The 58,933-nt window shown below is 40.3% G+C and overlaps 1 protein-coding gene across 3 annotated transcripts; it reads left to right on the top strand.

The window, feature by feature from the left end:
- Positions 1–1,949: 1,949 nt before the first annotated feature.
- Positions 1,950–47,559, top strand: TTYH3 (tweety family member 3). 3 transcript variants are annotated; one of them, XM_053472172.1, is made up of 15 exons: positions 1,950–2,340; positions 18,980–19,149; positions 23,179–23,290; positions 24,084–24,304; positions 25,846–25,941; positions 28,945–29,017; positions 29,683–29,758; positions 32,674–32,729; positions 33,265–33,357; positions 33,653–33,745; positions 33,865–34,001; positions 36,898–37,071; positions 37,832–37,907; positions 40,219–40,320; positions 43,719–47,559. In XM_053472172.1, exons 1-14 carry the CDS (start codon positions 2,215–2,217, stop codon positions 40,297–40,299), a joined length of 1,584 nt encoding a protein of 527 aa, XP_053328147.1. In that variant the 5' UTR covers positions 1,950–2,214; the 3' UTR covers positions 40,300–40,320; positions 43,719–47,559. The 3 variants fall into 3 exon arrangements, with proteins under 3 accessions (XP_053328147.1, XP_053328148.1, XP_053328149.1); XM_053472173.1 differs by lacking the exon at positions 40,219–40,320; XM_053472174.1 differs by lacking the exons at positions 36,898–37,071; positions 37,832–37,907; positions 40,219–40,320.
- Positions 47,560–58,933: the final 11,374 nt, after the last annotated feature.

The following is a 58,933-nucleotide window of genomic DNA, read 5'->3' as shown; positions in this document are numbered from 1 at the left end:
TCAGTTGCGATCCTACAACACCAATGCATCTGCAATTTGATCTATAAGGCCTCTTAATGGCTCAATTTACGTCTAAAAAAATAACTTTTTTGTTCCTAAACCTATTCCCTTTGAAGTTCTCAATTTGAGGGAAACACATCCTTGACTCAACTCCAAGATGAGCTCATCTGAAAGATGTTTTTTTTCCATACCAGACATCCTATTTCGAAATCTTATTTTCTTGTTTTGACATATTCATGAATTAGAGCAGGCTTCCCGGAAACTCTTTAATAATGTATAGGTACGCATATGCCAAGCATGGCACCGGTAATGATTTTATTAGTAGATGCCGAACCACTTTAAAGAACCAACACACGCAATTCTGTGTCTAAAGCACTAGATCTAGCTTTCCGCCATTGCTTTAGAGGGTCGATTGCTCTGATATCAAAAGTCATTTATTCTGACCCAGCTACAGAAACATAAAATACAATTTCCTTATCAAAAATAAAATAGCTGGCTAGTTTTAGATGCTTAGTATTTATTTCATAACATGTACCAAAAGATTCTAATTTCAGCAATATTCAGAAATATGTATTCAATTAAAATATTCAATGTTTAAAGACGCTTATTAAATACATAACTGATATCTATGGAAACACTTGGGATTGCCCCAGAAATTCATAAATTCGTATATTAATACTTAATACAGAAAAATACTATGAAAAGGTACGAATTTCATCAGGGATGAGTGAATTTGAGCAGCGAATGTTTTATTCTTCTGCTTCTCTTCTAGTCGCTGTTACATTGTGTGATCCTTTGGAACTTTCTGTTCTCCAGAACTTCATGAGCCAATCAAGCTCTGGGTTTTTCGGCCAGACTTTGCAGAAGTCTGTTTAACGCACCGGAAATGGAAAGTGTCTTTTTTTTTTTTTTTTTTTTTTTTTAATAAACTCTGTCTTGGGTAATTTTGCTGCAGCCGTTACCGAATCTGACTCAGGAAATTATACCTGAACGATGTGACATGGATATAGATGTGAGACTAAAACAAGTTAAACCACACGTGATGTGACCCCCACGCCATACATCTACGCTGCTGGCATAATACATATTTGTGTAAGAAACTGCTGTTTCTGTGTTTGGTCTTTGGAACGGGCGTGCAGACTATCTCGCTAGCTCCCACTCACCCTGTCCTCATCCGGCTCTTCCATAAACGGGAGGGCTGGCACCTTCTAGCCTAGGGGGGGCAGGTAAAGCCAAGTGGCCCCATTGGCCTCTTGCCCCCCCTCCCCATGGTAACACACACACACCAACTCATCACAGACACTTTGACACACTCATGCTAACACACACACACACACTTAATAGGCACCATAGCTAAATTACATTCCTCTCATTTACACATACATAATCATGGTAACACACGCACACAACATTAACCCCGTCTGTGCTGGATTTCTGATCCTTTTAATGTTATTTTAATGGACAAAATTAACTTTTCTTTCAAAAATCAAAGTGATCTCAAACTGTACAGAGAGAGAGAGGAGGGCTGAAATCAGACAGGGAGGAATGGAGCTCAGAGAGAAGGGGGTGGGCATCAGACAAGGGATAAAGGAGTGTCTGCACAAGATAAGGCATCGGGCATCAGGGTAGGAAACTGGGAGGAGGTGGATACTGATAGAGAGGGGCGGGAATCAGACTGGGGAGGAGGAGGATACAGAGAGAGGAGGGCGGGCATAAGACTGGGGAGGGAGTGAATACATAGAGGAGGGCTTGTACTAAGCAGGGAAGGGGGCGGGTTCAGAGGCAGGAAGGCTTGGACAAGGTAGGGAAGGGGGCGGATTCAGTGAGGAGGGCTGGTTCCAGGCAGGGAAGGGGGCGGATTCAGCGAGGAGGGCTGGTTCCAGGCAGAGGAGGGGGTGGATACGGAGAGTGGAGGGCTGGCATCCGACTGGGAAGGAGGAGCTGAATCTGAGCGAGTCTACGGGAACAAAGAGCCGGATCTCGGCTGCAGAGACCGATCCAGACAGGGACCCCCGTGTGTTATCCGCCCGGGGACCCGCACACCCCCCGGCTGAGGATGAGCTGGGGGGCAGAGGGGAGCATCAGCCCCCAATCCGGTTAATGAGCCTCTGAATGGACAGCAGGGGGTCAGTCTGAGACCTCAGCGGAGCCCAGCAGCCCCCGATCCCCCAGTGCCCCCCCATGCCCGTGAGCCCGGACCGGCTGTGAATCACCATGGCCGCCGCCATCAGCTACACCCCACCTTGGTGGGTGAATCTCCTGCACCGGCTCCCCCACCTCAATATACAATGGGAGACCCTGAGTGGGGACTTCAGACCAGAAGACCCCGACTACCAACAGGTAAGTCATCAGGTGGGGGGTGGGGGAGGGGAATACCTGCCAAGGAACTGGGGGTCTCTGGCTGCACAGTGCATTGAAAACCACCCGCCTGGCATACGTAGGGTTAACTAGGAATAAATATTCCGCTGTGTTCAGGATGTAGACTAATTGGGGGGTTTCTTGCTGCATTGTTATTGTATGCATTGGATTCTGCATTTTGTATAGAAGTATGACATCATCAGTGATGTCATTGCATTGCCTTTATCTTTTCTATGTGTGTGTGTATATATATATAAATGTGTGTGTATATAGCCGTGACCACTTGCTTATCTGACCCGGCCGGCCCGTGTTGTGTGACCCGCTGTGCCGTGAGATAATGTCACTTAAATGTAACAATGGCAGGAAAGCCCACACATGGTGACGCCGTGTTTTGCATGTAAATAAAGCTTGTTCCCCACGCAGGGGGTGAGTGTGAGTTTATTAGTGGGGATGGGGGGTTGCATTAAGATGACGATTACTCACATTTATTTATATAGCGCCAGCAGACTCCGTAGCGGCGTCACTGTAGGGGATAGTGACATTATTTACCACGCAAGAAATCGCCGTCCCTGGTCTTGGGAGCTTACAATCTGTCGTGCATGAAATGTACAAACTGCCTGGACTCTCAGATTTTGCCCTAAAATGTATCAATTTTTTTTAAATGCATCATAATCCTTGCGCGGAAATGTTACAGAGTAGCAGACCGTGATCATGACATCATAGTAATGTAGGTTGACATGTTGACCTCTTTAAGGGATGACTTCTTGAGATGTATGATGTCATGCAGGCTGCATATCGGTTAAGAGCGTCCTGTTGGATCAGATCACCTTGTCTACTGGAGCGTGGAATTAAAGTATATATTATATACGGGACCAGCCTCTGGCCAATCAGTGCAGCCCGTTAACCCTTTGCTCTATAGCCTTCCCCTATACATTTTCCATTAGACATTTTTTTTTATACCATATGTTTCTAAATCTAAAAATGGCCGACGGTCTAAATATACATCCCAGAATCCTTCGGGTTTTTTTTGCCGGCTGTAACGGTTTATCACACATCTCGTCTGTACACGGATAAATCAGACGGAATATTTTTGGGTATAATTGTGGGGTTTTTGGGTCAGAGGTCCGGGTTTAGTAAGATTATTTATGTGTTTTGTTAATCATTTGAACGTGTGCTCAGTTTGGAACCCGTACAAAAATGATGTCATTCTGTAGAAAGGCGCGATGAGATCATTACTCCCCCCCTTCTCAAAAGGTGTTTAACTCCTTTATTTTTTTTCACGATTGTACGTTTTTTACCACTGATTACCCGTTTCCGATATTTGCCCCTCTAATCTGTCCGTTTTTCCTGCTGTAAAGACTCAGACCTTAATCAGCCATTGGTGTCGTCTTAGATTCAGGAGCCCTATGCCGATCCCATGTATGTTTACATTCCCTCACTGTATTGCCCTCTACCATCTCTGCTGAGAAGCTATCTCCTTTATCCACCACCCTATAAGTAAATTCAAACTTCCTTACACCGGCTTCTTGTTCTGAATAACACTTGATACGATCTGAGTCCAGAGGGGCTGACCAGGGTCTATGCAATGGCAATCAAAGGGTTAACTATTGCATTCTGCCCAAAATCAATTAAGATTCTTAAAACAGGTGAACGAAAAAAATTCCGAAGTGTTACTGAAAAGGTAGTAACTAAGTGGAACAGGCACCCAGCAGAAGTGGTAGAGGGTAATACAGTGAGGGTATAAAACATGCATGGGATAGACATACGGCTCCAGAATCTAAGACGAGACCAACGACTGATTAAGGTCGGAGTCTTTAGATCAGACTAGATGGGCCGGATCTTCCCCGTGGGATTCTGTTTCTCTGCGCATGTTGGTGTTGCTGAGGCCGCCCGTTGTGCGCTCAGCGCTTCCGAAAACCTTTCTACGTTTGCTCACAAGGCATAAAATGACGATGTTTGCAGAATGTGGTGGCCGCTTGGCCGGGAGCTCCGATTACAGGGGGTGACCTCGGCAAACCATCTGCTGCGTGCACCGAGCGGGTTTATGGCGCGCACGTTCTGCGTGTTCTTAGCCGCTGCTTTCTTAGAATGTTTCTTAGATATTATCTTATATGTTAATCTAGATTTGTATAACATACAATATAATAACATACACAGGACCCTCATCAGAAGTCTAGATTAGCATAGGACCCCCCTGCCTTATTCCTCCCCATGCTTCTTCCACTGCCCCTCACCGTGCTGGGCCCAAAGTCCAGAGTGTCCAGGGCCGGATCCATGTGGACCCAATGCCCATGAGTGACCAGAAAGGGGTAGAGGGTCCTTAACAGAATTTGGAGGCTCCCCCCGTACTCTGATACTGCTGTACCCTCTGATGGCAGCGCCGGAGATTCGTTTGGAATTTCTCGAGACTCGCGCTTATTCCGCGGGTGTGCTTGTCGTCTGGCACTTAACTCCTTTTCACTACTTCTTCTACATACTTACACGCACACACATACATACACACATACTTACACATACATACACACACACTTACACATACACACACACTTACACATACATACACACACACTTACACATACATACACACACACTTACACATACATACACACATACTTACACACACACATACTTACACACACACACACACACACGTTGGGATGGATGATTTATCGTTGTCTGACCCCTTGATGTGAAGAAGTCTCTAACCCGTTATCCCGTTTGCCTCCGGGGCAGATTCCTATCGTTGAAGAATGTGGAGGTGGAATGGAAGGATTTTTTTGTGTGAAAAGCTTACTTTTGTCAAATAAGTGAACGAAGTTAATGGTTTTTTGGGGGGAGATAAGCTGATTTGAGTGATAATTCTAAGGTGTTTCTGCATGAAAACACTTCACCCTCACACGGCACAACCTCCTGAAATGACGGTGCCCTAAAAAAAGGAATGGGGTCACGGGTCTGGTGCAACGCGCTGAACGTTATGTTTATTATTATTTATTATTATTGTTTTATATATAGCGCCATCTTATTCCGTAGCGCTGTATAAACCCCTGCATGAAGTGAAGGGAGGTTGCTTTGGGACGGCAGGCTGAAGTTCAGGGAAAGGTAGTTCCCTCCAGGGGTCCTGAATTCACGCGGCACCAGCTCTCCTCGTAGGCCCGTTCCTCCATCCGTGTATCACACGCTCTACGGGGGTCCTTCCGTCTTCCTTGTCAATGTCTCTGTACGGAGGTTTGAAGTCCAGTCTCGTGGAGAAGAAAGGTGTGGGTTCCGTGGTAATTTAGGACACGGTATTAGGGGAATTGGTTGGATAGCGTGTATTCCATACATTATACAGGAACACGTGACGGATGGATTCACCTCCCGGGTGCTGTTCGGGGCGGTTACCTCGGTTACCTCAGTTACCTTTGGATGTCTTCTCCTCCAGTGACTGATAATAAGACCTCGTTCCCCGGAGTCTTGTGTATCCGTTTCAGTCTTTAGTGATTTTGGTTATTTTGTTACAGTGGGATGAAGTCCAAGAAGTCTTCTGCCCGGTGGAAGTGAACCCTGGGGAGGGATAACACCAGATCTGCTGGGAATGGCCAGCGATGTGCAGCATCTTCTTTAATTATATTTATTGGAAGGGCTGACTCAGCGTCTTTGGTCCGGAGTAATAAAATAATTGCCCTGTAGATAAGACGCGTCCCTCTGGTGTCTTCCAGAGATGGTTAACATCACCTGTGGAGCTGGACCTTACCGAGAGGGTGGAGGTGGTAGATCAGTGCAACAACCTTCCAGCAGAAGTGGTAGAGGTTAATGCAGTAAGGGAATGTAAACATGCCTGTGATATGACTAGACTGTGACAAGGAACTAATTTAGTCTTTACATCAGGAAAAACGGGCAGAACGGTTCTTATCTGCCATCAAATTCCATGTTTCCATCTCGGCGCCGTGGGAACCATTGCTCCAGATCCAGCTGGATCGTTGCCGGTTGACTTCTCCTGCTGTAGGTTCGCCTTGTAGCCCCTGTCCATATACTTAGTTTCTGTTAGGGCATAAGATGTCCAAAGGTGCAAGAATACCCGAAAATGTAAGGGGGGACATTCAGCCAGTTTGGTTCCAATTAACACAACCTGACCGTGGTGGGCCAAGTCAAATACTGGACTCAAACTACTCCACTTCCCCAAAACTACAAAATACAGGCGGTGTGCACCCTTATCACGCAATATAACAACGATCCACGTACACAATGATTATGTTTTTAATTTAAATGTAATTGGGTTTGAAAGAGGGACTGTCCCTCCTAAACAGGGACACTTGGGTCTAATTCTTTAAACAGTCATTTTAAATAATTATTGTGTGTGTGTGTGTGTGTATATATATATATCTCTATATCTATATATATCTCTATATCTATATATATATAGATATATATATATATATATAGATATAGATATATATATATATATATATCTATATCTATATATATATATATATATATATCTGGAAAACCCATTTTAATTTTGTGAAAAATACAATTGTTTTGGAACAGAAAATGCAAAATATAATTAAAATCTGATTCGAGTAATAAAAGTATTGATGGGGGTTATCAGGTAACTATGGCGTCGCCGGGGTACTTTTTTTAAGCTCCTCTGTGTATCTGGCTTCATGGACAGTAGTAAATTCCATTGATATTCTCAGGCGGAGACAGCGTCTGGGTCCTGCTGAATTGCTTGGATTTTTTTTCCTCCCCATGGTATGCGATTATTGTGTGGTTTTCCCTTGGCGTGTCTGATGTCATTAGTATGGGGGGGGTGTGTGTGTGGGAAAAACAGGACCTATTAAGTGCAGGCTGAGTATGTCAAGCTGTCTATATTTGCCGAAACATGCCGAAACTGGTTTTAATTAGAATTTGCCTGATGAGACGCCTAAAAAAAAAACAAAACAAAAAAAAAACTATTATTATTCTTTTATATAGCACCATCATATTCTGCAGCGCTGTACAATGGGTATTCAATTATTTAAAAAATTAAAAACTAGAATTTTTTTAAAAAAAATTAAAAATAAAAAAAAAAACAGCACAATATTTGGAAAATGTTTAACTTTTAATGTAAAAAAAATAAATGATGGGATTTCGTCCATAAGAGAAACGGTACTGTTGCATATTTAGTTACATCTTGCGCGATCTGTTTTATTCGTTTTATTTGCTTGTCCTGAGCCAGTGGAATTTGGTTAATGGACAAAAACCGTACAACGCTGCACAAAAACACTTAACCCCGTTTCCATTATGCTACACCTCTCACCCCCTAACATGAGAAAGGCCCTCCACCCTTTATTCCCACCGTCACTGCTTCGTAGGTCTCGGAGGCCGTGAGAATGGAAGATATGTGGACGTTTCTGTTAAAATAACAATTATTACAGCTCTGACATTAATCGAACTTGTGCAATATAACCAAACATATTCTAGATTGTAAGCTCTTTTAAGCAGGACCCGCCTTACTTTGTAAGTATAGATTGTCATGTGATAAACTACTCCTTATGTCCTGTTTAGCCGCTGTACAGCGCTATGGATTATGATGCCCCTAAATAAAATAAAATTAATAATCATAAAAACATCCCTGCAGCACACGATCACAAAAATGACATTCATTTTCCTACCCAATGTTAACATAATAAATTTATATACATATATAATTATTATTATTTATATCTATATAACATATATTATTATTATTATTATTATTATTATCTATATAACTAATTTATTTTTAAAGGTTATATAGATATAAATTATGTGTATTAGTTATAGATATACATTTCTAATAAAAATATATATTCATATATAAATGGAGTGAGGGGTGTGGTCAGATATATATATATATATATATATACGAATGAATGATAATTCATCAAAAAAATGTCTAGCCCTCTACAGGTTTTTTTTTTGCCATTTATTTGAATACGGCTGAAAATGGTGATGGACGGCTTGTGTATAACACTTCTAGGGACAGGCCCCGGAGCCTTGAACGCGCGTTCTGCATGAACGGGTAGATGCCGTCTCTCACAAGATGAATGAGGTCAGGAATTAGAATGTGCTTTTGGCAAGAAAGACAAATTTCCTCTGTACAGCGCTGAGAACAATGAGTGAAATTAGAGTGCAAGCTTTCAGGACGACTTTGGTTTTTCCTTGAGACGTTATGATAGGGAGAAGGTAGGCTTTCTTATGTCAACAAGAATTTTGCCTCATTCATATTTCTTGCAGGGAACACTTAATCGTCAGGTGACACAAAGGCAGGCACTGATAGGTCGTTCCCATAGAAACATCAAAAGATTCTTAACATTCTCTGTTTTTATGTGATTCAAATTTGAGGGGAAAGAATAAAATGACAGTTCTGTAAAAGTTAATATGTGCTTAACACGCTGGCGAGTGTAATGTCTCGCAGAACATACATGTCCTAGACATGTCCTCCGTTGACATAACTGAATTTTAAACTGTCCCTATAATTCCTGGAACATGAATATAACGATGCTAGTGTTGAGTTTTCAAAGTTTTATATGAGATCTGGCCCTTGCAGATTAAATATTGTCTATATATTGCGTTAAGCGGTATACAGACGCGCAGACAAAAGGCATAAAACAGGGACCGTGGCTTATTTACAAGGCGTCCAGAAGAAGAATAGTCTATTTTTTATTTACAAATGTTTCTTGTTTCTATACAAACTATCAAGCCAAACGTAGGACTGATTTGGTTTAATTTTTGGGTTCAACTATCGTGGAATGTGTGATGTTAAAAACAGACAAAATTCAGGAAATGGATATTTGGGTTATGCGACCAGGCATGAGAGAGTTTATTTTACAAAAATGTTGAATTTCAGCAATTTGCATCAGTCAAACAGAGCTAACTTCCTTCTTGTAAACAATAACTGGGGGAGATCGTAACACAAAGCAGATTGCGATCGACCCAACGGATAGCCGACGGGACATAAAGTGGGAACAGCCGCAAGTGGACCTCCCATGTCCTCCACCGTCCTCTTCCTGCTCCAGAACCGGACGGAAATGTTACCTCCAGCTTTAAAAGCCCTCCAGCCCAAATTACCGTATCACGACGTGCATTAGCCCAGGGTCCTACTATTTGCAGTATGGCGATATTATCCTGGTGCCTTCAGTAACAATGACTCGAGAAAGCCAGGTTAGACCTTTGCCTCGTGAAGCGCACCTTCCACCAGGCCATAAGTGTCCCAGTTGGAGTCAGTTATGGACCTAAATTCACTCAACTAGATTTCTTTTAATTACAATTTCACCAAGATTTGGGTACATTTGGAAAAAATCACTGATGCTTCATATAATTATTAGCTATAGGTACCTCATTTAAGGTTTGTAGACGTCTCAATCACTCATGCCGGTGTGGACTAGAAGAAATCGTCTTGCACCCTGCTTAATCCCTTATACCATGTAGCCCATTCCCAATCCATATGTGACGTGGTAATTGTTGGCATTAAGGATCATCTATGATAGGTGAAAAATACTGTTCCTATTTTACTAATATGTCGAGAGAAATAAATGCCAAATTATTATTCCATTGTTTTATATAGCACCATCATATCCGCAGCGCTGTACAATGTGTAATAGGTCTCCTCCGTTATTATACATCGGATCCTTCGTCAATGTAATTAGTGTTTGATCTTGAACATTTGGACGAAGCCGTTCTGATGCTCTGCTTCCCAGTTTTTGTTTGGAGATTGTGACTTCTTTCATCACCGGTAATGCAGATGCTCGCGATTGCATAAACTCTCTTTAATCCAGCTGGAAAGGAAGAGAAATAATCTGTTTTTATTTAAAATGTCATCCTAAAGGAGGAAAAAAAAAGTATTTTTGGCGTGCAATGTATGGGATTTTAAAAATAAATACACTGTCTGAGAGCTGTTGGCTATTATTATAGTAAATCGTAGAGTCTTATAAGCATTTTGGAACTTCAGAGATAGAACTCCTCCATCTGGAGAAGAGACCTCCGAGTTCCTGAAAGCTTATGTGGCTACCATTTTTTTCTGGTCGGCCCAATGCAACTCCATCTTCTCTGGGACCAATACAGATATATTACGGTCACGTTAGAAAGGGGGTTAGAATGCGCCCCTTGGAGGAGTAAAAAGATACGGGTGAACATTTTTTAATTATTAAATAGAAATATAGAACTTTGGTGGCTCAGCCCCATTCCCGCCATGTAGTCTGCCATTTTCTCCTGCTGTAAAGACCTTAACCAGTCGTTGGTCTCGTCTTCGATTCAGGAGCCATGTGTCTAAATTCCCACTTCTGCTGGATGCTGTTCCACTTATCCACCACCCTCCCCGTAGAGCAAAATACAGATGGAGTTCTTGGATTATTGCTGCATATTCAGAACTCCAGGCTTCTCTGTGAAGTCCAGCCTTGGCTGTATTTACAATCGCCTGGGAACATTCTTTACAGGCAAGAAAAACCCTCCACCTCCTTTCTGCCGGCGATAACACATTTGTAACCCGGGGCCGTGGATTTATTCGGCAGCCGCTGCTTTGATCTGTAGGGATAAACCTATAACTAACGTTGGCCTCGGTTCATTTATCTCTAAGGCTTCTGCCATTGAAGCGGCTCTGGAATCCGTTTACTGTCTCGGTATCCCTCCCACCAGTGACAAGTGTCTGTAATCCAGATGCTGTAGTCTTTACATTTGTACTCTTTTATGTCATGCTTTTTTCCCCGAAACGTCTCAGAATAGACCATTTTTCACCAAGATCAATACAGCTTTAACTTTGTTTTCTACTTGTGTAATACAATTACATTTAGTGCGGTTTCCGCACAAGGCAGTAATCTGTCTTTAGGATTCTGCCGAAATGTTTTTTTTTTGTTGTTGTTGTTTTAATGGCCAGGGGATCGTTTATTAAAACGTTTCCAACCACCATTCGGATACAGTAACTCTAAAGTTTAATCTATTCATTTATTTTGACTTATTTTGGATCTCGTGGGGTAATGTAGGCATAAGTGGCCATCTGCTGTGCGTGGTCCCCTGTAAGATTTGATGGCACCCAGGACGGGGCAGGGATAGGCGAAGTGTCCGTACAAGGACACCAACGTCTTTGGCAAGGTTTGTGAAGGTCTGTAGAACATCGTTAAATTGTCTACCGCAGACCCCAGTAAATGTCCACCATGTGCAATGTTGGTGCCGATCCCTCTCTTAGGACATCTTTGAAGATGTCCTGCTTGGGTGCTCTTCATGTTCTGCTGTTTTTATAGTGAGGTCTGGCTTCCAGATAATATTTATGGCAGGATGTGGCCTATGCAAAATACTCCATTTTGTCTTCTTCATGGAAGGAGCCTTGTTAGCCTCCTTGGAAATGGAGCACCAAGTAGATCAGACTTCAAAACCTGCATTGAGGAGGACCAGGGCACAGGCACCGGAAGCCACAGGAGGACCTGAGCACAGATATTTTCGATAGCATGAGAGAGTTCACTGCTCGTAATGGAACTTTCTCTCGCACTTGCTCGATTTCTGGGATTTCTGTTAGTTTGTGGGCATCAGGGAGCTGCTGTTAAAATGCAAGAGACTCCGAGAACTTCCGGGAGAGTTGGGATGTCTAGTATATCATCCATCACTCATAAATTGGTTTTTAAAAGCCATGGCTTTTAATCAGTAGCATTTTGGATATACATCTGTCCATACATGTCATTCTCAAGTTCTATTATCAAAAAGAAATATGGCAAAGTTCTAAACTGTGATGTCCCTCCAATCAGGACGTGGAGGCCAGATGCGTCTTTAGACGTTCAGATTATGGGCAGTATAAATGTATAAGGATTAATTAAAATATCAATAACCGCACATGATATAGATTGCTCTGTTGGTTTATATATAGTTGTTGTCAGACTAACGTGGATTTAAATCACTAGGGAATTAACATCCATTCTTTGGCCGCCAGAAAACTAATATTGTGGGATATTTATTGCTTTCTCATTATTCCAATTAATTGAGTGTCCATAACATTTTATTGAACATTTCCGCACATCTGTATAAAAGTTAATTAGTTAAAGATTTTCACAAACCATTAGAAAGCAGGTACTCGAAACTCATAACAGGTATATTGAGAACATAATTTAGGATCTTTTTAACGTTTTCCATTGAGTTGATAAATATTAACGGCTTTGTAATAAACAGATTATTGGCCCCCTCTTTGTAAGTAGGGTCATACACCTACATTCCTCCACAATACACATCAACAATGTTCTGAATGAGCCACAGAAGGCTAGTTCTTTCGCAGTTGGCTAGTTTGATCTTGAAAGCTCCACTGGGACAACTACTTGCCCGGACACGATGGTGGACTATCCCAAAATCTGTAAAATACCCAAGACAGATCTCTATCCCTGATACTTCTAACCAAAAGGAGGACCGTCCGAGCACCCTGATCCTATTGGGGAAAAAATAACTGATTTCCTTTATCATATCTTCAGAGCTCTTTTCAGGTTTACTTTTAGTCCTTGGGTGTTATCTCATGGCAAAAAAACCTAGCTATTTTTACATAGGGTGTTATTTTTTTTTGACAAGTAAATATTTTTAGACTGTGTTAAATTACCCATCAAACAACACGGCAAGGAAGGATTTTTTGGAGAAAAAAATATTGATGATACTTCTCTTTGACCTATAACCCATCAAGTGCAACCAAGTTTGAGCTGGCCGGCGTGTGGGGCAAAAGTCTGTCTTATTATTCGTTGTTTTATATCGCGCCAACGTATTCCATAGCGCGGTACGCTTTGTATTGTAACAAAAAACTGCTATTAGCCTTACTTACCCAGTGATTGCTTTTACCAATGTGGTCTATAATATGATGATTTCTGATTTATTATACGATAAAATAATATATTGTAGCTTAGAGGTCCCTTTAAACTTTACTTTTGGAAAATCCCTATATTTTCGTCATAAGATTATATTTTCCAGAAGATAATGTCTTCTCAAGTGAAATAAGTCTCATATAGCTCAGAGACGGGTGAAGGAGAACATAACAGATGTCGATTCCTGAAAAAAACAACAAGCCAGGCATGACTGTCTTTTTAAATTATTCCTCCGCATTATTGGGATGCTTTCTGCATTTCACCACCCACGCCAAAGACCCAAAGCCCCCAAATGGCCAGATACTTCTGTAAATCAGTGTGAAACCCAAAGCCCCGTATAGTCAGATATTTCTGTAAACCTGTTGGTGGTGGAGCCACAAGCTATTATTTCCACGTTACCAGAGTGCCGATTGCCTTTCCAGTTTTTTCGCATCTTTATTTAGAGAATACAGCTGTAAATAGCGGCTGTTACAGCCTTGCTAAAACATTCAAGTGCTTGCATCATATTACTATGTATAGAAAGTTAAAGGGACCGTGCTGCACTTTAAGCACGGCATATGTCATAGTCACAAAGTCTTTCAATTCTTATTATTTGTCAAATTTCATAAAATTATAGCATGATATATACAGGACCCCAGTGCCCTATACCTAACGCAATCCCCCTTTGTCTCTGGATGAGTTGAGTTGTGTTTGACTCTTCTGCTCTGGCTCTTCATCCATTGCCCATAAATGGGGGCGAGCCCCACATTCCAAATATGGCCATGTCTCCTCCCGTGAGGAACACAAAGGGAGGAGCTATGGGAACCAACCCTTGGCAGTTGCCAGATATGCTCATATCCCATGGCTCCATTATTAGTGACTGCGCAGTTCCTCATGGGGTGAACCAATATGCACACCATATTTTCTGATGTTGTGGTGGCTCATAATCCTCTTTGCCCGCAGCTCAACCTACTGCTGCGAGGGCCACAGAAAGTAACGTTCACTACGAGTCGTTGACATTCTGATAAACAGTCCTGGCAGGCAAATTCTACAGACTCTACGTGAAATCTTTTATTTATTTCTGTCTTGGTAATTCTCCCATTCATTTAAAATAACCGGGGCTTAATGAAAAGAAAAAGTAAGCTAAAGTTGCACTCGAGTCCATGAGAATAGATTGCATACAGATAAGGAATGAACACAAAGAGGATTATTTTTAGCTGACCCCATCAGATTTTTTTTTTTGGTTACCAGGCAGGCATAGAAAAGCCAAGTTGGCTTCAAATAAAATGAGGTCATACAGACAGAGCTCTTGCAGCTTGCCATTGTGATGTATGCCGCACAGCCTTCGTCTGATACACGCGGCAGCTCATATTGTTCATGGAATCGGCGCAGACCTTTGCTGCGGAAAACTGATTCTGTGCTTTGGTTTCAATGTAACATCTGGACAGATTTACTGCAACAAGTCTTCAGTGTTATTAATGCTCGATTTTACAGATGAAGATGTAGGAATAGATTTCTGAGGGACCCAAGTCCTTCTTTCCTCCATTGATAACGCTTTTTTTTTTTTTCTGGGGGCTGATTAACCCACGTCTGCTATTTAATGGAAACCCCTAAGCCAAGGGGCATTTGCACTACATGCCCCATGATGATTCTATGCTGGATCCTTGCCATCACTTTTGGGGGTGATGTTTAGAGAAACTCGGCTATATATTTATCTTTGATCCCATTTCTTGAAAACCAATTTAAAAAGTTCACACCCCACCAGTTGTAGATCACTTAATATCACTATAAGCAAGTAACCACAAATACTGCCTCATACAAGATCCGCCATGAAGCCAAGATGGCTGCTTCCAGTAGCCTCTATTAAGACGACTTCTATCGGTACACCCAGAACAAACTTCTCCAACTTTATGTCGAGAAACTTATAATAGGGACATAATAATGATAAAATTCAACAGGGGCCCATTGGCTCCTTAGCTGGAATGGAGAATTAAAAAAAAGCCCCTGAGGGCCACATCTGGCAATTAGACCTTTCTATTTGTCACCAGTCAATTATCTTAAAGCCATCAAAACGGATTGTAAATATAATTATATTACGTCCCCTTTTACATTTATCTGCTCTTTTCCATGAGACCAAGTCTAGCGATTTAAAGAAATCAATATGAAAATCCACTGTCTTCGAGTCCGACGACTATAAATGCTGTGGTTGGTCTTGGCTCTGATTTAATTCCCCAAATCCCTCGGTTTCCTGCGTAACTCCAAGTGGGAAAATCATTCCTTCCTGATTCACAAGATCTGCTTTTCTTAAAGTCTGAGAACATTAGTTTAGGTTGTTGGACAGAGTCAGCGCAGAACCATCGAGTTGTTAGCCGTGAACCTCATTAGCTGGAATCCCGTAATACAATAAACACCATGACAATTACAGGTTACCACGGTAATTACCGAACAAAGCATTTTATTAAAAAACAATAAAAAGCATAAATTCCCAGTTGGCATAAATGTCTGGAAGCTGCTAAATTCTAAGTACCTAAAGCGAATCCCTTGTGTATTGCAGTTAAGTACAATCAATAAACATATACATTCAGTTTAGATTAAGTAACGTGGCGTTAAGGTGGCGTTCCAAGGTGAGCTGAGCTCTCTAACGTGTTACACAAACAAACCTTAGTAGATCTGTCATTTTATTCTTTCCTATGAATGTTAAATCATCATAAAAACAAAACCCAAACGTTTAAGAAGCTTGGGTTTCTATAGCAACAGCCTATCAGTACCTGCGTTTAGGTCACGTGAAAATTAAGCATTCCCTGAAAATTGTTTATAGTTTGTAAAAGTGCTAAATTCGGCGGATTAACGGGAACAGAGCCTTTTAAGCTGCAATTTATAACTAAAAACCAAGTTATTGTAAATTCGGCAACGTTTCCTGAAATGTTTTCCTGCTATTCGTGTTGAATCTGTGGCGGCTCATTGACACGATGGACATAACTGATGGTCATGTTTATGCTTCTCTGGGTGTAAATAAAGTTGATTTGAATTAGGTTTAATTTGTGAGGGTTTTATATTTAATTGGGGGTTTTTTCGGCATGAAAATCTGCCAAATATATATTTTTTTTAAATGTTACTTTTTACAGTATAATTGTGAGCCTTTTTATTTTTGTTTTAGCTGGCTTATCTGGAATATACATATTCTCGTTGTGCATATATATATATTTTTTTTAAAATAATTAATTTGAATACGGTTTTCATATCTGCTGAATTTTTGTAAATCCCCTCCATTGTTCCAATCATTGTCCTTTTAAAATCATAATCTGCCTGTGATTGTGTAAGGAAGAAGAAATCTTAATTTTGTACATTTTGTGCCCCCCCCCTCCAATGTCATAATTATAACACTCAGTTCCTCATTATGAAGCGTTTGAGCTGGAAGCGTGCACCGAAATAGCTGTATTATTCAATAAATACATTTTTTCGCTGTATCGGCAGTTTTTTCAATAGGGCCTAATTTACTGGAGCCAGCATTTGCCGCTGCATTGATTTATTTAGAGTGCTCTGACGTCTCTCATTGGAAATGAATTTGTGATTTTTGATTCATGTGTAGTCTTAGTAGGCTTTGCCGATAAACACCATCTTGGAAAAAATATGTTAATATAATACTGAGGCAGGGCCGTTTGGTCTGTTTATGTAACGGTGGTGACCATAGCTGAGAACACACACACTTCCTGTCCATTTCCCACTTTAAATGGTGGCATGTTCCGTGGTGTCAACGGGACCGCCCACCGACGTCAACGGGACTTCCTGCCCACATCCTGCAAAGGGGGGTAACCGGAGCCCCCCCTTGCGGGATGCGGACAGGAAGTCAACGTAAAGGTCCATTAGACTTGCCAGTGGATTCTTGAAAAATGCATTGGGTAGCAAAGTGTGCCACGTGCCGGCAACCCCTATCCCGTTCCAGCATGACTGTGGCCCCTGTGCACAAAGGGCCATAAAGACATGAATTGACGAGTTTGGTGTGAAGGCCCGCACAGAGCCCTGATCTTATCCCCATCTAACACATTTGGGATGAACTGGGACGAGGATTGCGAGCCCAGCCTTCTCATCCAACTTCAATGGACACAAATTCCACCAGACATTCATTTTTTAAGAGTTTTTTATATATATATAAATAAAGGAACCTAAATTTCATTTTATGATTTTTTTTAGAATTTTATTCTTTAGAATTCTAATTAGGAAAGGCATTTCATGGCACTTGGTATGACGCCAGCTCCCAGCAGTGCTTTATTGGGGCATTCACAGCACGGGATGTAGCCTTTTGAACTGTTTAGTGCACTGGAAGTCAGCGGGTGACAAATGATAGAATGGGCTTGAAATCTAACAGGAAAGGAGAAAAGAGGGGCCATTGATCGCACTGTGGAACCAGAGAGAATTACTTGGCTTTCTCCGTAATTTGAACTTGGACAAGACCATGGAAATCTGTTTAAAATAATCTGCCCAAATGATGTAAGGCGATTAACTTATGGCCTGCCGTTTGTATCCGAGTCTAACGAGAGCGTCCCGCACAAAGCTGAAGAGGCTATGACGGGCCAACTTTTGTCAACACTAGTAGCTCGTTCAGACATCTGCTGATGGGTCGAGTGTCCGGCCAAAAGAAATTCATTCTATTCCCTTAGTTTGGGTACTTAATGGCAGTAAAGAAAAATAAAACAATAGAAGATAAAAATACAATAGGTTGCGCAGTTATTAAGCTAGATATTCCCAGAGGTTCTCAAGCTTCTGAGATTTGGGAAGCCAATGTTTTAAGCATTTATGCCCCAGAGAATTTTGCTCACTGCTGGATCATTTTAGGTCTCTCAGGTTGTCCATTCTGAATGCAAATTAATGTCAGGTAGGCAAGTACTTCAAGAAGAACTCATTAATGATGTATCTGACTTGGTTGATGGCAAATAACATGGACCTCCTGGTGAACTTCCTCCTTTAAACACTACAGGATCTGAGCCATTCATCGAATATAGCAACGGGACACAGTTCAATTTTATTAAATCTCATTGTTTTCCTATAATTATGATTTCCGATGTATACAATGGGCAACTTGCGGTACTGTGATACCCACATACCCGGCAAACATTCTGAGCTCCTAGAAAACAAGGACACTGGGGGAGGGAAGAGGCACACAGGTTCTCAAAGAGGGACTGTCCTTTCTATACAAGGACACTTGGGGGCTATGACAAGTGGAATGTTTCCTGGCACTCTGATAACTCTGTGGGGGTGAATGAGACGGGATCGCTAAGCAGTGACTCAGTGTGTCTGGCACACACTTATCTTTTCGTGATATGGCGTATTCGCTTGTAGGAGTTCTCAGTGCTGCCTACGGGAAAAGCGTCATAGGTGTTATCGCATATGGTTTTAGTAAATAGCGGCTAATCATATCCACCCACTTTTATTGCAAATATATCTCACGCTTATTTAACACCTTCCTTACCGGAAAAATTTTGACCCGAGGTCTAGAAGTATATCAATGAACCGAACATGTCCTCTTACCTCCCAAATGTTCCTATTCAGGAGACACCGTCTCTTTTTGGGATGGCTGTGTGACAGACTCTAAAGTAAGAGTGTTTTATGTTTCTTAGATTATACTGTATAAGACCAGGTATAATCCTGTTCTATGGATATTCCTGGGGGCTCATCTTTTTGTGGAACTGTTTACACGTATTAGAGAATGTGATGATATTTCCTTTCTTGTATTTTTCCTTCTTACCACTAACAATGGTTGTTGATGAGCCCGTTGCTGACGTAGACACCTTATGCGTGACGTGATTTTGTCTCTCTTTCAGTCTCTCATGCTTCTGGGCTGTGTTGCGCTCTCCTGCCTCGCTCTGGACCTCTTGTTCCTGCTCTTCTATTCGTTTTGGTTCTGCTGCCGTCATCGGAAAACAGAAGAAAACACAAATGCGGATTGTTGCTGTACTGCCTGGTGTGTCATCGTTGCTACTTTAGTTTGCAGGTAAGAGTCTATGTTTTATTGGATCTCATTGCCTGGAAGGTGATCCCCTGCTTCCCGGAGAAAGTTGAAACTTGACCCAGAGATCAGAGAAAGCAGGCCTTCTGCTGGAGACTCCGGGTCAAACCCAGAGTCTTTCAAGGAATGTTAATAGGTTTGTTCACTCAACCGTGAGTTCAGGTGGAACATTGCAGCTTGAATATTTAACTATGCATTGTGAAGGACTACTCCTAGCTAAGGAGGGTTGAGTTGGCCTTGAATAATGCATACACAAGGTGAGAAGGCTCCTTCACAGTCTTCTCATTGATTTTAATGTGCGTTTATATAGGGTCCGCTCAGCCCCGCTAACAGGAGAATCCTTCTAAAAATTGAACTTCTTAACACCTGCGGAAGTCAGCAAGATCATTTTTTCTTCTCAACCTCCCAGAGAAACCCATCTTAGAGAATAAACCCAGCGGCCTCTCTGTTTTGGGCACTGCCTGTGTGTTTTTTTAGAAAATTATAACGCGCTGTGGGTCTTTCTCCCTTCTCTTCAGTTAAAAGTTCTTCTTCTGGGATTTGTTACTCTGGGGTAAATGGTTAAATCCCCAATAGTGTCTTTTTTTAATGCTGGGTGATACCCCTTAACAATAAATTCATCTCACTTGAAAGAGCCCTAGATTCAAAAGTCTGAATAATGAGCAAAAGCAATGGATTCTTCCCTTGGGTTAAAAAACTGTACTATGACCAATTTTTGTCTGGCAAAAGATTTCAGGTATGTGATAAACTTTGGAATTTGAAATTTAAGGTTTAAAGGTTAACTTTATTATTTTATTTTTTTTTTACTATTGCCTTGTGCAGGTCAGTAAATTAACGTATATTTTATGCAATTTGGATAGCTGGCAAAATGCTTATTTGCAAAAAGAGCATTTAACTTGAATAGTGCAAAAATTAAACACAGGAGTGCTACCTGTTGAAAATGCAGGTTTTTATCTCCATGGGCTTTATACCTTTGTACCTTGGTAGGAGGTCATTGTTAAATATTTGTTCCGGTGGTGAAAATAGGAAAAATAAATAAATAAAAATTAAAAAAAAAAAAAATCCCACAGCTGACACCAACACCAAACAAAATCAAACTGGATTTTTCGTAACTCTCCCTGCTAGATCCCTTAACACCCTGGTGCCTAAGTGGTTAACTTAAAGACAGAATGCTATTTATTTCAGATCTTTACTCTAGGGAAATCATGTGAATGCTTGCAAACCCTCGCAAAGCGGACATATTGGACTAATCATTTATGAAGCCCGGCAGTGATTGCGGGTTCCCTGTACCATATGATTACCATTGTAGTAGGGAGGGTATTTTAAGAACGTAAGCGTACAGAATATACATTTTCCTTCTGGGTTATATATGGTACTGTCCTATTTCATGATCTTTTTTTGAGCCGTTCCAATTTATCTTAAGATAAATTGCCATTCAGTGGATTCTCCCCCCCCCCATAGTGATGGATCTTGAGGCAACACAACAATTTGACAAATTCCAGTATGTTTCTTGTGGTTGTGCTGTTATTGAGAGACTTGAAATCAATGTTGATCTATGGAGGGGAGGTGGGATATTCTGGTTATTAGCATTTAATGGTCATGACCATTTGACCAACGGGAATGAGTTAGGGACTAAGGTAGCGGTGAGCACCGTGACGGGGTACATAACCCCTAAGCTATCGTATTTATGGAGTAGGTTTCTCTCGATGAATTAGAAAGGGAACTCTTTGTAAACCGCTTTAGGGTGTTGGGTAAGGCAGGACTTCATTAGCATCGCCGCAAAGAGCCAGCTCGGTGTGGTGTTTGAATGGTGACCCTCCAGATCTGGGGATAAAAAAAGTTTATCCGAACAATGTACGACAAAACCCAGTTCTTGTCCGTACTACAAAAAACGCTGAAATACATTAAAATGTCTTGTTTTTTTAGTTGTACAGTGTATAGGTGAAAAGATATCCCCTACCTATAGTGGGATTTACCATCCATACCATCGGACGGCCTGTGATTTACTGCATAGAGATCAGAGGCTCGCGTCGATGTATGGCTTCCCATTGAGAATCTTGAATATATCGGAACCCGCTAGAGGCTGTTCCCTCATCTAGAAATAGAATTTTTCCTCAGTTACAGAAGGATAAACTCGTAATTAGACAACCAAATTAACACCTCTCGTGAGATTCCTCTAAGAATGAAACGCCTTCCGTTGAGAACTCCTCTAATGTAATATGAAGTCAGCGCCGTTAGTCTATTAATATAAAATATTCTGTGTTAAGTCAACACTTTTCTCTGCCGCAAAGTTTTTTCCCCCAGTGGGGTTGCTTAGGGGTTAATAAACTGTATCAATGTAATTAGTTCTAAGATTTTGTGTGCCTGAGGCATAAATTATGTAGCTGATCTAAAAATGTAGAAAAAAATATATTTTATTTATATTTATTATTTTATTTATAATTCATTTATTAATAAATAAAAACTTGTATCATAAAGAGCCATTTTTTAAAAAAATATGTATATTTAATATAATATAACATAGGAGTCATCCGAGCCTCCCTGTCCTCCGCAGGATATTTCTGTATGAAACACTCTGCAGAGCTATTAACCCCTTTCACACGCCTATTTCCACTCAATTACTACAAATATTCCATCGGTATCATGCAGGAGTACATTACTTAGAGCCTCCATCAGGAGTCTGTTTGATAATCTAATTGGGCAAGCATCCCAGAATGAGCAGCGTTTTACTCGTATTCACCCAGGAACTATACCAATGACGTAATGTAACAGCGAAAGAATGAACGAAGAACGAGATCAAAGACACGAGCCCTGCTCAGTATTATCTGATGGAGCCTTTAATAATTCTCTCGTTCTCCATTCTTGTTAATTTCCTTTCTGCAGAAGGCATCATTTCCGAATGTGAGGTTTTGAAGGCACGCTACGTTGATGTGCTAGCCGCCCGTTGGCCGTGAACATAAAGCTCCCAGTAATAATAGTATATAAAGTGCCCGTGAGCCATCGCCATTGCGAAAACGTGCCGCGGTGGGGCTTGCGCTCATGCGGTTCTGCAATTACACATGTGCAATCCATTCAAGATGTAGGTCATCTGCTGTATCGGCCTCTCACGCTAATTTATGGCATGTTTTACATCTTGAGAGGCCTGGAATATCGGCCTCGCTGCTGTGTGTAATAGAGGGTCTGTTTTATGATCAGGAGATGAATGCCTGCTGGAAAGGAAGGGTGTCCTCTACTTGGCTTCACACAAAACCTGAAACTGTGAAGGCATAATGCATCATTTTGCGTGATTGTTTGCTAACTTCAGACACGCAAAGGGTTAAAGGCTTTTTCCAAGAACAATCCCATGGGAATTTGGGGATTATACAGCATATATTATATATAACATTAACCGGGCACTCGCTAACCTTGTGTGTTGACCAGCAATCACCCAACACTTCCCAAACTAGTTGCTTGGAGTGTTCAGGTAACCTCTGACATGGAAGCCGGAGGGACCAAAAAAACGACTGATTTTGTTGAATTAAATTTGAATTAGATTTTTTTTTTAAAAAAATTCAATTTATTTTTGAATTTTATGTGTCTGTTGATGCTCCCCGCTTTTTTTTTTATTTTTATTTTAAATATTGGAGGGCATTCTCACCCCCCCCCCTGATTGGACACACTGGTGGGGTATAGTTTTAATATTGTTATTTTTTTTTATTTTTTTTTGTTTTTTTTTTTAATAAATCCCTTCTTTGGAGACTGGAAACTATTATATATTTTAATTCTTACCTTCATACTGTTTTTGCCCCCTCCCCCTTCTCCCACCCCTATCGCTAGGGCAGATGTATCAAAATTGTAGCCAATAACTACTGTTTATGATATACAAGAATATCTTGATACAGCTTTATTTTGATGCGATTAATGATTTTTGAGAAAGGATTATGAGGTCTGGTGTTTTCTTAGAATCATGTAAAAAAATAAATAAATAGCGATAAAAATTCTAATCCTTCTCTTGTTATTTTTATCCTCTTGCAGTGCTGGCATTGCTGTTGGTTTCTATGGCAACGGGGAGACTAGCGATGGCATCCACAGAGTGACATATTCGCTCAGACATGTTAACCGCACCGTGGCTGGAATCCAAGATCGGGTCGGTAGCAAAAAAAAAAAAAAGAGATGATTTTTTTATTATTATTAATAACGGCTTCACAATCCTGAGCGTTCTGTATTCTAATAGAGTAACACCGTACACAGAAACATCAAATTTACCCGCAGGTCAGACCTATTCGGCCCGTCTAGGCCCATCCTGATGTAAAGACTCAAACCTTAAACTCAGTCCTTGGTCTCGTTTAAGATTCAGGAGCCCATTAGCCTCCGATGCTTCTTCTGGGAGGCTGTTCCATTTATCTACTATCCTCTTCGTAACCTTCTGCCATAACAAACAGAAATTATGTCTACATTCGAAATTAGAAAATACATATAATGTATCCCTGTGTATCCCAGATGTGTAATAAAAATGTGCATCCCCCCCCCAAACTAGAAAGCTGCAAGCCGCCCATGGCCAGTAACCAACTTATTGGTTTCTCGTCAAACCCTAAAGTGGATCGATTTGTCACTTTCCCGGTATTTTAAATTTCGCAGCGCATTAAATAAACTCATATAATCGTATTAACATAATTATTATAAAATAAGCACTAGATATGTATTAGAAACCCGCAGGACAGGAGGTAGATGAGATCATTCTAGTCTGGCCACATTTTGCCACCATTTGCGTCCATCAAAAGAAAGTCCTCTACTCAACGTCACCGAAAAAAAGCTCAAGCTATATAAATATATAATGTTGGTAAAATAATTTAGTTAAGATGAAAGCTGTGAAGATGATCGTTCCTCTTTAAATCCGTTCCCATTTTAATCTGTTAACCCATTGCGCCAATGCTTTCCAGGTCTTGGATACAACAGTAGCTCTGAACCAAACGGTGGATCCGAGTCTACTAGAACTGGAATCCATGTTTACAAAACAGACCGATTACCTTCATATTGTTCAGAAACTCCAGGGTCTCTTGTACACTCTGGTTCAACAAACCTCAGAGATCCCCTTCTGGAAAAATTCGGATCTCTCGTTGGATGATCTGGCAGCCCGCATAGATCTGTATGATTGGTACCGGTAAGCTGATCTACTTTCCGCTCTGTAAATATTCACTTAGACTACCGTGCGATAGGAGCCAATGTTTTCGTGTGTGTGCTGGAGCAGGAAAATTGTACATTTTATGAATTGTAAACCACGGTTCTGAATCCAAAGTTGGGAAGGCCTGCCAAATGTTGTGTCTGTTCCTTGCGATGGCGCCAATTGCTGTACGGCCCACACGGAGAGATTATTCAGCGTTGTGAGGACACTCTTTACTCCGTAGCTCTTTAACTCTGATAATAGCTCATCGCCAAATATCTGCGTAGTCTTATATATTTCTTGCGTTTGATGAAACTCGCCTGGTTATTTGGTTGTTTTCAACGATACAAGCTTCCTAAATCATACTGCCGTTCACCAAAAGTGGCCATATTTTAAAGCCAAGAGAAATAGCAAAAAAAGGATTTAGCCAAGATGACCCCCCACCCTAAATAAAAGAACAGCTCTTAATTGATTATTTTTTTGTGTCCTCTCATCTTTAACTTTATATGAAAAACCTTCGGACAATTTTAGCAAGGCTTAAATTGTGGGATAGATTAATAATAATAATATATGAGCATCTCCCTTTTTTTACCGGATCGGTGAATCCCACTTCTCACACCAATTTTTTATCAGGCTGGTTACCCACGCCAACCCTTCCTGCTCCCCTACTTTCTACTGTATCTTTCTCGTTTTCTTCTAAAAGCCATGTGAAAATGAAATGTTATTCAATTTAATAAACGTGACTTCATTTTGGATTCTCGTTTCCCTTTAAAACAAAACCAGAAAACCTTTTTTTCCCCCAGTTTACGAAGAATGTTGCTGTGAAAGTGGAAAACGTTGGCCAGAGCGACCTATCATTCTATTTCTTTTATGATACGTCTTGTGTCTGGCGTGGACCCAGGGAAACGCTGCTACAAGCTAATACAATTTTTAAAAAGCCTTAAGCCCCATGGAAAGCTAAATATTTTTTATAGGTTTCTGTCGAGTTCTAGAAGTAAATCCCAAATTCCCATGAGTGAACTGCAGCAACCGTAGCAGCTTTCTCTCCTGCTGGGCTTTTGTACTTGTTTTTCATACATAGGCTTTTTATTGGAAAAACTGAAAGCGGGACAGTCCTAAAGAAAATCAAATAAAATATAACTTTTATTTAACACTAATAAAAAAAAAAAAAAACCCAACAGAAAAAGACCCTTAAAGGATTGGGAGATAATTACTTGCAAGTAAAGTAATAAACAAAACTAGTTGACTCAGTAGGTCAGATACCTACATATCAGAATTTCCATTCACACCCCTTACGTTGTAGAAACAGATTAGAACATTTTTATATCAGGTTTTTTTTTTGTTCAGATAGAGTTCCTTAAAGCGTTTTATCTCTCCATCCCATCTGTTTCCTCACTCGAGTCCAGAGAGGTCTTTAAATGCATGAAATAATTTAATAATATAAAAAAAAAACTAATTGGCCTGCAGTATATTTTAATTTAACCAAAACCCCTTGGCTTATAAGGCTATTTGGTAACAAGATTCCTCTTTTCGTTCTGTAGGTGGTTGGGGTACTTGGGACTGCTGCTTTTCCATGTCCTCATATGCCTGTTGGTGCTGTTTGGCCTGATCCGTAATTCCAAAGCCATCCTTGTGGGGTAAGTCGTCTACAATTCCTCATTCTTACATCCTATTAATTTAGAAATTCTTGACATTTTGCCAACAAGACAGGAAAAAAGATCTGGATTGTTAACCCATGGAAGAACATTGCCAGAAGGTCTCGGAACGGCCCACTTGCTGGTCTTTTGGCAGTAAAACGAGATTTGCAGATTTTTTTTTTTTTTTTTTTTTTGCAAATCGCCCGTTGCCATGGTTATACAAGCTAGCTGGGTTGCCGTTTTAGTGCCAGAAATGTTTCTTTCTAATTCCTTGGAGTCATAGGTTTCTAACGTTTTCACGGGAAGGGATTTTATTAGCTATGGGAGTCTCAGTGGCTTTAACATACATTTACAACAAAAGAATAAGCACGCTCTTAACGTCATCTTGACCACCACATTTAAAGGAGCAGTCCCTAGATTTCCAACTTCTACAATGATCAAAAGGTTCAAAGTCTGATGCAAGCCACAGTGTTCCAGCGGAGATGGGACATGTTAGAGCAGAGATAATAGGGGTACATCTTCAAAGATAAGAACTTCTGTCTAGTAACATTTTACATCAGATACAATCGTTCTTATTTTTTGAGGGTATAGTTTTCAAGTTTCATTCGAACAAACTTCTTTTAAGAGGTTTAGCAATACCAGATCGCAAAGATGCACGCAAGTGACACATGACTTACATTTACAGCATTGAACACATAAAATAAAATGTGCAGACGATACAAAATGTATAAATTCGGAAAACAGGACATTGCGTAATATCCAACAAACCCTGAAAAATCAGCCGTATGTAGTGATACTTTATTTTTTATTTTTTTTTTATATATTTTGCTTTTTTGATCACATAGACTTTGTGTATCCAGTTTAGCAAGGTTTCCAAATTACTGACAAAATGGTGATTATATAAAGGTGCCTTATGGGAAACGCATCAGGAGGTTATTGGATAGTCCCGTGTTGGTCCAAGAGAAGATGTGTCTTAGTCGAATGTGATATTTTTTATTGGACCAACATAGAAAAATGTGTAAATTTACAGAAGGTTTGGGGACATCAGAGGTCTCTTCTTAAAATTAAAACATTCTTCACGCAACAAACTACATTGAGCTGTGAATCACAAGAGGGAACTAGTGGGGTGAGAAACAAATTAGAAAATCATATAGGTATTAGGAAAAAATGGGCCAGCTGAGACCCCCTACTGGCTTTCATGCCACCCCCAGCTCTGCAGCTGCACCGAAGAAATGTTTTTACAGCCCAGGAGTCAGACGGATTCACTTCTCCACCTGTTTCTCTCTTAATCTGTTGTCTTGGTTGAGCAGGATTTCCCGGCAGTCCCGCGGGTCCTCAGCTTTTGGGCTTTCTCTTGGCTTTCAGCTCTTGAAACTCTGTAATTCTCATTACTAATTCAGAGGCAGCGTTGCTGTGCTTTGAAGCTCCCTCACTCTTTTGTTTAATCTTTTGCTGCCTCCGTAGCAGCCTCTTCCAGTTCACACGAGGAGAACGGTGAATCACAATGTAGACTTTCTAACAAGAAAAGAGGTTGTCCTCCTGTAAACCGATGTATTTAATCAGGACCTACTTTTGCTTAAGATTCTAATAGTATGACAGCTCATTAAAAACATGCATTCCGTTGCTCTGATTGCCACACCAACAAATCTAATTAAGAATGACATATTTACGGACCTACCAGTCGTTTCATCGTTACAATTGGTGCTTAACGAAGTAGGTGTTGTGGTTCTTCTCCAAGTATTGGAAGATATGATATCACATTGGCCATTGGTCTACTCACTTGTGCGTTTATCGGTTCTGTTGGTACAAACTGTCAAAATTACCCTGGATCAAACGATTAGGTCCCAAAGAGTCAACGACTTGCGAGTGATTACTGGTATATTAATTTGCATTTAATATCATGGAAAAACATCAGATGCATGAATAATATCGAACACATGCCAGGCTAGAATTGTTACTTTGAAACATTCCAGGTCTTCAATGTAGACCGTTCTTTTCACATGCGTCATTCAGTGAAGAAGACATGGTTTCTATTTTTGATAACGTTTTAAATGTTTTCCTTTCTACTTTCCGTCATATGGAAATAAATTAGAAACAGATCGGAACTTCATTGTTTTAGAACTTTCCAATCTTTTACTCGTTTTATTCCGGCCTTCTCTGAGGCTCAAGGGTCTGCGTCAAAGTAATTAGATGGAAGAAAGGTTAACGGCAGATAGTAGGACGTGTTCACCCCAATATATATCCCGTGACTTTATTCCAAAAGGCGTCCTCTGTTGATGGAAAAAAGTGATGAAAATTTAATTCTGTTCGCTTTATATAAAAAATCTTTATAGCTACATGTAAAAAATGCGAGGAACTCAGCTGACGTCGCTGTCCACCAGCTTCCATAAAGAAATGTCATTTTTGGCTGAGCAGGGCTCCTGTTGACTGTACTGGAGTGTCAGGTTTTTCACCTCATCTCTGTAGCACCTCAAGAGAAAACATGGACTCCACAATTCCTTATGAATTAACCCTATCGGGTCCAAACCACAGAGGGATCCAGTACAAATGTTACTAGGGGGCTCCACCTGCTAGAGTTACTTAAACGACTTCAGTAGACTATCACCTTGAGAATTCCCAGCATCATCTTAGCCGGTTATAGATGCTGACGGATGAGCTGGATATCTGTGAGGTTCCTTGTTTCTTTAAGACTTCAGCTGAGTGGAGAACCCAAGTGTTGCATCCAAGGGCCAACAAATTGGCAACCTGAATGACCATAGCAAGATTACCAGCTCCTCCGGTGCAGTTTTTATTGGCACATCCTCCTAAACAGATGATCCTATTATTCATATGATGAAAAAATAAAAAACATTAACGGGGGGGGCTTCATCGCTTACTTGAACATGGTCCTCAGGGAATCATCCCCAAGGAGAGCTGAAGCAGAGTAAATAAGCAAGCTGATAATTTTTATAAACTCAGTGTCTCTTCCCGACTTCCGTTAACCCAACTCTTCTTATGTTGCAGGGTCTGTTTACTCGGAGTACTTGCCCTGATCATAAGCTGGGCATCCATGGGTCTGGAGCTGGCCGTTTCCGTGGCAAGTATCAATATTTTTGCTTTAATTTACTGTAAGGACCTGACTTCATTCTTAATTTATGAACTTTCTGCTAAAAGTCAGACGATAAATAATTTAAGAAGATAGATTACGAAGCACCACTTAGTATCTAAAGGACCTTGTGGGTGTTTATTTTTCCTGTGGGTCCTTATCTTGTCTAGTCAACAATAATAATATTGGTGAATTCTAGTTTTTATTAGAAAACAGGGAAAATAATCCCAGTCTTTGTAAGGGCCATACTGTCTTAGGTAGAAGCTGCAGCTCCCCACCTGTTGCATGCTCTGATGGTTCTTGCCGCCGATTGGCTGGGGGACAGGCAAAGAAGCAAATGCGGGGGGGACTGAGGGGCAAATGCACATGGGGAGATTCTTGCAAGGGAGACACCATGTACATTTAAGGGGACCTCCCAGCTATTGTATTCATTAAAATGCATATGATGGCCGGAGTGTCCGTTGTACATACGTCTCATACAATAATAAATCCTAGCACAAATACTGGAGCCGTTTTGCGTGTTGCGGTTTTGAGTGACAGATACTTTTCGCATGCCGGACTTGTTCTATATTAAGACTAGAAGATTGTCTCATACATGACATTTACTGAAGGGTTTTTTTTTTTTTTACAATTGATTTCTTTCTTTCCTCCTTAAGGGGTCCAGTGACTTTTGTGTAAATCCCGATTCCTTTGTCTCCAAAGTGATAGAAGAGAATTCTGTGCTCAGTGCAGGTATTTAAAAAAAAAATGACTATAAATCTATTACGTTAACGTTCCTTCACTAAACTCTTTAAATAAATATTAAATATACAGGGGAAGGGGGTCCTGCTCTTCTGAGTTTACAATCTAGCACAGACTGGATTAAGAAGAATAAAGTGAAATACCAGGTTCATATGTAGTGTGTGTGTGTATATGTGTATATGTATATATATATATAATATATATTGGGACATGTGGCCAACACTTCTTACTCCTAATTACCTTGGTGTTCTTAGTCGAAGTTGTTGCCTTTTATTGGGTCACTAAGCATTCGGGAACTGAGAGGTCTCTTCTTCAGATGAGATGACCCAGGAGTCTATTTCAGGCACTTAAGATGGACACGTCGAGACCTCTAAGTTCCTGGAAATGTATGTGACTATATCTTATTCTACGCAGGCTGAAAAAAAAGATACCACCTTCGGCTAAACAGACCAGCACAGCGATATCCGTCTCCTTTATTACCGATAATCCAATTCTGCCTCTGTCATTAAAAGCCAGATGCCCTTAAACGACTATTTGCCGTTTACAGCGGAGCGAGTGATATCTCCGTGCTTTTTTTTTTCCTGACACTTGGGTCTTTCTTCTCATTTGAAGATTTTTTTTTGTAGCTGACATCATCTTCATAATCATTCTGTAAATCAAGGGTTAAAAGTTGATCGAAGGATTAGTCTCTGCTCACTACATTCCATACATCAAAGTATTACCCGTTTATGAGTTGATAAATGGCCGGTTTAAGGATTAAGGATTCTGTGCCATCAAAAAGAAGAAAGACTAAGATTGAGCTTCCCGCATCCGCAACATACACTTTATTCTCCCCATAGAATAACTCCACTCGTAGTCCGCAGCTGCTGCTTGACCCTAAAGTAACACAGATTCAATCGAATGCTTAATTTCTGCTCGGTTAAAGGTGACACATCCATTAAAGCTGGAGCAAGGAGACCTACAATAGGAAAAAGACCCCAATATTATTTACGTCCGTCTTTGTAATACGGTTTTAATACCGGGTCATGTTAGTTAATTTTGTGTCGCACTCAAAAGAGTTAAAAAATAAAAAAAAGAAATCAATATGGTGTGATCAAGTCCGGAAAGTGCTTTCTTATATTAAATTAGTATAATCCAGCTACTTTTACATAATGGCCTATAAGTAGTCCCATCTGCCAACACATGGCCGCTAATGGACACATCTTCCAAAGTGCTAGCGCCGTGTCAATGACACGTTACAATTCATGTTTTACTATTCCCTGTTTAAATGAACGTAAATGATAATTATGTGCTAAAACCACTTTAAAGGGGCAGTCCCATGTCCCTGACTCCTCTACTATGGAAAAACGCGAGTAAAACGAAAAAGAAAGCACCCACCCGATACAGAATTTTCAGCCATGATGCAAAACTGTCCTCCATGATCATTAAGTGAGGTTTGGGAATGAGGAGGATTCTACAGAATCCCCCCATGCGTTTGCAAAACGAGCATTTAAGGGGAGCTCACAGGGATCATATGGGAATTTAAAGGGTCCACACAGCTATCGTATGCATTAAAGTGCATGCGATGGCTTTACATGCTTCTTTTTCACTCGGTAGTCTTGTAAAATAAAAGGGCTCCAGCAATAATTTCAGTTCCCTTTTTCTAAAAGTGTCTTGACCACGAAGATAGGCTTCTGCATTTAAGTGCTTTCTCTTATAAATGATTAGAGGAACAAAGCCTGCATCAGTATTGGGTTAAATGCAAGTTCATACTTCACCAAAGTCTTCGGCCTATCATAAAATTCTCATGGGAGACGGAGCCTTTCTCTCAAGTCCAGTAATTTGTACTTTGGGAGAAAATGGGTAGAATAGATATGAAGAAGAAAAATATTGTATTTTTGTCTCTTTTTTGTGAGTTGATGAGTTCATAAAGAGAACATTGGGTCTGATCTGATGTCAGACCCATTAACCCCATCTAGTCTGCCTGTTACTTTCGTGACGTGAAGACGCAAACTTGAATAAGTCCTTGGTTTCATCATAGAGACCCCTATACATTATAAAGACCCATCCCAGACCCCTCCTGCTGCGGGCCCTGTCCCAGTCCGCTCCCTTTTGCTGGCCCTGTATAATGTATGGTTCCTATCAGTGAGGGTTCTAACTTCCATTAGCTAATATAAGTAAATATGAAGGATTGCATCCTCTGCACCAGCTGCCAGCATGGTAATGGACTGTGTGAGGTGCGCGGTCCACTATATTGCCCATCCCTGGTTAGCTAGGAAGTAGTATTATATTGTTATTGCTAATTGCTGTTTTAATGGCTTTGGTTGGGCAACAGACAAGTTATACCGGGACAATTCTAAGGGGATGATGATCAGGTGGTCTACCCAGCGCCAAAGTAAGATGCATGAAATATTTAGTGTTGACTTCATTTTGACATAGAAAAGTAAGCATAAAAACAAGGCGATAAAATGAGGTGTAGTAAAAATGGAACTGCTGACATAACGGATGCTCATCAAGTTGAAAAAGTTACTAGCCTATGGCCACAAACTCACCCTGGCACGTGGATACTTTAACTTATTCTAGCCTCAAACCCTTAATAATCCAAAATTGTTTAATCTTTTTTTTGTTATTGTCTACCTGCTACTTTGTTTCATTCCATGAGTGCTCCAGCTTCTTCTTAATTATAGTCAAACATCGCCAATCCCTAAATGTAAATGATTTTGGATTGAAGCTTTTAATTTTTTAAACAGTTTGAAATTTCTGTGCCGTGAAAGTTCTCCATAGTTTTACTTTATTTTAGAACTTGATTCAAGGTAGAGACATTTCTTGCTATATTTCCCGATGCAAACCATCTTCCACCGATCTGTACTTTTATTGATGCCCGTTGGCACTGAGAAACGGAAACGTGTTTTTCATTGTTTTTGCAGACATTCTAAACTACTATCTGGTCTGTAACACTGGATCCATTAACCCTTTCCAGCAGGTATGTAATAAAATACCAATATTTCAAATGTTAGAGTCAGATAGCAATTCCACGCTCCGGGACTATAGAGATTGGGTCGCGTCTGTTAACATTGCTAATGATCAGGAATATTTAGCGGCATTCCAAATGATTCTCCTTAGGGGTGCGTATGGAAAGGAAGCTTGATATGGGAGGTGCGTGACCTTAGAAGCGTTTTGCTTTTGAGTAGGGAAGGGTTGAGGAAAGACCAGTCATTCTTCACTGAGGACCATAAACTGGGACAGTCTTGCTTCTGGGCTGTGTAGAGTCCTGAATTAACTGGCCATGTATGTATGGGCATCGCCCAGTACAGGGCTTTAAATGGGTAGGTGGCCACAGCACATGGCCATGGCTGCGTTGGCAGACATAGAATCCAAACTCCCTCCACTTGAGGCTACATTATCTCAAGGGTTTGTCATAACACCGCTCTGAACGCTCTGTGCTAAATCACTTGTCAGGGTAGGAGAATGTTCCATTGCTTTCCCAATCTAAGTGAATGTATGCGTGTCTCCCAAAGATGTTGTCTACCGGTCACAAAGCATTGGTGGAAATGCAAGACGATGTTCTGGATCTCTTGAGGTCAGCTGTGAAAGAGTACCCCAACTCGAAGGTAAGGCCACCTGTTAACCACCTAATCCCTAGTATGGGTTCCTGATTTTTCTTGTGTCCCTGCCGAGGACAGTATTTTGATGTTGGCAAATTTGCTGGAACCCGTTAAATATTTGACAAAACAAAAATGCCTGCGATGTGCGTGGTTGCAGGGATGTATACGACCATATGTCCTGCGCGTTTGCTAGCGGTGTAGTTGCCGTTGCAGAAAAGAACCATGATGTTTAAGAAACCAAATGTTGATTCGAGCTAAAACTCTTGCCATCTCACTGAACTCTTATCCTTTTTATCTTAAGGATTATCTCGTTCGCATTCAAGGCGTTCTTAACTCCACAGAGATCAACTTACAGCATTTAACGGCGCTGGTGGACTGCCGGGGTTTGCACTTAGTAAGTTTTGGGGTTTATCGGCCATGCTTTTGAATGATGAACAGTAAGGGTTGGGCTTTCATAGTAGTCGCCTCTGTGATGTTAATACTAAGGGTGGATGTTTCTTTTTTTGCCCCAAGGATTATGTGCAGACTCTCACAGGCTTTTGCTACGATGGAGTCGAGGGGCTCATTTACCTGGTCCTCTTCTCCTTTGTGACCGCGCTGATGTTCAGCTCCATTGTATGCAGTGTTCCTCACACCTGGCAGCAAAGGAGGTATGTGGCATCTATGATACATTGCATTTGATTCTAGGCTTATTCACTACCAGATCCTACTTGTCAACATGATCTGTAAATTTCACAAACCTGTGCATAAAGCTGCCGTGTGTTGATAAGACACCTAGGTTCTAAAATAGATTGGAGGCGTAACTGAAAATCCTGTTTATTTTACCCTCTTTTATTTTTTTATTTTTTTTGTACCCTAACCTTGATTTGATTTTTACTTCCTATAGTCTTCTGCCCCATGGATCTTGCGCCGCCCTGTGTCTGAAACACTCCATCCCATCACTTTAACCCAATCCTCCCTATAGCTTTAATCTTTACACCTAGTATGAAGGAGACATATGAGAACAACCCTGTGTGTCTGAACTGTGTATAGGAAAACCATTCATTTTATTGAGGTCCACATTCCCTGTATTATTTACAATTTATATATTATTTATATATATTATTTTTCTGGGGTAATATACATTTCCTTAATTTTCTCACCTTTTTGTCCATGATTTCTCATTTGTCATGCACTAGAAGGTACATTCCCTTTAAGTAACAGTCAGTGGTGAGAGTCTGAGCGTGTTGTGAAAAAAAAGCGCTTTCTGTGATACAAAATGACGGTTTTGTCTGTTTCTTTTTGAAACACCCACATTATGTTTGCACTTGTATGATAGCTGCCTTTCCCTGCCACATGAATAACAGAATTCACTATTATAAACCGCATTCAATATCCTCCGACAACAACAGAGAGGACTACCCGGGACCTACATAACTCCGATTACCCAAAACTCGCTACTGCCACCTGGTGGAAGCTCTCTGGAAGTACATGTACATTTCCACACCTGCTTTGTATGCCTTGCACCTCTGCAACAGTCAATTGTAATCTATCCTCTGCTCTCGAAAGGTTAAATTTTAATTCTGTTTTATTGCACTGTGCATATCTGGGGAGTCTGCGAGGCAGTAATGCGGGGGAAATCACGGGTTTGTTTCACACGGTTACACGATCAGGTGAAATTCACACGTAGGAGCGTTTCCTAGCTGAATAGCTCGGCTCACATACAGAGGTTTTCCCGATGAGGCTGTAGGCGTTTAACCCACGCAGCACAACGCGCTGCGCAGCCTTCTGGGATTATAATGATTTTAGCGATCTATTCCACGGTAGTTTAGTTTCTAATACATGCTTTAGGGTTTATTCGTGAAAGCTTGAGTTGAAATAGGATGATTCAATTCACAACATTACTCGCATTCTTCATTAAAAATGGTGTCAGAGCCATTAAACTGTCCCTTTAATTTTCACTGATAAACCCGAAGGATTTCTCCTGCACGAAGAACAGAGGTGCCCTCCATAACGCGTAGCTCTGAAGATTTGTTCCACCTTTTCTGCGACGAAACACTTTCATAAAAACAACATTTCTAAAAATAATTCTTTGACCGTGAATGATTTTGCCTCATTCATAATTATTCAGGGAGTGCTTAATTGTCATGTGACACAAAATCAGAAGCTGATAGGTTGTTGCCATAGAAACTAAGGACCATCAGAGGAAAGAATACAATGACATCAGCCAGGCTCAATTACAGGTTTCATGAATATCACTCTCCGCCTTGTAGTTCTGTAGTGAAGAAGAAACAAACTTAGTCCAAAGGAGCCTGAAAGAAGTTGTGTTTTTGCTGAGGCTTTATATTTTTTACTTGGGGTTCTACTTTATTCTGGGGTAGAATAACATTTTGTTTCACTCTTTGACTCCCCCCTGTTATTTAGCAGCGTGGATGCTCCTGATGCAGATGGGATACTCATACTTTTGGCTCAAGGACTCCTAAGGACTTAAATGAGAATTACTTTTTTTTCTATTTAAAACAATATTTTAGACCCTGGCATATTAGCCATTGATATGGGTTCAAGCTCTGTTAGCCAAGTCTATCCTAGGCTTATCCTACTGTCTTGTGGTAAACAATAGAGTGACTAGGTCTTAATCACCCAGTCAGACTCACTGACTCACAGATTTCATTAGCATTGCCATAAAGCAATCAGCTCAGTGTGGTGTTTGACAAATAAAATATCACATGACTGACAGCAAAGGCCGCCTCCGGGTCTGCACATAAAGGAAGTTTAATGGAACAAAATGAAATAAAATCAGTGCTGATCTATGGTACTAAATACAGCGCTGGATTTTATGCCCAATGAAGATGTTTTTTTTTTATTTCATGTGGCTCCCCCTTTAAAACTAAAGGGGAAACTGAAATTTAAGGACTGTCATTGGTTCTGAAAATTCTCTTTGGACTCCGTGTAGTCCGGAGGACCGATTGGAACTGTCGCCTGCTGTGAGGTCCTTCGAGAGTAGCTCAACTCAGTGACTCGCAGCAAAAAACCCTCCCCAGAAATCATTCTTTAATCGTGTAATACGTGTCCTTCTTTATAGCTTTTGCTGGAAGCACCTAATTGTCATGTGACTTAAAAACTGACGCTGATAGGTTGCCAGAGAAAGATGTGCTAAGCTTCATTTACTAAGATGTGCTAAGCTTCATTTACTAAGCATACTAGAATGTGCAAGTAATGCTTTGTCTAAGTAGAACAGCAGCTTTAATTAGCTCTGGGTACAAGATGATTGACGCATGTCAGAGATTATTTTCTAAAGGAATTCCAGGTCGTAGACTTTGGCTCCTCGTTTGTTCACGGATGTCCCTTACGCCGTTTTGGAGATCGCACATAAACCTTTATAAGCTTGTATGTGTTTTACATAGAGATGTGCTTCAAACATAACCCTTGCCAGGTTGTCCTAAAAAAAAAAAAATAAAAAGCCTGTCCTCAACCTGCTGAGCATCAGCTCCGACACAGGCCCTGTATTTTTTGGGACATAAAAGTATAAAACAGCGGCCTTCTCATTGACTTCTTTCCTCCAACCAGGGCCAATTATGACGAAGAGGAAGAGACCACTACCCCAGGCAACCGCCAAACCCATGATAACCTGTACAGGGTGCACATGCCCAGTCTGTACAGCTGTGGGAGCAGCTATGGTAGTGAGACTAGCATTCCAGCCGCTGCACATACTGTCAGCAACGCTCCTGTGACTGAGTACATGTGAGTAGCCTTCAGAGAACCATAGTCTAAGGGCTAGCGTATTAACCGGTCCCTGGGGGACCCCGCGATCTCGGGAAGGGGATGGACATGAGTGGGTTTACATTGCACGCGGGAGATTAGTGGCTCCTCCTGCCACTTCTAGAAGAAGCCACCATTCCCGAAAACTAAAAAGCCAACAAAGGGCCACAACCCCCTTGTGTATTGTGATGGCGCCGAGGAGCCATGCTTACTTCCTAGATGGCCTTGGCTTCTTATCTCCTGCAGTTGAGTTGGAGTCAGTTTAGACATCGTAGGATCATAGGAGGTCCCTGGTCCTACCGTGGGAGGTCCCTGGTCCCACCATAGGATGTCCTTAGTCAACAGATACTCTTCAAAGAAAGCCCTTGGTGTTCTCAGACATGCCATGTGTTGTAGAAATGTTTTTTAATACAGGACCAGCCCCTCGTATAAGGGATATAGGCAGCTGCCTAGTGTGCTGTCCCGGGACGTAGCACCAATTCTCTGCTGTGTTTGTAAACGCGTACATACTGAAGATGTAGTTCACATAGGGAGCTAGAAGCCGTAGGGCTGGTTCTGTGTAGGGGGCTACAAGCAGGCTCGGAGTCCCGTATTAGCAATTACATTTCCAACTAAAGTTAGAGATGCAATGTATGGCTCCATCGAGCCGAACTGACACCTGTAGGGATGCTAGTCTGTTTGTTAAGCAACCCATTTTGTCCATATTCTTAATATGTTTTTTCCCCTTTTTGTTAATCTGCAGGAGTCAGAATGCAAATTTTCAAACCCCCCGCTGTGAAAACACCCCTTTAATCGGCCGTGAATCACCACCTCCTTCAGTAAGTTCTTACCCCTTTACCAGACTTAGTTTGCGATGGCTGATCTTATCTTTACTACCTTTCTGGCTATGGGAACCTCTCTTCCCTGATTGCTCAAAGTTATTAAAGAAAAAAGGGGGTAACCCAACTGTCTGTATACCCTCGGACTTTCTTATTTTTACGTATGATATTGCACTCTGCCTTTGGCGTATTCCTCTTTCTCTACATCATTCATGGTCCTAGGATATAGTAGCTACAACTCAGTTGACTGCACATGTGTGGCTGGTTTTAACAACATACACACACGTGTCTATATGTAATGCTGTGTGTTGCCACCGAGCCCATGCATAGCTGTCTGAGACCCCCACGTCTGTGCCACCTGCCCCATGTATCCAGAAGTTGGGGAACATTTAAACTGGAGAACAGTGTCATTCTTGGTCAGAAGAACATACCCTTTCTCCTAGTTTCCTAAACTTTTGTTTTTGGGATGCGTACCAAATTTTGACTGGTATGAAAGTTCTGTCTGTAGATCAGTTCTTGTTACATGATCATAACTCTCGACATTTGAAATGGCCAAAGGCTTTTGTTTTAGGGTTCGTGGCTAGTGGACAGGACTTCATTGAGACTGACTTCTTATGTGACTTTGTGACCTGGTCTTTATGTATCTAGCGTTAAAGAATAATGTACTTGTTGTACAATTTAAACATATTATATACATTGTGACTTTTAGGGCTGTAGAACACTGTGACATCACTCCTACCCAGCAAACATTCTGAGCTCTTAGAGGGACATCAAGGAAGGAACCTGGGTTCCAAACTGGGACACTTGGGCAGAAATATTATATACCCAAATAATATGACTTCTTAAATGAATAAGTGGTGTGTTTTACTTCTAGTTATGCCAAAAAGACTTAACAACGTGGAAAAACCTATACCACGCGTTTATTCTGCCCAACAGTTTGGTTAAAGAGACGGCATACTTAATATTGATAATATATTTTAACAGTTTGTGGCATATTACAGCATTGGTGTCCATGGCTGTGCGATTTTCTGTGTTTTTATATGTAGAATTTGTAAGTTCCAAATGAGAATTTTTAACGCCCCCCCCATCAGCGTTAATAGAATAAGCGGAGTAGATGGGAATACTGTTACTGCTTTAAATGTTCACGGAATGCTTTGCCGTGGGATTTTACTGCCGTCAGCTGGTTATGGAAGCAACAAAACCACTCCTGTCTCCTGCAGTTATGGTGTAGAGGGATACGCAGGCACTATTTTTTTTTATTATTGTAATTTATGCCGTCCAAATAATGCCTCTGATTTCGAGGGTCAAAATCTAGTTTCACGGGATGAGCGTTGCAGAAAGCGCCTACGTTGTCTGTAAGACTGATGGCCCTGCCACGTCCCCGTGTCCCCAGAGGCTGCTCATTAGAGAGAAGATTGGGAAGGGTCATGCGAGACTTGACTAATTAAAAGTCATTATTCCGATATCCCCGATTGCATCTGCTCATTACAGCCATCGGCTAATGGGACGGGCAGACCATGCCGAATAGATATTTCATTAAAGCTGCGCATTTTCTCTTAAGGTTTGGAATCTTTTTTTCGTGTTTGTATATTCAAACATGTTGACTGTGTAGTGGTAAATAAATTTAAAGCTCCAGCCCTTCATTCCCCCAAATGAACAATAATGGAAAGGGGGGAAAGATTCTGGGAATGCCATGTTGGAAATTTTCCGAGCAAACAACCATTCGCCTTAAAGGTCTACGTCTGCTTGCGAAGTATGACGATTGATAATATGTTTGCTCCGTGTTATGAAAACCCAAATGTCTTGGTTTGGGTAAGGGGTATTTGGGAAAGAAGCCCAAAATTCAGCATTATTGCAGTCATACTTAAGAATTACTTATGCATATGCATGCCAGAGACATCCAGGGTGTTTCTGAAGGCTTCCCATAATTAATAATAAAAAAAAATAGGTATTAAATAACTATATTGGTTAAAGACACAGCCAACGTTAAGTGATAATTACCCGTCATGCTTGGACCACGTGTTGTGGTCTTGTAGCAGCAAAAAAATTTCTTCGACTCCTATGTAGCAGTAAATATATGGCTGATATTTGTTATTTGTGTTGTTGACTCTTTTTTTTTTGGTCCCCCGGTCAGCCCTAACCCCCGTATGTTTCCTTCTTGACCCAGGGCTATTCCTGTAGACTTATAGCTCTCCCCCTCTTACTTACACGTTGGCGTACATACACCGTGGCGTGTCAGCTGCACTGTATCATGTTTCATGCATGTTCAGGCTCCACTCTCTTTTTCTCTCTTTCTCCTGCTACATCGCAGTTGTATTTGGCTGCCATGGACAGTAGCAGCCATTTGAGCTGGCAGTTTAAACCCTTGGACAGTGCAAGGACGTTCTGGTAACAGCGCCCGCTATTGGAACAGGTACTGATACAAGGTCCTCCTTTCCCTCACTCAACCCTTGTCCTACCCTAAATCCCCGCACTGTTCTCCTCCTTCTCCCTGGCGAGCTCCTTGTTTTTTTTTTCCCCACACACATTTCTTCTAGCGAGACCCGCTCACACTCAGTATGGAGGCCCAAAATGGACTCCACCGATGCCAGCAGCTATATACGTTATGGACATCGTCACATATCCGGTGTTTGGCATGAAGAGTGAAACGATTTCCCTCTAATCGGTGCGTTCCCGCTTAAAGGAGCCCCCCAGCCCCATTTCCACAGTAAAAGCAAAAGTGGGTCCATTTTGCATACAAATTAGTGCAGACATTGTTTGGTTTATTGGAGTTTTTCTGTCTCATTTAACTCCGCCCCCAGCTACCTCTACTCAAAGCAGGGAGCATATCACAGTACACTTCTCGCACATGCTCAGAAGACCTCCCATTCAGGGGGCGTGGCAGCAGCCAATCACACGTATGCTATCTGACACACTCAGGTTGGGGGTGCTACTGAGCATGTGCAAGAAGTCTATTTACCAATGTTTCTGCCCTTCAATCTATCGACCCGGTCAAGTTCAAACCCCATTCATACCCTCATCATTGCAGCTTTGATTTATTTTCAGCTCCTTTGAATAAACACCTAAAAATACAAATAGTTTGGGTACCACTATATCAGTTTAAAAAAAAAAAAAGTCATATGCGTCCATAGCCTACATCCTGCGTAAAAAAAAGAATAAAAGGCCATATAATATTTTTCTTCTTTGCTGTGATTTTTCACGATGCTGGCTTCAGTGATATTTCCCTTTTTGTGGTAGTGCTGGGACCTGTCAGACTATATTGGAAAATTTCCAGTGGCCTAAAAGGAAAATCAGAGAGAATAAGGGGTTCTTTTCTCTTTAGGGTTAGATCCATGAGTATTCACTGTAGGTTTTGGCATCTTTGGGTTGACCATACATTTTTACAAAACTTGGGGAAAAAATCTTGACGGTGTGGCTATAAGCATGTTATGTTATATGCATTTAATAAACAAGTGGAATTAGGGGATGTAATAAAAACCAAGCTTCTTACTCAACTTCATGGTCAATGTAAGAGATACCGGCATGAAAGCCGTCTGGCCGGACCTACACAAGAACCACACGCCTCTTCTAAACACTCCAGCTTCAGCCTCATTTAACCTTCCTCACCGGATTGTCTTCTCTCTCTCCGACTTTGCTTGTCCCGCTGCCCAGCTAACCACGCTTCGCTTACACTCTGCATCGTGGCTCCGATTAACGTGTCACAAACATGTCATACGCTTGCACGTTTGTATGCATGGAGAACCGCCGGGCTTGGACCTGCTTGCCAAATGCTACTGTGGTCTATATGTCATCTAGATAACTCTGGTCCCTTAAACATTTGTGCTGTTCTTTCTCTCCTTCCCCTTTCACAGGTGTTTTCACATTGACCTCCATTTAGCAGAAAACAATGATCATTCAGTGGACATCCTGTCATACTCTCCCCTTTTGTTTTCATGGATCCAGTTGTCGTTCCTTCCCCCTATATTTTAGGATGATTCAGAGATCGGGGGACCTGTGGGAGCCATTAAAACGCACAATGTCCAAAAACATTCATTTGAACAATAATAAGTCCTCACAAGATACTATTATCCATTGTTTCAAACAAGGCACGGAGTGGAACGGTCTGATGATATAAATTGTAAAAGCTATTTTTATGTCTGTATGTAAAAAATGTGTAGAGCCCTTAGAATACCATTTTTTTGTATGAGAGTTGGCCGCCATTTTTAAAGTAAGGATAATCCTATCCTGACGTACGTTTCGCAACTGGCCGTGACTTCATCAGGGGAAACTTTCTCTGTGACTAAACAATAATTCCGTGTCAGGCAGTATAACTTAGCATTTATAGAAGGAAATAAGAATACAATCCGCTGGCTTTATGCGTTCCACTATGGGAGTTTAGGTGCTCGCTTGCTTCGGTGGAAGATCCAACGCTCATTCATTGTGGGCTTTCCTTACCGAGGCAGCGTTTTTGGATCCAGCAGCATGTCGTTTGAAATGGTGTATCATTCCTAGCGTTTCATTCCTAGAGACGTTATGATACGGGATACGCTGTACCCGATCACCAGTATTGGGATTTAGCTTTGGGCCGCATATGATCATAGATTTTGATTGGTTCCTGATGATTTTAGTGATATATTCATTTTTGGGGAGCTTAATAAATCCTTTCATGCGGTTCAGTAGTTTGCTGGGGTTTTGTGTGATGTGTATCAATGGACGCATTTTTTACATGGAAATGATCCTTTAATCTTATTCTTTTGTCACCAGTTACTGGAGAGGTAAGACTATGATGTATATATCATTTACAGCGCTTTAATTTCATGTTTTGGTTATTTTTATGATGTTTATGCACCTGTATTGAAGTCGGCCGCGTAATGTTCACTTTTGGTAACCCAAGGTTCATGTATTGAATGACTTCGGTTTTCATATGTGCATAACGAGCTTTGTACCTCTAGTGTCCCCACTCAACCCGTTTACAATATTATGGGTTTTTTGTATGTTTTCTATAAAATTCTTAGATTTCCCAATGTTTAGATAGAGAAAGTATCTGTTTTCTGTGTAGATCTTCTTTACTTGTTCATGCCCTCATATTATCACCTTTGTGCATGAGTTGTCTAACCAAGCACCCTCTGGCACAATGTGGTCCATTGGACTCTACTATGGCCTCTACGCCTCGCTGATGTTCCTGAAGGCTTTATTAAGTTACATCTATTTTTAATGGGGTCTAGCCAGGTATCATGGGAATCTTTATGACCCGCAGCGCTCCCCATTCAAAAGGATACGTTTAGATAAACCACACAGTGTTACGAATGGCACGGCATTGGAATGAATCTGTGTTGAGTCAAATAGACTGCATTGAGTCTTTTGGATATATGGCTGTATTGTGCTTTAGAAATTGCAGCATTATGAGAAAATGTCTAATCCAAACTTTTTGGTTTTAACATACAGCATTTTTTTTACTTTAAATTCTATTGTTTTAAACATCCTGTTTTTGTTGGCAGTTCTATCGTAAGAGAACTTCTGCAGGATTAAGGGCAGTCGCAGTTAACAAAAATCGTATGTTAAAAAATGTTTGTTTTTTTGTTAGTATCTGAGACTAAAACATATTCACTTATATGTAGTTCCACCAGGCAGGAATGATAGGTCAAAGCGCATAATAATGACAGTTTTAGTGTGGGTTTTTGTGATACATATGTCTTGTTACATTATAGCTTCCGTTAGATGGTGACACAAGCTGTAAGGAGCTGTCAGACCTATTTTGTCGATGTAACTGATATTAAAACATATATTTCTTTTGATGGTTCTAATTTCTGTTTTTTGTCTGTTTCCCCCCAGTATACTTCCAGCATGAGAGCGAAATACCTCGCCACCAATCGTCCTGAAAGTGAGCCCCTACACTAGTGCAAGTGACCCCCATCCCAACGTACTCGAACCCAGCCGGTCATACCCAGAACATCTCCAACCCGAATCCCTCCTCCTCGGATTTCCAAACCTGCCGCTCATGTCTTGATCTTGTGCAGAAGCAGCTTCGGTAGAGTCACCATCATGTTGCCAGGAAAAAAAACAACAACGTGGAAAAACAGCACTAAGAGGATTTGATCCTTCACCTCCAAGGCTCCAGATGTTGCCTTTCTACGGATCCATTTCCGCACACAATGTTTCGCCTTTTGTGTTTTTAAATCGTGTTTGAGGTTACGGAGTCCCCGCATGTAATGTTTCAAACACTCGTTTCTCATTGTTTTCTCGTTGACATTTTTTTCCAGTTTTTTCTTTTTCTTTCTTTTCTCCGTTGAGAATTTGATTCAACGCCAAAAGATCATCAGATGTTTTACCCTAAAATTGTGACTTTTACCTTATGCACAACGTGTTACTTTCCAAAGTGCTGAGAGCAACTTTTTTTTTCGGAATCTTTGGGTTTTTACGTTTCTGGAAAGTTTTACAACATAAATGAATGCGGGGGGGGGGGGGCGACGACATTGTACCGGGTCAGCGGTCCAGCTGTTTTTTACAAGCATTGGAGTTATTAGTTGAATTTACTATATAATTTACTGGTTTACTATAATACTAGAATTACATTGTTCTTAAAAGTACTACAAAAGGCAGGGTCCCCCAACTTAACGTATGGAAAATATCAGCAGGTGTTCATAACTTTTGCATGATCCACACAGTAGAAGGATCATGGACCACAAACGGTCATGGGTGGTCTAACAGATCACATATTAGCACAGTGTTACCCATTTACTAACCTCCATGATAGGACATAGGTGACCCTCTTTGTAAGCTGTACCCCGTTCAGAGAATTGGGTATAGCTTCCGGTGCTTAACCACTGCCTACCTTATCAAATCTCATTAAAATCTAGATGCGTCGCCATATCCAAAGCCATCTTAAAGTGTAGAGAAGGTCCGAGATCCCATAGAAAAGGCATTAAACGTTATCTAGGACTGTAAGACTTACAGGTGTGTTGTAGAACCTACTTGGATATCAAGTTATTTTCTATTAAATGCAGAACTCTAACTGGAGAACAGTATTGTCAAACCAAGTCCTCAATCTGCAGTCCAGCCAAAACGCATGGTAATCTCGTTATAATATTAATAATATCCATATTACAGAGTAGTTTACCCACAAGATGTACCCGGCATGCCTGTAGAGTACTGTAAGGGACTAATAATAATATCATCTTGTAAATCATCTTGTTATCCTTGTTGAAGAGTTGGGATGTGCTGTCATAATAATATTAATTGGGCTGATAACAATATGTACCCGGATAGAGTCTTGGATAGCTACCACCGTTCCCCACCTTCAGATATTACACCCCAGTTTTAACTGGTACTTAAGCTGGACTTTGTACATAAGTCCTGTATTTCAGTGAGATCTGCTCTGATGATCATCATATGTGTAATATGTTCTCTGTCTATTCCTCTCATCATTTTGAATTTTGATAACGAATTTGGTTAATGGCAATCAAACTTCATGGGTGGTATATTTGGCCAAATCCTCCCATTTTTTTTAAACATTATATATTGACCAGCGCGGCTACATAAAACCCCCTTTTAATGCCACCATCCTTGGCTTTCTAGGTGTGCGTAGCAATGAATTTGTAGCATGAAAGGAATCTTTCCCCGTTTCTTGTAAATGTGTATAACATATTTGTTTCTTACATCATAAGAAGAGCTGACTATCGGTTCCAGCGAGATACATTTGTTACTGTTGAGGGGGGGGGTTTAACGTGATGTGGAATCTTTCACCATCTCTATAACTGGAAAACCTGGCAAACCGCGGACTTCAGCAAGAGATACCCTTAGCTCTGTGACACATCTTTGGTGCTAAACATATAGAGTGAGTTCTCCGCTGGAACGCTGGCGGTGCTAAGACCTCACAACAACGCGTGGAATATTACACCAATTTATTTTCAACACATCTTGTCTTACGCGGGATAACGTTGCGTCAACGTACTGCACTCGGCTTGTTTCACTGAGGTGGGTACGACTGCAAAACCGCAGTGGGTCTTAAGTGAATTGGACTTAAAACGGAGCCGCGCTCATCGCAATGGGACCACCAGACAAAAACATACACTAGATGCGTAGATCGACATTTTTGAAGCACAATCTTGGCGCATTTTGGTTATGGCTTCAAGGAGGTTAGATTCCCCCCTCCCCCACCCCATATATTTATATGTAGAAGACCTAGAAAAGTTCAAACAGACATCTCCACAATGTGAATTGTAAATAGCATGTTGGACTTTTTCATTGGTCTGTCTTGTAACTCTAAGAAAAGGAATTGAGTTCAGGACGTCACCCTGTTCTAGAAGTGTTACTGTAGTGTTTGTAACCTGTGTTTGATATTACGTGGTCCAGCCTGCTTGCCGATCAGCTTGGACTAAGCCTTTTCAAGTGGATTTTACTCATACGTTTTAAGAAAATGCGTCGGAGGCTGACTTGTTATGGTCCTCTATACCTCCTGTCCTCTGGAGGCCATGTTTCCTCTACAGAAGAAGACTTTATTTCTTTCTTATTTTAACAAATTTTATTTCTGTGTTCCGTTTTTTTTTTTTTTGGAGACTTAAAGGTTGTAGGCCTTGCCAGATAAGTCACGACTAACACATCCTATACGTCTAGTTACACTGCACCCATCAACTTCCCACCCCAATACAAACAGACCTGATGTCCAACGAGACTAATGGATATCGAAATACAAGGTGGTTCCAGGTAAATCAATATCTTTCGCCCCATCGTGTTCTATGACACTATGCGTTAACGTGGACATCCGATTGTACACAAAAGATACCGATATTTCTTCATGTAAGCTCTGGGGTTAAGTGTGTCCTTCTACAACCTGGCAGTGATGCTTATGATCAAAAACCCAATCGGAAAACCCAGGCAAAAACAAATATTTTATATTTATATCGATAGTTCTTTTTTTTTTTTTTTTATTGGGTATTTTGAAAAAGGAGCCAGTGGGAAACAAACAAAAAAGGTCCAGATGAACTTCTGGTTTTGAGAAGAAGTCTTAATGCCAGATGTCCCTGCGGTGGTACGGTGAATGGTCTTCACATAAAGTGATGTCTTCAGAAGCTTTACACGAGGGTGGTATGGATAGGGTTACAGAGAATGAGACACCGAATCACCAAAAGCTGGCTTTACTCTCTAGTATTTCTTGGTGCTGAGTAAACTTTCACGCCACGTGGACTATGCAATTCCAGGCTGGGGTTTTATGATTTGGCAGACATTGCAATGCAATTTTTAGATTTTATTTTGTTTACGATGGTCACGACGTTGCCGGGAGTCTTGTGGGTGGTTTAACTAGAGAAAACATGGAAGGTCTATGGTAGGAGGTAGATGTTTGGAGACATTATTCACGGTTCTCTATGAGCCCCCGGCTGTTGCATACACAGTGTATCAAAAGGGTCAGTTTTCAATGTTCAAGCATTATTTTATGATGTTCTAAACCATGAGCGATGTAAAACATACCACTTTGTATGAAATAAATATAGATAAGGGAAGTTACTTTTTAAATGGTGGACATCCACCTCAAAGCCACTAATGGTTCCCTTGTGGTCACCTGAATAATGACATTTGGGTTGTATATTAAGTGACCTGCCCATTGTATATTTTTCACTTATGCAATAGGACTCTGATTTCCTTTTAAAAATAAAATGGACACATCATTTGTTGATAATCTGTTTGGGATTTTTTGTAGGAGATGTTTCTCGTAAAAGTGACGCTGTTGGAAGTAACAATGTTTCAGAATGTAGCAAAGAAAATAGTCCTACGTTCACAGAGCCAGATTTACACTTTAAACACCCTGTGAGGGTTATGTCTTTATAGTAAATACCTGTAACATGCATTAAAGCATGCGATATCATCTTTTAACATGATGTGCCTGATAAAAATTGTACCCTACATCAAGTCCAGGCAAGCACTAGAACCTCACAATTGGTGGACTTCAACTCTTGATATATCCTCTTGATATATCAGGCCATATGTATATAAGATATATATATATATATATATATATATATATATATATATATGATATATATATATATATATAAGATATATATATATAGTACTTAGATCTCCAGTACAATATGGCAGAGGTCCACAGGCAGAGACAAGGGAGACGATGCCTACCTCCATCCAGAATTCTGACACGGTCTGAGAGTCATGTGAAGTGACAGAGAAGCAATTGACCAGATTTGGTTATTAAACGAAAGACAAAAGTTTTAGGAAACGAGCAGGCTGAATGTATCGAAAGAAATGTTGAAAGAACAGCGAAACAGAGAGGGATCTAGGGGGGAAATGTACCTTTTACTCTAATTTTGGCTTTATACGCCCTTGAAAACGTTCTACCAACACCCATGGCATGGATTTTTTCTGCATTAGGCTGTCAAGAAGATTTCCGAAACCAATATACTGTCTACATTAGTTAGTGTAATAGGACTTTTTACCTATTGTACAGCGCTACTGAATTTGACGGCGCCATATAAAACAATAAATAATAATAATACGAAGAAGTCTTCATTATAGAAAATAAACATACCAAATATTTTTAAAAATCATCCCGTTCCTTATTTTGTATTCAAGAATAGCATTCTTAATAGCAACTTAATCTCTGTCCTATTGCATAATCTTGTAATTTTTTAAAATGAAAAAAAATACTAATTTTCAAGGTTTACTTGCACTTATCCAAATATTTTTTTTCTTTTTCTTTTTTTTTTAAATAATTTTTTAGTTGTAATGTTGAATCTGATGTATGGAGCCATTTTTGTTCTATATTTCTTACATCCTTTGTTGTATTGCGAGCCCCCCCTGTTCCAAACAGAGGGATTTATATATATATATTTTATTTACTGTGCTTTATTTGGAGAAAAGATGAATCCTAACTGTATTTTCTGTGGTTTCCATTCAACTTGGTTATGATGTTTTAAAATAAAATTTACAAAATAGAACAAACATAAGTTATAAGCAGCTTTTTTGTGTTTTTCTTTTTCTTGGACTCATTGGATTTATTAAGAAGAAAAAATAATAATTAATCTCATAAAAAATCAGCTTTGGAAGCTACAGTAAATGTTCTTATATCTTAACATAACATATAAATAGTGGCAATCGTTCCGGAACTACTTTAACTTAGAAAAATGTGCCTTGTGTGGCAAATCCGGCATGACTATTTCACCTGTGCTCACATTCCACTTATTCATTCGTCCTTTTGGCATCCAAAATATTGTGTAATAGATCATTATAATACAAAAACAATCCAGGTATATCCTCACAAGGGAGGGTTTATGAAAGCAACAAATCAATATTAACTAAAAACCAACATATGGCACCAAAACCATAGATCAGGTTGATTAGATGGACACCAAGGTTTCAGACCTAGTTTATTGTCACCACACGTAAAAAAGTTAGATGGAAGAATGAAGGGCAACTGTAGAGGATGGTGGGAACTAAGATAGGGCTTGGAGAGTTAAAGGAAAATGACGTAAGAGAATGAAGATTACATCCAGGAAAGAAGATGGGGAAGGAAAGAAATGGACAAGTCAAGAGAAAAGTAAAGACAAGAGAAGGGAGAGAGGGTGGATCTAGGCTGAGTCTACGATCTGCATGCTCCAAGTACAAATATTACAAGTGCCACTCGGTAACAAAAAAAATGTTATAAAAATCTTTAAAAGCTGTGCAAAAGGCTTTGGGGGGAAATAGCCCTTCAGCAGAGCCAAGGATTTCTCAAGAGAAGTCAAAGAGATATATGGGGGGAAAGAACAGTTACAAAATGAATGAGTGGCGCATTAGAAATCACACAAATAAAAAAACTTATATGAATGAATGAATTAATTAATGAATAACTTATATGAATAAAGGCAGTAGAAAAGGATGATGTTTGACCAAAAAAGGACCAAGAGGACCAGGAGAATGGGGGATCAAAAGATGGTCATGCGAAGAGGCAGGATGTGGAATCGGGGGGCCAAAAGAGGATTTTCAAAAACAATACAAGCTATATTAATATTTCACCCAAAATTCTGCAATCCTGTCCTTTGGCTTTTAATCTGTGATTTTAAACAAAACACTTTGGAGGTGTAGAAGACTGTAAGGAGTCCACGGTGATGTCAAAATGGAGAGTAGACTCACCCAAAAAAAAAAAAAAAGGTTATTGGAAAAATGAATTATGTTTCTTTAAGAATTAAACATTATCTACTGCTGAATGCCAGAACCTTGTTGTTTTAAAATAATATCATTTTATTTTTTGAGTGCCAAACATTCGGCTAGACCAACCATATACATTTTTAACCAAAATCAAACTTGGGTGAACCTTAAACATGCATGGAATAGGAATATGGCTCCTGAATCTAACACAAGAATGACGACTGATTAAGACCGGAGTCTTATATCAGGAAAAATGGGCCGAATAGTTATGTGCCATCAAATTATACATTTCTATGATTGTAGCATTTGCATTCCATATCAAAAAGAGATCGTGAATGCTTACATGACACTTCATCTTTTTTTTCTGTGTTAGCCAAATAAAAATTTTCATCTTTAACCCATGATTAAATTCCATCTTTTAACCCATTGTACAGCGCTATGCAATTTGATGATGCTATATAAAACAATAAATAATAATAAATAATAATAATAATTTCTTCCAAAACATCTATATCCATTTCCTTAGTACTGCTACATTTAGTAAAGAAACATGCTGCTCTCACATCATTCCACTAGGTGGCAGTGTATGCGTGCTGGTGGGGGAGATTATTACCATTTGGGGCAGAAAATTCATTAAAATCAGAAGGTTTTAAAGAGTCTTCCACTTCTACTGGAGAGCCAGAAAAGCAATTCAAAAGTATATCAGGGTAACGCCAAGATCACCTATAGGCAACTTATTAATATATGTATTATGATGTTTGGTCTCAACGTAGATTGAGGAGCCATATGCCTATCCCATGCATGCTTAAATTCCCTCACTGTATTAGCCTCTACCCCTTCTGCTGAGAGGCTGTTCCATTTATCTACCACCCTCTCCTTTACATTACATTCGCCATCAACCAACAATTATTATAAACAGATGATTTCTGTATGCTTCATTAAAAATAACATCATTCTAATAACTAAATTAATGTTATAAGTTAGATAGGGCATGATGGGCAGGGTCGAGTTGAGTTTAATATCTCTAAGTTGCCAGCCTAGCATGGTATAGTAGCACATTTTATACTGCCGAGTTCCGACTAACCACGAAGAAGTAACTTTTGAATCTTTCTTTGTGTCTTCTTTCCTTTTTATTTTATGCATACGCATTTATTGAATTATTAGCCCGTTTGTTACTATTATTGTTACTCTGCTGTAGTAATAAGTAACAGTATTATTATTATTATTATTATTATTATTATCTTTTATTTATGGAACGTGGATTGAGTAATCATATTCTGTAGAGAGTCTAGAATCTAATCATTTTATATCATATGCGCTTTGCGAACTGCGTTGGGGAGGACCGTACTCATTACTTATTCCTATATACAAGTCCGTGCCGTTTATGTCTTAGAGTATCCCTGTAGACATTTACCTTTGTTATTAGTCCACGGACCGGGTAATTCAGAAGAAAAGGAGGAATTGAAAGGAGACAAGGAAATGTAGCAATTTCTGTTAAAGGCAATCTTAAAACTTCCGTTTTTTGCAAAGAGGGTTTGTAAATTATGCATTTCTAACTTAAAATAACGCAGATTACTGCTAAGGACCTAGTACTTAAATAAAAACCATTCCTTCCAATGGTCTCAATTTTTCGGACACCGTCCCTCTGTCCCGTGTAGCTGCCCGGCAGTCCCGACTTTTATATGCCTTAAAGGGACAGTATCATATTATTTTTAACATTATTATCATATTTATTTTTTTCCGGTGTTTAAATCGACGCGACTTTGAACTACAAGCAGTTTACACGCACCAGTAAACCTTTTTGTTTTATGATAGTTTAGTTTTAAGCACACAATGTCCTTTTAACCCTTCGGCAGCCATATAAAGGTCACACCGTGGCATGGCAAGTATAGAAATGTCACCGAAAGGACATACAATAGCTGATATGACCCTTTTTTCTTTGCTGACAGGAACCTTGCAGCCGAATAACGCTGCTTTGTTCTTAGAATAAAAATACTTTGCACAGATGTTTCATTTTTGGTTTTTTCGCTCAGGAAATGCACTTTTTTTATTTCAATTTGTAAAAAAAAACAACAAAAAAAACCCCTTCTGCTTAAAGAACCAGCGGGACACGTTAATATGTAACACGGCCAAGCTACTTTGCTGTTTTGGTCAGTGTTTGTTTAGTGAAAGCCGACAGATGTGATCCTTACCGCGTAACGTAACCACGTCTCCGACCGAGAGCTCAACAGAGACAAAAAAGATTAAATGACAAAATCCGCTATAAAGTGTATTTCTTTGTAGCGTCAAATAACAGCATTTTTGATCCTTACGGCTCCGTTACATAAACTTTAACCTTTCACCCTAAAGTTTATTGGCTGCTTTTCTCAAATCCCACTTTTTACAGTTCAGTACACTAAATAAACATATATAATGGTGTTTCGAGGTTAGGTTATAAGTTATACATGTATCGGAAAACCCAACTTATGTTTATGTCATGGAAGCGGCCATCTTGACTTCCTGTTCTCAGGATCTGCGGAATTATCTTTCGTAATTAAGTTATTTCTGACCTATTGTTAAGTTGCCGATTGATGCCCATTACTTAAACCAAAGGTGGGGCGAATAGAAAAGAAAATCATTTCAAGACAGGATTTGGATCTGATGGTTTTACCATGTTTTGGCCCAATGTCGGCTTAAAGTAGTCCCTTAAATTTGAATACCTCCAAAATAATTTATAATAAACTCATTTATGGTAAATGGCGTGAAAGTGACTTTTCTATTAAAGTTACTGTTAGGAGGTGGATACCAATCCACCACTGTGGGTCAAAGGAGGCAAATAATTTAATAATATGATATAAAGGGCAAATCCAGTGAGTTTTAGAAAGAAGAAAGCATCATAGCCACCAAGAGCATGTATCTTTACTATAAACCAGCATATCAGCCAAATCTGTGTTTGTCCGTACATTTGGTATCCCAGTAACTAAAAAAGTAATTTTTATTTAACACATAGTCCGAATTTAACAATATTCCTTTAAAAAGGATGGCAATTAGCAACACAATTGTGTGCACTCAGAGTGAAGACGGAATTAGAGCCATGCCTGAAACAATGGCATTAAAATGTTAGATCCACCGCCTGATGGTCGCCTGAAGGACCTGTAAATCCGGTCTCAAATGTTTAAATGTCCAATAGCCGTGTTCATGGTAGGGGAATATAGACTTGTGATTGACTCTCGTGGTTGCCGTTGTTGACTAGTACTGGCTATCTACTGATTCCATCACAAGTACTTTTATTAAATGGCTCAGAATTTGAGCTCTTTACAAACCTCACTTTTATTGTCCTTAAACACGGCCCAAATAAACCATAGCCGCTTGGGCCATTGCTTCTTCATAAGACCAGTTAGGTAATGTAGAGTTTGCCTTTTTTGTTAACAAGAATTCATTGGTGAAATACTAGCATGTGTAGATACATGAAATACTAACATGTGTAGATACATGAAATACTAACATGTGTAGATACATGAAATACTAACATGTGTAGATACATGAAATACTAACATGTGTAGATACATGAAATACTAACATGTGTAGATACATGAAATACTAACATGTGTAGATACATGAAATACTAACATGTGTAGATACATGAAATACTAACATGTGTAGATACATGAAATACTAACATGTGTAGATACATGAAATACTAACATGTGTAGATACATGAAATACTAACATGTGTAGATACATGAAATACTAACATGTGTAGATACATGAAATACTAACATGTGTAGATACATGAAATACTAACATGTGTAGATACGCAATGCAATGACCTTACATATAAACTCTTTGAAGGCCACATACAACAAAAGTAGTCTAGAAAGAGGACAAAACAAAATTGGGACACATTATTGCAGTTACATCTATGAGCTGCCCGTGACACCAATATCATGTAGTAATAATAACAGAAACTCAACAATACGGAACAAAACATTATTTCCTCAAACCTCTCTAAACCCTACACGGTATATAATACTTTATCTTCCCCCATGTAGAGCGTCCTTCTTTATTCCTGCACCGTAGATAAAAGCTAATAATTATTCGGTGCTTTCACTTGCTCCCGTGGATGTGAAGGAGGATATAACTTGTAAACTCTTAGCACAGACGATGAGTACAGGGAATATTTCGAGGAGCACTGATGGGTGTCGGATGGCCTGAGAGAGTCTTCGGAGTGAAGTCTCCGCGTGTAAATGTTTTACCAAAATTTACCGCATCACTAAGGATCGGGATTCTGCCTTATTAGACGTTTAATGACCTTTGTTGATACTATAGGTTTTCACGACCTCTCTGGTCCCCACGTTCTCAAGAAGGAATCTGCACCTATTTGTAGAATCTCTAGTGTTCCTCAGACTCCAGAGATCCAATAGGTCTGGAAAGAAATCACCAATCCAGGGACACGTTAACCCTTTAATAAACTGGGAGTTCTGTAGAAAGATCAGAAATCCATGTAAATATCAATTTACAGCCTTTAAGTGGTTAAGCAGAAGTTTGTGAACTGCGACAATGCCCATTTTATTCATTGTTAAGTATGTTATAAATAAAACCTGTAACTTAACACAAATAATTGTATGAATATATGTTTTCATTGACAAAGATGGAAATGGAAGTTAGATATGTCGGTTTATGGAAAATAAATCAGAGTTTAGATGACAAAAAACTGATGAGGCATTAAAGTAGATCACAGAATTAGGGGAACCTGTGGCAAGGTACGATCTGCCGAGATGCTTGATTGCAAAGACAACGTGGGATAAAGAACTTGGATGGCAGCGATATAACAACAGGAGTAACGGGAAGCACTTTGCCTCCTTTCATTTGTTTCCTGACATCTAAAAAGAGAAGATCCAGATATGAATATCTGATGAGGGGCTGAGGGACCTGAATATGACAAAAAATTCTTGAACCCATTGAGGTAGCTGGAGAAGACACCTTTGGACCAACTTGGCCCTTCGTGCAGGAGAAATTCCCACGGTTCTCCCATCAGGTAGCCATGTTTCTCCTCAACTCCCTGTTTGGTTTATATACTTCTTCATGTTCATTCCACGCTGAACAACAGCTTGTTTTATTTCATCTTTGTAAAAACCTGGTTCACCTGGGTCTCAAGGATACTTCCCGAGAGTAGTTAGCCCTGAAATGCTAGATCTTCTGTTTAGATCCCACATCTTTGTGAAAAGGTGTGGGTCAAGGGACTTCAATAAATGAGCTTTTTATTACATCCTACACATAGAAGAGGATGTTTGAGTTCCGACTCCACTGATCACCAACTATCACCAATAAAATGTATCACATCCTGGTGTCACCAAACTGACGTTGGCCATAAAGTCATGTTGTATTTTGTTCTTGAACACAGTGACGACTCAATGGCTACTGTAGGCCTCAATGAGCCATAACCAAAACATGTTATATGTAACATTATAGCATGTATTTTTCATAGTTCCAAAAGAATATCCCCTAAATTTTCTGATAAGGGCCATATGACGACTGATGCTTTACGTTGGTTATATGGTAGCATCACCAGTTGCGTGGATGGACAAATGCTGTGGGGTCTATCAATCTAACAATGTCCAGAGAGCTGAGCTTCATTAAAGAAGATACTAGTCTGAATATATGTTACCTCTGATTAGGTTCTCCATTCCATAATATGGAAAATAAATAAATATCCAATTTCCAGTAGTTTTAGGCGTGGAAAATATAGGGGCAATTGAGGTCTAATAGCGGCCAGGTCAAATTTCCCAAAGTTTCTAAATGTAAGGGGTCTCTGGTGTCATGCGCCATAAAGATTTAATCACAGAGAATGGTTTCTATAGCCTTTTCATCTGCAATAAACCAACATCCGAGACAATAGCATTAACACAAAGATGTTCTAAATGCAGTATCGCTGCCAGCAGTAGATAAGTCTAATTGGGCAGCGTCATTTACAGACCACCAATGTGAGAAAGAACAAAAAAGGAATAAATGAAAGGAAGGTATAAAGAATTTATGGGACCCAAAACAAACAGGGGGATAATAAACATGAGAAACTCAAACCACTACTCCGGGAACAAACGGCTTCAGTCCAGGTAAACCGCCAACACACAGTAACCATAGTCTTCAACTCCATCTTGGGGTCTTGGGGTGAAAGGGTTATATTCTCGGGTCACGTAGTCTTCCAGGATTTTGTGATACTTTATTCTTCCCGTTAACACTTTATTGTAGTAGAATGCCACGGTTAAATATTCCCCAGGGACCACTATCTTTCTTGTCAACGCCGGCAAGTTACTTTGTGAATTTCTCGTTGGATCATTAAAAAACAATTTCCCCGTTGTGACCATAACTTTATTATTATTGCCACCTTTTATTTATTAAGGACCAACAAATTGCGCAGCGCTGTACAATTTAAACGGAGCGGTTAACACATCGAAAACAAATGTGCATTAATACCTAGTTGAGAACTCGGCCCATAAGCTTGCCATCTAGTCTTATGGTATTTGTGCACAAAGTTCCTGGCAGGAATGGTGAGCTTTAGAGGGCTCTGCTCATGAGCTTACAATCTAAAGGGATAGTATGGGTAATTGAAACAAAAGGGGTGCTTCTGTTTTGTGCTTCCTAATCTATTAAGCTGCATATTAAATATATACACTTTATACCCAGGAAGCCTGTTCAGCCCAGCTGCCAACCGGACCCGGAGACCATCAGATGCGGGTTTGATTGAAAAGTCAGTGACTTCTGGCATTTAAAGGCTTAAAGTCCTTGGGTCATCGTATGGCGTTTACAGGACATGTCCGGACAGGATCCTTTGTATGACGTGACCTAGACAGAAGGGACGCCATTGCGATGACCTCCTCCTCTTCACCAGCCTCTGCTGCCCCGTTCCCTAGAGGGAGGTTGGGAGGGCAGAGACACTGCAGCTGTCCCGGACTTGTCATTCAAACCAAGTCTTCTCAGTCAGTGCTTTGTTTTCATGGCTTCCTCACTGCAAAATCAGGGGGGGGGACACACAGGTGCAGCTGGAAGCCAGTGATTAGTTCGCCCCCGAGAAGACCAACTCTTGTGGGTTTTAAAAGAGACGCATGCTCGTCTGTTGAAGGAATAATCCGTTCTTTGCCATATATTGGTGACACGGTATCTGTGATTAAAGGCACACACACGTATCCTAACAGTTGGAAATATTTGTTACTGTATTACGCGTTGAGTTGTGAGTTTGCAGCAATTCGTCGAACAAAGATGAATTCATAAGCTGCGACGTGCCATGTGTGTCAGAGAAATCCATCCCCCAAAATAACGTCTGATGCCAGAAAGAATGTGTCAAAAATGTTTGTTATGTCTAAATCAACTGAAGTTACAGTAACTGACGGAGCCATTGCTGTTCAGCGTTTCCCCCCCCCCAACAAATGATTTTTATTTGCATTGACTTAGAAGAAGAGAAAATAAAAGGTGGGCAGATTTATGGCAACGATGGGGCACATTCTAAATAGTTTGGGGCCCTCATCCCACGTTTAGTTGTATGCATCGTGGTGGCGATTGTCCAGGATAGGGCAGATGTATCAGATGATCTATTAGCAGGCTTGGCTGGCCATCTGGCACACCGTGCAAATGCCTATTGGCATTGCCAATGGAGCCAAATACTTACCAATACTGCCTGTCCGGGGGTTTGCCGGGTCCTGCTGCACATACGTCATTTGGCGGCCATTGGCTTTAAAGTGCCACCGCTGCTTAGTCGTCTCCAGTGCGGCCCTGTCTAGTAAGGAGCAAGGAGACTCCTCAGCAAACATCTTTGTCTTGTTCTCTGACGGTCCACAAGATACTGGAAACAAAATCATTGTTCTAAGAGGCCACCAATAGCCCTGGGATCATCCCTATTAGTTGTACCTCCAATATATACAGTACATACCTTTATATGTATATAATTCTAATGTATACAATGGCAAACACATTGTGATTCTTGCATTTCATGTAGATTGAACCCAAAATGTTAATTTGGAATATCACACCGTTCAGAAAACTACCCCTTGAAAAAAGGACAGTTCTGGCCAACAGTTAAGGACCTTATCTTCTACAGATCATGGATTCCCTTGGCTTTTGATCAAATTATCCCTTTTTGTTAGTATTTTACCTTATTTTCAGCTCATGTAGCCTTAAATGTGTGTTTCATTTTCTTCCAAGAAACGTCGATGAGATATGACTGTAGAATAATTGGTAAAATTAATAATTGGCTTTATTCACGTTACCATATAAGGTGAAATTTACAATAGGAAGGGTGCATAAAAAAATGATCATCATTTTGTCTAAATTAAAGCATTTTTTTCAGAAATGAAAGTTGAAGAGTGCAAACAGAAAAACCCCTAAATGGCATAGAAACTGAGAACGCCAGAGTTTCATATAATGCTCTAATTTAAAAGAAACTTCAGAAATAAGAACAAAGTAACCACAACTGTGTACAGAGATAGGTTTACTAAAGGCAAAGATACAGCTTATATTTTTGGATGTCTGCAGATATTATTTAAACGTCAAAGTACCAACATTTTAATAATTGTATTTAGTACTGACAATTCCATTAGGTTTTACCAATTCACCAATTGCCTGATTGTATCAAACGACGCCATGGAGGGTGTGTTCTGTTCAATGGATTGGATCGGATCTTATTTTGGCTATCGGGCACAAAATATTGATTGAACCCCTAATGTTTAATCTAATCTGGTTGAAGTATTATGTCACAGCTCTGCTTACATCATCTGGGTTGATTCATGTGGTGACATCATGCTTAAAAACAGGCTGGATATTCCTGCCTGTTGCCAAATGCAGAAAATTGGCAACACTCTCATTCTTCCCCAAAACTAACTTTTTCTTCCAACCTTTGAGCAGTTTTACATTTTGTGAAAAACAAAAACAGAAGTTTTAGA

This window comes from Spea bombifrons, chromosome 7 (assembly GCF_027358695.1).
Source record: "Spea bombifrons isolate aSpeBom1 chromosome 7, aSpeBom1.2.pri, whole genome shotgun sequence".
Lineage (NCBI taxonomy): Eukaryota > Metazoa > Chordata > Amphibia > Anura > Pelobatidae > Spea > Spea bombifrons.
Note: the sequence above shows the minus strand (reverse complement) of the source record. Positions and strands in the feature narration are given on the sequence as shown.

Excerpts from the sequence above, each read along its gene's own strand:
- TTYH3 (XM_053472172.1), top strand. The coding sequence starts at position 2,215 with ATGGCCGCCGCCATCAGCTACACCCCACCTTGGTGGGTGAATCTCCTG. Across the intron at positions 29,759-32,673 it reads GAATTCTGTGCTCAGTGCAG|ACATTCTAAACTACTATCTG; the intron begins GTATTTAAAAAA and ends TTGTTTTTGCAG. Across the intron at positions 37,908-40,218 it reads GTGAATCACCACCTCCTTCA|TTGTATTTGGCTGCCATGGA; the intron begins GTAAGTTCTTAC and ends GCTACATCGCAG.